The sequence below is a fragment of the Hibiscus syriacus genome, unplaced genomic scaffold, assembly GCF_006381635.1.
Source record: "Hibiscus syriacus cultivar Baekdansim isolate YM2019G1 unplaced genomic scaffold, ASM638163v2 tig00111558_pilon, whole genome shotgun sequence".
NCBI classification, from domain to species: Eukaryota; Viridiplantae; Streptophyta; class Magnoliopsida; order Malvales; family Malvaceae; genus Hibiscus; species Hibiscus syriacus.
Genome location: NW_024063119.1, coordinates 490349 through 555603, shown reverse-complemented (window position 1 = coordinate 555603; position 65255 = coordinate 490349). Strand labels below are relative to the sequence as shown.

General features: G+C 33.5%; 3 protein-coding genes and 6 pseudogenes across 4 annotated transcripts; 5 read left to right on the top strand and 4 right to left on the bottom strand.

The window, feature by feature from the left end:
• The first annotated feature begins 528 nt into the window (after nt 1-528).
• Nucleotides 529-1885, top strand: LOC120164927 (annotated as a pseudogene).
• A 1885-nt stretch (nt 1886-3770) lies between these two features.
• Nucleotides 3771-6466, top strand: LOC120164935 (annotated as a pseudogene).
• Nucleotides 6467-9773: 3307 nt separating this feature from the next.
• LOC120164900 lies at nt 9774-10970 on the bottom strand (annotated as a pseudogene).
• Nucleotides 10971-28395: 17425 nt separating this feature from the next.
• Nucleotides 28396-29425, top strand: LOC120164926 (annotated as a pseudogene).
• A 4475-nt stretch (nt 29426-33900) lies between these two features.
• On the top strand, nt 33901-39800 carry LOC120164956 (annotated as a pseudogene).
• A 2275-nt stretch (nt 39801-42075) lies between these two features.
• On the bottom strand, nt 42076-56293 carry LOC120164899 (annotated as a pseudogene).
• On the top strand, nt 52098-55299 carry LOC120164897 (probable protein S-acyltransferase 17). 2 transcript variants are annotated; one of them, XM_039174532.1, is made up of 10 exons: nt 52098-52282; nt 52375-52468; nt 52854-52948; nt 53040-53207; nt 53291-53363; nt 53493-53545; nt 54201-54292; nt 54382-54434; nt 54601-54726; nt 54826-55297. In XM_039174532.1, exons 1-10 carry the CDS (start codon nt 52134-52136, stop codon nt 55093-55095), a joined length of 1173 nt encoding a protein of 390 aa, XP_039030463.1. In that variant the 5' UTR covers nt 52098-52133; the 3' UTR covers nt 55096-55297. The 2 variants fall into 2 exon arrangements, with proteins under 2 accessions (XP_039030463.1, XP_039030462.1); XM_039174531.1 differs by having other exon boundaries at nt 52098-52468; nt 54826-55299.
• A 347-nt stretch (nt 56294-56640) lies between the features above and the next one.
• On the bottom strand, nt 56641-57842 carry LOC120164936 (adenylyl-sulfate kinase 3-like). Its single transcript, XM_039174560.1, has 5 exons — nt 57719-57842; nt 57439-57588; nt 56997-57272; nt 56826-56872; nt 56641-56742 (listed from the first exon to the last, which is right to left on the bottom strand). Exons 1-5 carry the CDS (start codon nt 57840-57842, stop codon nt 56641-56643), a joined length of 699 nt encoding a protein of 232 aa, XP_039030491.1.
• Nucleotides 57843-60792: 2950 nt separating this feature from the next.
• Nucleotides 60793-62376, bottom strand: LOC120164925 (glucan endo-1,3-beta-glucosidase 8-like). Its single transcript, XM_039174550.1, has 2 exons — nt 62039-62376; nt 60793-61903 (listed from the first exon to the last, which is right to left on the bottom strand). Exons 1-2 carry the CDS (start codon nt 62374-62376, stop codon nt 60793-60795), a joined length of 1449 nt encoding a protein of 482 aa, XP_039030481.1.
• Between the last annotated feature and the right edge of the window lie 2879 nt (nt 62377-65255).

The following is a 65255-nucleotide window of genomic DNA, read 5'->3' as shown; positions in this document are numbered from 1 at the left end:
GGTTGATAGTACTCATTTTCTTTTAATCCCCCATCTTTGATACCCATCCCATTTCCGGATCCAGAAATATTTTTAAGAGTGAACACACATATAGGGATTACAATCAATAAATGGATAATTGACCGAAGAAAATTCAGATTTCAGGGAGGGGACTTGACTATCCTGAATAGAGGCCACTGCCCATGCCCGAAATCCTGCCCAAACATATTCGGGCATAAACATAATGGTGTTTAGAGTTGTACCCATATCCAGCACTCACCTTGAATCCACGTAATATGTCTATTGCAAGTTAAAGATAATGTGATTCATATTATTTTGAGGAATTTATAGTTGAGTAAATCTTTTGTCATCCAAGTTGGAAGTGCAAACCATGTAATATCGATCATAGTGTTTTGCTTGTGAATTGGTTTGAATAGGAATATTTGCAGTAATCAGCTTGATTTCATGATAATGTTTCATGCGTACTTGGAAGCTGCGATAGTATTTTAATTTATTTATATGTTCTGATAAAGAATGGTACTTTGACAGACTCGAGCTTTTCATTATGTTCAATTTGGACTTTGGTGGTTGGCCCTTGGGGTTGCATCATCAATTGGTCTTGGTAAGGGCAGTTCTACTTTGTCACTATCAGATTTTTTACTGCTGCTATTATATTCAAGGTCATCGCACTATTTGTGTAATGGACGGGTTCGGATTCTACGATGTTTCCCTTGCATCGCCTTACATTCTGGGATTTGAGCTAGCTAGCTTTACCAACATTTATGCTGTGAAATGACTCTCAAATGAGAGGCATACTTGCCGGTGAGAAATCCATGAGGACTGAATCCATAGGGTGTGTAGGGGAAGACATCCTAGAACTCGGACATTAAAATTTGCTTTAGAAGTATTCCGTTCATTGTTTCCAAGCAAGTTTACCTCGGTAATGAAGCATTTCAGTTTGAATAGATGGTGATAATGGCTTCACTATACTAGCTGTCACACTACTTTGGTATTGCTATTGTGTTCTTTTTTCTTGTTTAAAACAGATTTCTTGTCTCAATAAGATCATCTTCACACATGGATTTTTTTCATGGGATTTTGAATCTATTCTATTTCTCTTAGGATCTGGTTTGCACACATTTGTGTTGTATTTGGGTCCACACATCGCCTTTTTTACTATGAAAGCTGTGCAATGTGGCCGTGTTGATTTAAAAACTGCTTTATACGTCAATTGACTGATCACCGGTCCTTCATGGCTGAATAAAAATTGCTCCTAATATGAACCTCCATTGTTCCCATCAGCACATGGTTCAAGAGTTCCACTCAGTAGCATATTGCCTCAGGTTCAGTTAGAGGCCATCTTTTGGGGTATTGGAACTGCACTAGGAGAGCTCCCTCCATACTTCATATATAGAGCAGGTAGCAAGGGCTTGTACACTTCCATTATTCCCAAATCCTTTTTGTTTCGAAATGGATTACGGTTTATAATCTTCGTTTTCCGACTTAATTGTTTTCGCAGCTTGGATACCAGGTAGCAAGTTGGATATCATGAATGATTTCGGTTCCTCTCCAATGGAAGATGCTAGTAACACGGCCAATCATCTGAAACAGATTAAGAATTGGCTACTTGAACTTCTTCATAATTTTAGTTCTTGCTTCGGTAATTCGAAACTTTTCCTTTTTCTTTTTTCTTCAATATTTATTTGTACTTGTGATTATAATTTTGATCAATACTATGAAAGAGTAGGTAATCATGATAATCTACTACTTACTGATTTGTGATAATGAATCTCTGAGCTATTTTGAAGTTCCAAACCCACTATTTGACCTTGCGGTATCATGGCAATTTGGTATTTCATTTTGGAAGTTCTTTCTTAGCAACACTACTGGGAAAGGCAATTATTAAAACTCACATCCAGTATGAAAAAGTCCTAAATTTCTCTCAAAATGCAAATAAAAATGAAATCTTGATGTTAATTTATGGTTGGTATTGCAGACAGTTTTATCATCTCAGTTTGCAACTGTCAGCTTCTCGACTTCATTGAAAACGAGTTCGTTAGAGTGCTCAGCTTCATTCCCGGACTAGCCACTGTCATGCCAAACCTTATAGGAGACTGCATACTATTAGGGACAAATACATGTCACCCTCTCCTACATTAAGGTAATGTATACACTGATTAATATGAAAGCTGATGAACATACATATGCAGGATGCCTCAGAAGCTTATCTAGTCTTTTTACAGGTGAACAAGTGGGATTTATCCGTTGCTTCGATTTGGAACACCGTAGTATGGCTGATGCTGCTAAACTTCTTCATGAAGATCGTAACAGCAACTGCTCAGAACTTTCTGAAGGAACAACAAGAGAAAGAGTTGGTAACTTTGTCGAGCAATTCCTCCGAATCGGATCCGTCAGGTTCTAAATCCATTTAGGCATTCGATATATAGTTTAATCGTAGTTCCGTTCCCCTTAATGTTGATCTTTTCATCATTCTTTGCTTCACCGTGAAGCAATGATTCAAGTGACTGAAAATTTTTAGAATCTGTCACGATTAATAGGTTTCCACGGCGTACACGTTCTCGTGTCTACTTTGTATAGAGAAACAATAAATGAAAATATTTAATAAATATAAAATTGTAATGAATATAACACGAAATCTTTAAAATACGTTATTATAATTAAGAAGATATATCTATTATCAGTTTGACATATAAAATTGATATAAAAATAGGCGTAATACTTTAGTCCCTATACTTTAATGAAACTCTCCCTTCGATCCTTTTAAATTTTTTTCATTAACGAAACATCAAATGTTTTTATTAGATAATGGTGAAATTTGTTGCATTATTTTCATCCGCCTCCCTTCTTCAGCACGCCTTTGGCCGTTGACGATTCTGATAAAATAATTTAAAGAATTTTTTAAATTTCCTAAAAAAATTATTATTTTTAAATAAGACTTATTTAAAAAAATAATTAAAAATAAAAAAGTACAAGGAGTTTTGTTTTTGAAAGGACCCAATTAAAATTTTAAAATAATTTAAAGGATTAAATATTTATTTTAAAAAATCCTATCTACCGTTTAGCCGTTTAGGTCGCCTCTCCCTTGTATTTCTAATGAAAACATCTGGTGGTTAGTCGAAGAAGAAAATCAATAACAATTTGATTGAATTTGTTAGAATAAAACAATAAAGGTGTGCTGATTGTTTAATTTTAATTTTAATTAAAAAAACTGTCTTTATTTAAGCCTACCAACAAAAAAACACAGCATTAACATGGAATGAAATGAAAGATGACAAATAGAGGGATGTTGAGATTTTTTTTTTACTACTATGTTAAGGGTCATATTCAGTTTCTTTAACAACCAAAATTGAATTAAAAGGTCGGTCCATCTTGGAATTATGTGAAAATTTTAATCATTAGAAATATTTTTATAGTTGAGCATATATATATATATATATATATATATATTAATTATATAAAATTTTGATCAATAGGAATATTATTTCTTAAGCACTTGATTAAACATATTTTAGAATTAGGAATATTATGATATTTAATACAATTAATATTATAAAAATGTATAAACGACGATTAATTAAACACTATCAAGTCGCGGACATGTCAAAAAAGACAACCAAACAAACGACGTTAATTCCAGTCCGTTAAAATGGACGGAGAATCCCATTCAGATCCCAATGAGAAACGCCATCGAATAAATTAATCTAATAATTCTAGACCAGCCTGGGCTGCTCGTGTTTACGATTACCTTTTCCAGCTAACCTTCCATTTTTTTCTGCTGCCTACATAAACAACCTGCTAAAATGATTTCATGGATTTAATTTCCAGATTACAGAGATCAAGCCCAACACACAGAGAGAAGAACTTTTGAACATGGGTGTTGATTTGGAGTCTATATCGGAGGCAACTTCAGGTGCTATAGGATCATTGTTAAGCACCACGCTTTTGTACCCTCTCGATACCTGCAAAACCAAGTATCAAGCCGAGGTTCAAGCCCATGGAAAACGAAAATACAGGTTATCCATTTCTCATCCTTGTTCTCTTTCTCTGTTTTACATGTTTTATTTTTATTTTATGGGTTTATTTTGTTTTGTTGTGATCACTGGTCATGATCCAGGAAATTCTGAATTTCGTTTCTTTTTTCCGTTAGTGGCTGAATTCATGAGTTGATTCTTTTTTTTTATATGTTTTCTTCGTTTTAAATCATTGATAGGTGAGGTTTAAAGGATGAAAGTCTTCTCTTTTATTGCTAATTTGCTATTGTGATAATGAATGAGTTAGAAATGGAAGACAAGAAGGTTTGAGTAGAAGAGTGATTAAAATTTTCTATTCGTAATATGGGTTTGGTTGCTTATTAATTTAAATTAGTTTAATCCTAGGATAATGAGATATGCATGTTGATTGAATTGGATTATATGATTTGATTTCATTATAAGAGTTGACTCTGGTCTAACTCTTTGGAGCTAGTCAGTGATGACTGAGAAAGGAAATAGTCGAGTAATGGAATAAAATTCACCGTATTAATAGACGATTTTGTAATCACTATACTTCGTATTAGTACAATTATCCGTCCAAAGTCGTCTAAGATCTTTGGGGAGGCTACTATAACATTTTAGCAGTGTTCTGGTTTTATAGATCGAGGTTACTCTAACTTGAGCTTCGGATACTGGACTTTTTCCCTTTTTCATAGGAATGAAAGTATTGTTCCTCTGCTTGATATCGATGAGTGTTCCTTGATATACTACTCAGCCCGCTGGCAGTGCTTGAAGTTCTTGGTTGAGCTTTTCAGTGTCTGATCTCGATTTCTTGTCTTACATAGGAATCTCTCCAATGTGTTGTGGGAAGCGGTATCAAACCGACAAGTTCTTTCCTTATACCAGGGCCTAGGAACAAAAACCTGCAGTCATTCATTGCACAATTTGTCTACTTCTATGGATATAGCTACTTCAAAAGACTGTACCTAGAAAAGAGCGGTTTCAAGTCGATTGGAACGAAATCAAATTTGATTCTTGCCGCTGCAGCTGGGGCTTGTACTGCTATTGTCACTCAGGTGAGACATCATTTGGCGAGTCTCTTAAGTTTCCGTTTTGAATATATATTCTATCCAAGTCGTACCCATCAAAGCGTAAGTTGTATCCATGATTGCGTTGTACGTTGAGATTGAATTTTATGATGTAAATATGGAATCTCTACTAGTATATGCAATTGGGAGACTACATTGTACCATCTGTTTTCAACTGTCTTGGCAGAATTCCATGCAGTCGAAAAATATGGAATCCTTTGCTTCCATGCGGTGTCTGCAAAGACAGGTTATATCAGAAAAGAAAGTAAAATTTTGCTCTTTTTGACTATTCCCATCGAAAATGTTGAAATGAATGGAAGATGAAACGTTCGATGCCATTGAACATTAGAATGCAATTATAGATCCTGAGTATGGTATTAGTTTAGCAAACCCAAGGGTAAGACTTATATCTGACAATGATGTTGTGCTGTTATGGTTTCGAGTATATTTCTTTATCATGTAGTACAATATTGCGTAATTTAATTTCGAAGTTTGATGTTGAATACCATTATCATTTTGCAGCCCTTGGATACAGCCGCCTCAAGGATGCAGACAAGTGCCTTTGGGAAATCGAAAGGGCTTTGGAAGACCCTCTCGGAAGGCACCTTGAGTGACGCATTCGATGGCCTTGGCATCTCTCTTTTGCTGACCTCCAACCCCGCAATTCAGGTTCTATACTGTTGCCTTGAACCTTAATCTTTAAATCTTTCTCGTTATCTTCTTTAAAACTAAGGCTAGAAGTACGTTAAAACTTCAGTATACAGTTTTCGATCAACTGAAACAACGACTACTTAAGCAAAAATCAAACAAAGCAGACCATGCTTCATCCCCTGTAGTTCTATCTGCCTTCACGGCTTTCTTGTTGGGCGCAATATCGAAGAGTATTGCAACTATTATAACTTATCCTGCAATCAGGTGCATAGCCAAACCCTCAAAAGCATTATAAAAACATGCTATGCTTTTGACTAGAGGGAAGTAATTATATGTATGCCAACTCAATGCAGGTGTAAGGTAATGATTCAAGCTGCAGATCCAGATGATGATGATGATGATGATGATAAAACTAAAAGATCCGCTCGAAATCCCGCAAAACATTGCCAGGAATTGTCATGCTATCTGGAGAAGCGAAGGTATGCTTGGGTTTTTCAAGGGATTAGATGCTCAGATCACAAAGACCGTATTAAGCTCGGCTTTGCTTCTGATGATCAAAGAGAAGATCACGGCTACCACCTGGGTTCTTATACTCGCTATCCGAAGGTCTCTACTGCTCACAAATGGTAGACTAAAAAGAGTGTGAAAAGATAAATATCAGTTACAATTTGGAGATAAAGTGAACAATGTGGCATCATTTGTAATTCTATATGTTAATCACTCAGGGTGTTTGGATCAAGGAATGTGAGATTCCCATAAGAGTTAAATCCACATTCTCATGTTTGGTTAGTCGGAAATCTCATTCCCGGTAATGTTTTATTACCAATAGTAGATTAAAATGCCCTTAATTTTTTTTTTCAAAAATATCATTCTTCTGTTATTGAATAATAAAAATTCTACGAAGGTAAATTACAAATTATCCTTAAACTATTTTAGATTTATAAAAAAAATCTATAATTAAATTTATATGAAGTTCAGGAGTTAAATAAAATTTACCCTTTCATTAAATCTTTTTATATTTTTAATTTTGTAAATATATATATATATATATATATATATATAAATTTTATGAATTTAATTTTTTTAAAGAAATATATAAATATTTTTTAACTTGTTAAAAAAAAATATATAATAAGGACAATTTGGTCAAATATACATTACAATAATATTTTATTCCTTTAACCAAACACGGTAATCTTACATTCATGCTAAACCAACCAAACACAAAATACAACATTTTTAGTAATCATATTCCCTGAAAATTTTTACATTCCTACTGGTAATCTTACATTCCGTGAACCAAACGCACATAGTATTAATTGTTGCTTCCATATAAGTTAGGTCAAATGCTGGAATGGAATGGGAAGAAACTCCCGGTATTTGTATAATAGACTCCGTCTTGTTTATGTTGGAATGATATTTGTGGGGAAATTATCTCATTCGTCCCCGAAGTTTTTAAACTCCTTAAAGGCTAATAATTTCTTAAGGAAATTATTATCTTTTCCAAAAAAAAACCATATGAACTAAATTGATGTAAAAATATATGGACGAAAATGATAAATTGGATCTACTACATAGACAAAAGTAATCCTTAAACTTAAATTTTATTTACAAGATTACCCTTTTAAGTAAAAAAACACGTGGCCTCGTTTTCTCTCTTATTGCCAATCGTTCAAGTTGTCATAATGTTATTTAAATTAGGCATTAGGAAACCTTGGACTTTTGATACAATAATCATAATTTACATAGTTAGGTTAAGCAAAAGTCCATGAGAAGAAACAAAATATCCTTAAAAGTATATTTGAGGAACCCTAAACCCTACAGCAGAAAAGATGAAGATGCCTTTATGTATGCGCGTGTGTGGTTTGTTTTCTTCAAAAGGCAAAGACCCCAGTTTTCGAAACACAAAGTAACAAAGGAGAAAACAGACCCAAGCGAGAGTCAAATGTAAGATCCTGAAAATGAGGTCCCTTAGGGGACAATAGTTGAGTTAGGTTAGTTTTTTTTTTCTTCAAAAAATAATTGTTTATCTGCTGGAAATCGAGTGTCATTGGCTGGAATAGTCTGGGTTTTGGACTGGTCGGTGTTAACATTCAAAAGCTCTAAACACACCCTCTCATTTGTCAATGCAAGCGAACTTGACCAATTTTTTTCTTCAAATTTTCACACACAAAAGCACCATTTGAAGATTTGGGTTGCTTTTCTATATATCATTTTCTACCATTTGAAGATTTGTTGTGAAAGGGAGAATGCTTTCACGGGTTTCATTGGGGTATTTTTTGCTGATATTGCTGAGTATTTCAGCTTTACTACAGCATGGGGCATTGGGAGGTAGATTTCTGACAGAGAAGATGAAGATGAAGAGAAAAAGTCCCAGAAAACTTGGGAGGAAAATCCAGACAGTAATGGGTCTGAAGCTGATGACTTTTTTGCAACCATTAACAGAGAAGTTCCCTCTAGTCCTGATCCACTGCACAACAGGTAGCTATATCTATCTATCTATCTATCTATACAATGAAAGCATCTGAAAATACATAAACATGAATATATTTGTATGTTTGAGAAGCTGTATATATACAAAAACTGGAGCCCTTTTTGTTTGTTTTTCTGTTATTGGACTTTATATATTCAGATTCTTAGTTGTTTTAGGATCAGTGTTGATTAATATGCAGTTGCAGAACTGCAAGAGTGATGTTATTGTTTAACCATTGTTTAAATCAATACAAAGATCAATGTTTCTCTCCCTTTCATTAGTTTCCTATCTTCATTGGCCATTGGTTCACACTTTTACAGCAAAAACAGGTTTGTAGTGACATTTGTTTTAGCGACGTTTCTTGTTACGGGGTTTTTAGCTTCTAATAAACACTTTAAAACACTGTTATAAGATTAAAAAAACGTCGTTAAACTTAACTTAATCCGTTGTTAGAAATATACTTCAGAACAACGACGAAATTTTCAACATCTTTTCAAGAAAAATAATATAGAAAGAAAACAATGATCCCTTAAGTTCCGTGGAAGATCTCCGACAATTATGAATTGCCCACCGTGGGACTCGATCCCATAATCACAAGATTAAGAGCCTTGCGCTCTACCAACGCTGGACGAACAATTCTTAAATTCCGAATAAACTAATCAATAAATAAACTTATAAATTAGTCAATAAATAAACTTATATATAAACGAACAAATGAGCTTAATCGTTTACACCCCTAGTTGAATTAAATTTGATATTATATTTGTATTATTTTTAATATTTCATCGTGTATAATTTTGAAATATTGTTTTACGCTTGTAAGTGCCTATTATACTAAGGATAAAGTACACAAGTAGTCTTTTGATTATAGGTAATATTTGTTGAGTTCCTTAATTATTAAAAGTTACAAAATAGTCCTTTGATTACGGGTAATGTTTTGTTGAGTCTCTCAACTATTAAAAGTTACAAATGGCTCCTTGACTATAGGAAGTTGCTTTGTTAAGTTCTTTAACTATTGAAAGTTACAAAATGGTCACCGGGGTATTTAGTATATTCCAAACTCATCATTTTCTATTAAAAAATTGCCAACAATTTGAGTTGAATGTTAACTTGTTGACTGAGATATGATAGTTTTTTTAGATTATGAAGATCAAATTTTATCATCTCAGTCAGTAGATTAACATCCAACTCATATTGTTGTCAATTTTTAATAGAAAATGACGAGTTTAGAACATAATAAATAATCGAGTGACCATTTGTAACTTTTAATAGTCGATGGACTCAAGAAAGCATCACCTTATAGTTGGGGGACCTTTATATACTTTATCCTAGACTTAAAATCATTCTCCTATAGTTGAATTTTGACTATTGCAGCTTCCTGGAAATATGCTTTGAAGAAAATTTGAGAAACACATTAAAAAATAAGATGATAGTAAAAAAAACAAGTACTAAAGACTCTTTCCTTTAATTATTAAAAAAATTCACCAGAGAAATATTCAAATATAATTAATAAACAAATTTTCAATTAAAAAAATATAACATTACATTGATTATGTATGTGACATTAAAAATGTTGAAGGGGAAGGGCCATTAAACCTGAGGACGGTTCGAGTCAGCCCGCGGTCCAACCGGAAAACTCGAGGTTCCTTCACCGTTACCCACCTTTGGTGATTTTATAGAAGACGCTCTATTAAAAAATGAAAGTGACATATTAAAAAGCCACGGGTCTGACTTAGCTCCCCGGTCTATCTTGTTGAGCCGATTAAAAAACTTCCTCTACTACTTTCATCATCTTCAGCGGCTCGATATCCTCGCCGTGAACTGCTTCCTTAGGCAAAACCAAGCTTGTTGCCGGTTCAACTTCTGAAATGTTAACTGGTTTCGAATTTCAGCCGGCAATCGCAAAGTGAATCGGTCTGTATTTTCACCCGGCTGACCAAAGAGTGACCGGTTGAGTGAGATCGCGGGACGAGGAGTTTACGCGTACGGGAAGATATTGATCCATGTGTACGGTTCCTATTTAAAGGTCGGTTCAAACCGATCGGTCCACCTCTGAAGCAAGTTGAGGTTCTACGTCACTGTTGACATTGTACTGTTTATTCTCCTTTCTTCTTCCGGTTCTGAGTCACTGCTGACGTTTTGAGCTTCGAGGTCTATCCGGCGCCGGTTTCGTTCAACTCAGTGGGCTGACTCACTACAGGTTCACCCGTTGAGCAGCGAGATTAGCCCTACAAACGGGACAGTAGTATGAGAAGCCAACCAAGCGTCGATACATTCGGGATGAAAAGCATGGTCGCATTTAGGCATTAAACGCAGTGTTTCGTCGTCTTCGAATTCATTCAAACACACAGCGCACTCGAGAGCTTCTTTGCCAATCTTATGAACCTTAACCTCGGAGTAAACCATGGTCGGGAAAGTCTCGATCACCGACGCGTCAAGTCCACGCGACCCGCGCCGCGAACGGGCGGCTCCGCCGTCGACGTGGTTGACGCTTCTTCCGTTGGTGTTGTCGGAGCAGTTTCGCATGTAAATTGACAAGAAAACGATAACGAACAAAGTGATAATCAAAACACCGAGGATTGCGGCCAAGGAAGGGCTCAAACGCGCGTAAGAGGGAGTTTCGCCGTTTCGAAGGGTGGGTTGGGCTGCGGAAGGAGGCAGAGAGTGGAGGAGAAAGAAAAGAAGGAAGACGATTCCTTGCTTGGCGGTGTTCGACATGGCGGTGAGACCAGGAAGTGAGAGGGAAATCGAGAAAGCTTTGGGTTTTTAAATCGAAGAAGAAAAGGAGCGGAAGGCGATTTAATATATTTTTAAGCTTTTTATGTATAAAAAATATGCTTAAAAGAAGGCATTTATATTAGGAGTTGGCCGTCGATGATTGATTTATTTATTTAAGATAGGAGTTAGGCCAAAAATTAAATCTATAGTTTAGTATATACGAGGCAAAGTGGACGATGACTAGGGTTTTTCCTATTTAAATTTCATTTTGTTTAATTCAACTTTAAAAATATTTTATACAAACTAAATTATTTCAGTAGTTAAATAAATTATTATTATTTTTAGAAGTTTCGGGTTTGAGTACCAACGACTGTAACATGGGTGATTGAGCGTTTATTGTCAAATGGTTGAGAGTATTTAAAACATATACTACTTTATAACTATCTTAACTTAATAAAAAAGTTTAAAAATATTATATTTATATAACATAAAAATTAATTGAAATTTTGAATATTCATTTATCTCAAATAATGAATATTCATTTATTTTTTAATAAATAAATAAATAAATTTTGATTTGATTCAAATATCATTTTGAAATACATGAATAATGTACAATATCTTTTATATTTATTTTGTATCTCAAATATTCATTTACTAAAAGTATTTAACAGCTGGGTACAATAAAACAAATTGTTTTACGTTTATTTATTTGTACAACCTAATGAGGATTATATAATCATTTATTTACTTATCAATTTGATTATATAATTCTCACTAGATCAAGTTCTAAACTAAAATATTTTTCTTGTTAATTGTATCATACATCCTCAAACAATGGTTCCCATTTTAAATTGGTTTTAAAATTTTTGAACATTTAATTTATCTCCTAAATACGCCTCTTATTCTAAATTAGACCTCAAACTTTTGAACATTCCAGATTCATCCATAAACCATGACCCTCGTTTTAAATTAATCCTCAGACTTTTGAACATTTAATTTCATCATAAACTATTGATATATGCTAATCACATCACATGTTAATAAAATCATTAAGTCAAGTTGTGTTATTATACGTTTGGGAGAAAAAAATAGATTGAACCATGGTTAGAATTCGTTACAAAACTGGATGAATATGAGGATGAAATTGGAATATTCAAAAGTTTTAAAATTGATTTAAAATAAGTTATAATTTAAGGATGAAATCATAATATTTAAAAATTTAAGGATTAAGTTAAAATGAAAGTCATAATTTAAGCATCACATGCAATTAACTCTATTTAAAAGAAAAGAGTTAATACAAAGTAGTATATATCTAATATTTTTAAGAATAGCATGCAATTAACTATTTTTTAAATACACATATAAATACAACGTAATATATATTCAAATATTTTTATAACTTTACGTATAATATTTATACATGATGAATGTAAACTTTGGAAAATAATATTTACGTATAAATTTATCATCAAACACGTTATATATGTCACATAATATGTTAGAGTGTCACATCAATGACAAACATTGATTGTTAGTTATCCGACAATTTTCATTCTAGAAGTGATCATTTTGACTCAAAACAAAACGTTAAGAGCTAAAGTACTTAAAAATTAGAGTCAATCTGACAATTTGATCAAACATTAAGAGTAAATTAGAGTCAATATTGAAGACCCTCAAATAGTGATGATTCCACCTACATAAGGGCAGAATAATCTACAATGTTCTAGAAGAGGCACAACATAGAAAATTTTATTCCATTTCTTTAAATCAAATGTGCACCAACTTAAGAAGTTCTAGAATATAAATATTTATATAAGAAAAATCTTATTTAAATAGTGTCTCAATCGTTTGATATAGGAAGTTTTAGTCTATAAATAGAAATCGTTCATATTATTTAATAGAATATAATATCTTTTTAAATTTAAATTTATCGAGTTACTCCTCCTTACCTTGCTTAAAGTTCTATTCCCAAAGAGATAAAAGACATCCTTCCCGCCTGTCCTAATATGAATACATCTAGCTCGCAAAGCTATACTCAAATCTACTCCTTTGATTATAACCTTTGCCAACTTTGTGAATTGTTAAATTTTGTGTCACCACAATCATAGTAGAGTCTATTATATTTCTTTCAGTATCTTGGAGCATGGCTTCACAATATATGTTACTTCCCTTAACGAAAACAGCTACAGATAATACACAATACCTAAAATCATGTTACACATAAGATATTAATATTTTTTAATAAATTATTTTTATTACCACATTATCAACATTTCATATACACACATAAATAAATAATCTTAAAATAATTTATTATAACCACATATCAAATAAGAATTTAATCATATATTTAAATAAATATTTAACTTTTTTTTTTAATATTTCTCACACATATTTCGAACTCGAACTCGAACTTAAAGAAAAATACCTTACAACTAAAATGAAAAATATAAAAAAGTTACTCAATCAAAAAATAAAAAAAATTAAAATTAAAATAAATATATTAAGACATAGGTAGAAAAAGAAAAAAATTCACGGAAAAAAATATATCCTACTATACTTGTGCATCTACTACTATTAAATAATAAGGATGCTCTTTATTTATAGACTAAGCACAAGTTTAGAATGATAATGTTGTTGTAATACAATAAATTATTATTCTAATTTGTAATGATAATGTGTAATATAATAAATAATAAAAATATATTTTAGAGATCGATAAAACTTATAATATTTAATAAGGGATATTACTCTAAATTTAACTGAAATTTATATACACCAAACTATATATATATATATATATATATATATATTACAATATTTCATTAGATGGCGAACTCAACATAGATTGAGGGGTTATAGCCTCCCAAGATTTGACAAAATCGTTAAGTCAAGCTATATCATTATACGTTTGAAAAAAAAATAAAATTTAGGTTAAACCATGGTTAAAATTAATTACAAAATTAGATGAATTTGAGGATGAAATTAGAATATTAATTTTTTTAGAAATTAATGTAAAATAAGAGTTATAATTTAATGATGAAATCATAATATTTAGAAGTTCAGGGACTAAGTTAAAATAAAAGTCATAATTTAAGAATCACGCGCAATTAACTCTTTTTTGGTATAACCATCGGTATTTGATCTATTGATCGACTAATCTGGATCGGGTACTACAGAGATAATGGTGACTCTCCCAACCCAACTTGCTACATTCACAATCATCAGGATTCGAAGCCCCTAATCTTGCTTAAGGGATCTAATACCTCATCCCACTAGACCAATCGATTATTAATACAATTAATTTTTTAAAATATAAATATAAATATAAAGCAATATATATCCAAATATTTTTTTCATTTGTTGAAAACCACCCACACACATATATTTATTACTCTGTCATAATACAAACAAAAGTTGCATTCAAATTTCATCATTTTATTTTAAAAATTAAAAATTATAATATATATTGTATGAAAATTATAATATATATTGTATGAAAATTATAAAAATGTATCTGCATGCCAACCCCTTCAACTAACAAAATAAAATAAATGATGAATATGCTAATTTTTTCCAAGTAAGTGAGTTCCATGAGACTTTAGTTGGGAATATTTCTCTAAATAAGTTTTTCCAATGAGTTTTTCAAATGTAAAAGTATTATTTCTTTTAATTTTTTTAGTTTAAATTAGTAATCATTTTTTAAACTTGAAATTTTTGATTGAAAATAGAGTGTTTGAGATTAATTTTACGTTTCAAATGGATTTTTGAATTGAAAATACTTCTAAAAAATTTCTTAAACAACCCTTTAATTGAGATTATTACCAAGGATAATAATCTTTTCCAGAATCATATACCCAAGTTTTGTTCAAAAACATTCCCATGAGGCGGTATTGAAACATTACCAACAATGTCATTTTTTACTTTCAATTCTCGGGAATCTCATTCCCCTCACTTCTTAGGTATTAGACAATTATCTCCCATTAGAACAAATAATACCCCTAAAAATATAATTATTTCAAAACAATCCTTCATTTTGTATATAATTACACGAATATAATTCTATTTTATTTTTTAATGATTTATGATTTTTTTTAAAATTTATTATAAAATAACATGATGCATATAAAATAAAAATATATCAAAAATTTTATTTTATTTTGATTATTTTTACATATGTGTTCGATTCAAATTTTTTTGTATATATTTTATTACATGTATCACTACAGCAAAAGTGGCTTATTGCGGCATTTTTTTATTTCTAGCGGCGTTTTTAAACGCCGCTAAAAACACATACGACGTTAAAAAAAACGTCGCTAAAAGTGCCGCTAAAAATAGCGCCGCTAAAGTTTGACGCGTTTTTCAACAAAAAACGCCGCAATAGGTTACAACATATAGCGGCGATTGTTCAACAAACGCCGCAAAAGGTATTGATATTTAGCGGCGTTTATCATTAAAACGCCGCAATAGGTTTTGATATTTAACGGCATTTGGCAGACAAACGCCGCAATAGTCGTTGATGTTTAGCGGCGTTTTCTTCCAAAACGCCGCAGTAAATTTTTATTTTTACCGGCGTTTTCCTAAAAACGCCGCAGAATATGTATTGAGATTTTGCGGCGTTTTTATCAAAAACGCCGCTAAATGTATGGTATATTGCAGCATTTTGTTACAAATGCCGCTAAATAACACAGAATTTAACAATTCTAAAAATTATACTTAATACCCCAAATCTGTTTTTCAACCTGTTCCATTATCTAACAAACAAAACAGCAATAACATCAAATCCAATATAATAAATAAAAGTTTTCATTAACGTAATATAGGTTAAGTTAAACACGGTTCAGTAACATTAACATAATGCTCATAACATAAATGAGGCTACGATGGTGGATTCTGAGGTTGCGTTTTTTGTATCATCAGCATCATATCATTGAGTCGTTTTTCAAATTCTTTACATCTCTGCTGATACATTACTTCTCTATGTTCTGCCGCTGCCTCTCTCTGTGCTGCCGCTGCTTCTCTCTCTGCTTTCGCTGCTGCTCTAGCTGCTTCCGCTGCTGCTCTCTCTGTTTCCCTTGCTTCATTTTCCGCTTTCAAGTTAGCCATTTGTTGATCCATCTCAGCCAACTTTTCTTTTAAACGACCAACTTCTAATTGGGAAGATCGAGACTGTGATGACATGTACTGTGATGAACTGGATCCAAAATATTTGGTGGGAGTAACGAATGATCCTTGACAGCGCACCCGACCATATCTTTCAGGACCCAAAACGTCATTAATAGCTTGGTTTTCAATGTCATCATCATTAACAATACCTTGACTCGAAGCAGTAGCATGATACTCTGCCCTTTTCTGCCTCAATTTTTCCTAATAATAAAGTGAATAATTAATTAAAATAAAAAATGTCATGGTACAAATATAAATAAAGTCAGGTAAATTTAAAACATCTACCCAATAAACGTACCATAATTTCTGCAGCGTCAGCAGTCATAGGAGTGCCATCCTTCTTCGTATGTGTCATGTCGAAGAGTTGGATTCGACCAACTTTAGAACCGGATGTATTTTCCTACAATGTACCATAATGTAATTACTATGAGTTAGTATGTACATGGAATACAAAAAAACTATTTCAATAATCTATATACCTCCTCATGAGCTATACAAGCAAAGCTCTTCGATCCAGCCGTGTGCGTAAACTTTTGTTGTTGCCTACTAGCAACACCAACATGCTCTCGGTCCTACAATGTCAAACAACCACTTATAATGATGATTTAAATTTTGTTACAAGTATTTATGAAAAATACATCATACCTGTCCTTTTTGAGAACTCCAAAATCTGACTGCATCTTCCCATTGGTACCTGAGCATTCCTGGTGGGACTGTTTGCAACTTCTCTTCAAGGCTGAGATCATTCTTGAAGTATTTCTTCTTTAAGGAGCTCTTGTGATCCCTCCATCTCTTCCCTAACGCTTGCTTCACATAATCGTCAGAGAGCTCTAAAACAAATTTCTCCTATACAGCAAATAAGTGTGCACCGTAAGTATAAATTAGTATTGAATTTATATAGAGTATCTATTATAATGACATTATTACCTTAACAAAATCCAACGCTTGATTTTTATTACTATTAGGCATTTTGCGCCATGACTCATAATTGATCGGTAACAGATTCGCATTACGTCCAACTATGCCTAAGTAACCTGCTAGAAGACGTGATTCTGGGCCAATAGGTTGACCGGCATCGTTTCTTGAAACTTTGACACGATGCCCAGGAGGAAGTTGGTATAATTCCTTTAAAGTGTACGTCCTCGAGTCTTGCGCGTTCCAGCATTTTCAACTATATAAGAAATTATTAAATGTCAGTTTTGAAAATGAACAAAGTAGTAAATAAAGTTTCGAAGATTACCTTGAATTTCTACTTCTTCAACAGTTTCAGGAACTTCGGAAGACTCAGGTGCATTCGTTTCCTCGTTATTTCTTTCTACATGGTCTTCAGAAGCTCGAACAACCCGCAAATCAGATATTTTTCTCCTCGGCATTATATCTGTAATAAACAAACATGAGTAATAAAAAACGATTTAATTAATGAATACATTGAAAGACAACATATTAAGGGTTATAACATTATAAATAAATAAATGAAGATATAAAATCGTACAACAGTCTTATGTAATGTCAGTTGTCATAAATATCTTCATCAACGTCCTCCCGAACCCATTGAAATTGTGTTGTATTATTGATAGTTTCATCTAAGTTTTGTGGTAGTAGAGGTAAACACTCTGATCTTGTTTCAATGTCATCTCTACTTCCATCCCCGATGTCTATCAAGTCTCTGGGAGTATTTCGAAGCACAACATACCAACCGTCATCCATTGGATCGTGACAATAAAATACTTGTTTCACTTGAGAGGAAAATACATATGGTTCATCCATCAAACGTTGACCCGTGTGAATTAATCGAGAGAAATTCACCATTGAAAACCCGAATTTATCTCTTTTTATACATCTGTTTACATCAACCCAGTCACACCGAAACGACACAACCTTTCGTTTTCCATAATAATCTAACTCAATAATGTCCGTAAGATTTCCATAATAATCGACCTCTCCATCCTGCGAATTATTGTCCCTTACAGTAGCATAACTTGTAGTTGATGAAGTAACTACGACTCCACAATTTTGTGTCCTCCTTAATCTTTCACGAGATTTCGTGTGAAACCTGAACCCATTAATGAGGAAGGCATTATATCTTTTAACTATTCTATTCGGACCTTGAGAAATCCATTTAACTTCTTCACTAACTTCTCTCCCACTCCAAACCTATTACACATGAATGGTGAATTAATTTGCATTGATGTCGATATAAAAAGCAAGACATATTATTTATAAGTGTTCCGTAAGATTTATTTGCTTACCGTCTGGCCTAACCATTCATGAAAAGTTTCTGTGAATAACTTATGTAGCTCTCGCTGATTTAATCTTCGGGAGCGTGCTCGAGATCTCAATACTTCTTTAAACTCACTATAAAGAATATTATGTCGTTAAAAATTGATAAATATAAAAGATAAAGAGATTTCATTAGCATTGGGTCCGAAAGACTTACGTGCGAAAGTGATCTATTGAATCGTGATGGAAAAGAACATATCGGTGTGCTTGTACCCAAGACGTGTCATCTAAATGTGCAATTTCAACTTTCCCTAATGGTTGACCATAACTTCCAAACAAATAATGTTGAGTTAAGTCATCAGTACCTAACTCATCATTTCGATTTGGTCTATTCCATCTTGTTTCAACATGTTCCAAATATCTAGAGCAAAATGTCATACATTCCTCTGCCAAATACCCTTCAGCAATTGATCCTTCCGGATAACGCTTATTACGACAATAAGACTTCAACTTGCCCAAGAACCTATACAGAAAACAACATACTACGTAAATACATTTTATTCAAATGTATAATCAGTAGTAATTTGAAACGTGTAATTCAATTAACACCTCTCTATAGGGTACATCCATCGATAGAAAACGGGACCACCAACTCTTGCTTCGTGAGGAAGATGAATTAATAGATGCACCATAATTGTGAAGAATGAAGGCGGAAATATCTTCTCCAAGTTGCATAAAGTCAAGGCAACTCGATCTTGTAGTTTATCAAGTTCTTCAACCATTAGAACTTTCCCACATATGGCTTTCATTATATTAGAAAGTTCAATGATACAAGACGTCACCTTACTCGACATGCAACCGCGAACAGCTACTGGTAGTAAATCTTGCATTAATATGTGATAATCATGAGACTTTAAACCATAAAGTCTTCGATCTTTAACACTAACACATCGAGAAATGTTTGATGCATACCCATCTGGGACCTTTATATCATTCAACACCGTGCAAAACACTTCTTTTCTTTCTTCGAAAGAGAAAAAATAGAAGGCGGCAAGAAATTTCTTCCATTCGGACGTAATTGCGGATGAAGATCATGTCGAATTCCCATGTCCACTAAGTCAAGTCGACTCTTAAGATTATCTTTAGATTTTCTGCCATCATTCAGAATGGTCCCGATAATATTCTCACAGACATTCTTCTCAATATGCATTACATCAAGATTATGTCTCAAAATCTGCTTTTTCCAATAAGGCAACTCGAAGAATATACTCCTCTTTTTCCACAAGTCTACCTCATTTGGATCATCCTCTTCATCATACTCATCATCAGTTTGTTCGTCAACTTCAAGCTCTTCATTGACCTGTTTTGCCTTTTTCTTTGATCGTGTACTAGTTGGTTGATTCATCTTTCCATAAGTAAAATTGATATTTTTCAACATTCTGAAATTTCAGAGCCGGTTGTTTGGTCAGGAGCATTTCGAAACTCTTCATCACCATCAAACATATTCTTTTGACATCTAAATCTATGATTATCAGGTAACCACCGACGATGTCCCATATAAGAGAACTTTTTTCCATTAACCAACCACTTCGAACATGTTTGTGCAGCACAACAAGGACAAGCATACCGACCTTTGGTACTCCAACCAGATAAATTTGCATACGCAGGAAAATCATTAATTGTCCATAATAAAGTAGCGCATAAATTAAACAACATCGTACGTTTCGACCCCTTCCCATAACTGTTTCAACTCTGCAATTAGCGGCTGCATGTAAATATCAATATCATTTCCGGGGCCTTTCTCGCCGGGGATTATCATGGATAAGATGAAAGATGATTGTTTCATGCAAATCCAGGGAGGCAAATTGTATGGAACAAGTACAACAGGCCAAGTACTATACGAAGTACTCATGAGTTTGAAATGATTAAACCCATCAGTTGCAAGACCGAGCCTGACATTTCGAGGATCTCTCGCAAAACTTGGATACTTGTTGTCAAATGACTTCCAAGCTAAAGAATCTGCAGGATGCCGTAATAATCCATCATCGGTTCTGCCATCATGATGCCACCTCATAGACTCAGCAATCTTGGAGGACATAAACAATCTTTGTAGCCTAGGTATGAGAGGAAAATATCGCAGAATCTTGATCGGTTTCTTTCTTGATCGTGCTTGAGCTTCATCCTCAGTAACATTTTCTGCCTCTCTAGTAATCCATCGAGATTTTCCGCATACATGACAAGACTCCTGATTTTTTCGATCACCCCAATATAACATACAATCATTCGGACAACTATGAATTTTGTCATATCCAAGACCCAAATCTTTGATCATTTTCTTCATATCTTTGCATGATTGAGGGATTTTTGCAAAAGGAAACACTTCTCCTAGTAACTCCAACAATTGCGTAAAGGAGTTACCAGTCCACCCTCCCAAGCATTTTAAGTGGAAAAGACGAATGCAGAAAGAAAGCTTTGAAAACTTTGATCCCTCATAAAGTTGTTCATTCATTTCATTCAGCAACTTGTAAAACTTTGCCGCTTCTCCATTTGGCTCTTCATCACATCCACTTCTTCCAATCTCAGTGAAATCATTAACATCATCCTGACAATAATTTTCTGTATCATACGACTGATGATTGTGTATATTAAATGCATCTCATAACATCCCTTCCATGTCATCTTCTCTAAAAGTTGGATGGGGAGAAGGAGCACGATAAGTCGAGTAACTCGTGGAAGCAGATCTATCTGATACAATCTCTCCATGAAAGATCCATTTTCTATACCCCGAACAAATCCAAAAATTACTAGATGCTCGTACACAACTTCACGAATGTGCCAATTAATGTTCACACAATTCTTACAAGGGCAAAGAATCATATTTTCTTGGCTTGCATTCAGAAAAGCTAAATTTAGAAAGTTTTCGACTCCATTTCGATATTCGACGCTTACCCTTGAGAAATCCATCCAACTCTTATCCATTTTGTATTTCTGGAGTTTCAATTTCAAATGTTAATTGCTAATAATATAGATAAAATTAGAACCTAAACAGAAGCATTAAATTATCATATTTAGTGCATAATAATATTTGCATAGTATAAAACTAATCACTCGTAAATTATACAACTTTTAAATTGAACTAAATGTATGGGAGCAAATGTATCTCAGTTAATTTATAAAAATTATAACGAGAATTATATACAACTGCATACTATAGAACTAAATATTTACACACATCATGCATTTACATCTTCACTTACGAAATGAACTTAGAACTAATGTTATTGTCTCTAATTTGTAGTATATATCCTGTGGAATGGAAAAAAATTAAACACCATGTTATATTAGCTATTCAACTTAAATCAATGGGTTTTTTTGTTTAAACTTGAAACCAAAGTTCTTATTAGATTTGAAAACCTTGATCCCTCATAAAGTTGTTCATTCATTTCATTCAGCAACTTGTAAAATTTTGCCGCTTCTCCATTTGGCTCTTCAGTACTTCCAATTTAATTCAAATTCAAATGTTAATTGCTAATATTATAGATAAATTTAGAACCTAAACAGAAGCATTACATTTAATTTCACATCATAATAAATTGACACTAGAGGAATATTGTAATTTCTGGTTTATGTTAGACTTAAATCTTAAACTTATTTAGCATCTTTTTCTGACTCGACAACTTTTCAATATTTCAATTTAAAGTAATTTATAACATGAAGAATTCAATTTAAAATTCACATAATGAACCCCCAAATCTCTCCCACACATACACTCAAGCATCTCCTCCATCAAAGCCCTATATTCATGCAAGAAACAATATGTAAAATAAAGTATCCTATACTAATTTAGATTGATCACTTGATTGATTCATTATTGTCTTGTTTGACATAATAATAAGGAAAATGCCTAAGAGTTAGCAAGTAATTTGCAAATGATGAGAGGTATTGCGAGGAATTCAATGGATGCTACAGTCGTTTTGTCTTTATCTCCCAATGTCTCCTCTACTAAAATCAAAGCAATTCCCAAACAACATTTCTAGGAAAAATTAAACTTTAACGTACTTCTATTGATGATCAAATCATAAACTAACATTGAACATAGGTTTGTATAAGTGTCTTAAGTACTACCAAGGTATCAATGTAATCAAGAAAATATAAACTTCCATGACAAGAGAAATATTGATAAACTTCCATGACAAATATTATATGCACTCATAATTACAATGAAATTTATAGCGAGGAACCTGAAGTGATCTTTGAACAGGGGCAGCACGACGGTACAAAGGCAGTAGACTTGGGTGTTTGTTGACTGTTCCTGAGAAGACAGAAGGATGCGTTGCAACTTCTCAAGTAAGATAGCACATCCTTTATCCTTAACAATATCATTGTTCTTAATACCAAAAGATTTTTAATAATGCAAATATCTGACAATACATATAGTTGGCATAGTTAAGACACCAACTACAATGAAAAACCTCCCTGCTAAGTGGTAGATGCTTCACAAGTTCAAGTCAACAAAACTAGAAACAATCTTTTATGAAAGAAACTAGAAGTCTAGCATTTATGGAAAGTTGAATCAATAAAGATAACATTACTACTATACATTCAAAGAAAAAATAGTTGCAGTGTTTGTTGACTGGAGAATAAACATTAGACAAGCACAAACATAGACATGGAAAACAAGCAGAAACATTAAACTCCAAATCCATTAACAAAAATATCATGGACTAACCTAATGGTGGAATGTTGAAAAACTTGGTGGGTAAAATATTCCCATATGCTGCAGTAATGCAAAGTTCAGGCTACAAAGCACTTAAACTGGACAAGAAGATCTCCTATATAAATTAGGAAGAAATATTTTTTATAAGCAGGTTAGAAAAGTTAATGGCTTTTATATAGTACCACATTACACAAAGTAGAAATACTTCTACCTTATTTTCGTTGCTTCAAAAGTGTATAAATACAAACTGAAGCATACCAAACCAATGAATAACTAATCAAGACACACGCTTTTATCAACCCAACCGCAAGTTAAAAAGGTAAAAAGAAATAGATAATTACATAAATGTTAACAAAAATAGAACATATGAACGGACCATTATGGAGACTAGACTTTTATACTGATTTGAATTAACACAAACATTACATTCCACTCAACAATTCAATAAGAGCTTTTAAAAGTATTGAGATTGAAAAGTAATTAGATCATATACAAACACGATATAGGCTCTCACTGTCTAGGCTCCAGATTCTCACCCCCACCCCTCTTTTCCTTCTTCCGTACAAAGATTTCTAGTTAACAAGATTTCTCAATTTCTAACTGAGATTGCTAAATAAATTCTAAAGACTCTTACTGAATAAATTTGATTTTTTTTGTATTTGAGTGACATATCGAGTCTTAATTTAGAGAAAGTATTTGATATACATATTGTGTAACAAATAATTTATATAATATGTCTATTTTAATGCTAAACACTACAATATAAAACTTTAAATTCTAAAACCTAAAATTTAAACCTTAAACCCTAAAATCATAAACTCTAAATTTTAAGTAGAATACTTGACACTAAAACATATAACATTGTGCAAACTACAATTTATACAATATAACACTTAAGTCCTATACTTATCTACCACATTACTCCATACTCCTAAGGTACATGTCACTTACCAAGCTTTTATCCAAGTTTCAGATATTTGGTTAGAATTTGGTTAGAATTTGGTACGAGTAAAAAAAAGTCCTTTGTGAGTCCCATGAATCTTTTTTACTATTAAGATGTGAGTCAGGTATTTCGATTCATGAACTCTGTAATTAATATAGATCACATATAATACAATAATAATAATAATTACTTTTTAAAATTGATTTGAACAAATGTATATGAGCTTCACTTCAGTTGCTCGGACTATCAAATGTCACTGAAATTATGACATGATTACACAGAAGTCTCAAAATCTCTATAAAGTAAAAATTACTAAAACATCAGAATTTATATAAATAGATGGTAATGACAAAGTAACATACACGAACGGTCTAAGTCTAGCTGAATTCACAGGAAAAATCTGAAGTCTAAAACTGGGTTGGCTGATATTCAAGTGATACCACCTTTGTTCACATGAAACATTTGAAGCATCCCTCTGGGGTTTGGAATTAGAAAATTCTTATGCTTGGAAGGTCAGGCAATGAATGGAAGGTAAGAGCAATTGGGGTGACCAACATGGAAATGGAAGGTAAGAGCAATTTAGGTGACCAAAAAGAAGAGCAATATCAGTCGTACGAACTTAGCCTACTCATGACGAGTTAAGAAAGATGTATTGCATATTGTTTTCATCAAAAAGATCAATTCATGGTGATGATGCCCCAGAAAGGAAATGGAAGTAACTTGATTTTTTTTTCTTCATTGCTTTTGGTAGCCGGTAAGAAGCATAGAACTAATGACGATAGGATAAAGAAATAATTAGAAGGATTAGTTAAAGTAAAACTAATATTTTCCTACCAAACGAGGGGGTAATTGTTTCTCGTATATTTGAAAGATAATAACTCTTACATCCATGCTTGAATATGTTATGAATTCTGCATCAATGACTCAACAAGCATGGAAATGCCGTACAATTGAGCAAGCTGGCTTGAGGAGAGCTGTCCATACAATATGTTTTGAACGAGGGCAAGAATAATTTTTTTTTGAACAAATGCAGGTATTCAATCTCCAACTACAAAACTCAATTGTCATAAAATTTGAAACAAATAAAAATCAATCAACCCTTAATTCGGTCGATCGATGGTTCAAGGTTGACTAACCGTTTCGATTCTGAGGCTGCGTTGGTGGAGAAACTTTTGGTAGGACGCAAATTGGAGAAGGGTTGTCAAGGACGCAAGGTCAACGACAACGTGAGGCTGCGCTGGTGGTGGTTGCACTGGTGGAGAAGTTTGCGCTGGTAGAGAATGTTATGAACGATATTCAGTAAATGGGTACGAAAATTAGGGATTTGGAATGGGTATTAAATTGTTTAACTATTGCGGCGTTTGTTTATACAAACGCCGCTACTGTATCATGTAATGGCTGCGCTTTTAACATAAACGTCGCGTTTGTACATGTCAATACTGGCGTTTTTATACAAATGCCACTATATATCAGAATATTGCGGCGTTTTTAATAAAAACGCCGCAAATGAACTATTTTATTGTGGCGTTTGTGGTATAAACGCCGCTAATTTGCCACCCTATTGCGGCATTTTTGTAAAAACGCCGCTATATGTCAACTCTATTGCAGCGTTTTTACTAAAAACGCCGCTAAAGTATCAATTTATGGCGCTACGATTGGAAACGCTGTTATATGTTTAACTTTTGTGACGTTTCTTCTCCAAACGCCGCTAAAAACGCCGCTACATATCAGTTTTGCTGTAGTGTATTATTTATGATTGATTTTCGTAACATGTTTCTATATTATATTTTTTAACATTTTCTATTAACTTTGTCACGTAATTTGATATGATATTTTGTTTTCCAATTCATACATGTAGCATAAATAAAAAAAGTGTATCAATTAACACATACTTACACCGGTGTAAGTATATACATTTCCCAACCTAAAAATAAACATATACTTACACCGCTGTAAATACATTTACATCTCCCAACCTAAAAATAAACACATACTTACACCGGTGTAAGTATGTGCATCTCCCAATATTTTAGAACCTCAAATTAAACACATAATTACATAGATGTAAATATGTTTTAAACAAATAAAAAATTAAATATATTAAAAATATATTAAGTTATTTGTGTACAAATTTTATTAAAATATAAAAATTAGAAATGGTTAAAAATATGTTTTCTACGAACTTTCATTTCTTAGAAAAGAAAATATATCTTAAGGATAATTTGATAAAACATATATTTTTCTTATCTTATATTACTTCGTCCAAACATTGTAATTTTATAATACAATAATATACTAAGTAACGTAACATTCTAGTAATCTTATTTTAAATTATAATCTTATATTCCGAGAACCAAACTACCCCTAAATGGTACGATGTCATTTACCTTGGAACAAATGCACGAATCTTGACCTTCACCCCTTTCATCTTAGGGAAGATAGTGGATCTCTCTCTTGTTGACTTTCTCATCAATAAATGTGACTTTGAATACATTTTTTTCTATCTAAGAATTTGTGGGGGGCAACACAAAGTGGAATAAAAAAAGGGTTGAAATATTGAGCTGGTCACCCAAGCAATTTTGACTGGAAAAAAGTATACGGCGTTGAATGCTAAAAGAGGTGATATTTGGACATACGATACAATTTTATCCTTAATAATATTTATTAATATTTTATTTTTTTTATAAAATATAAATATTAATATGAAAAATAATACATCTGAATTTATCACTTAACAGATAACCATTGCAAATAGGAAGGCCCGTCATATTGGGTTTTAAACTTTTGATTATAGGGACTAGGCCCAGTTGGGTCAACCGGCCGTCTTAGCAACCAAAAACGATTTCTCGCAATGCAATATGGTACTGGAGGTCACGGTTTGAGTTCATCTGTTTTATGGACCGGATGATGCTTACGAAGTTTAGTCGATAATGTTTTAGATAATTTTTTCTAATAATTTACGGTGATTGTGAAATAGTATCTATTTAAAATCTATAATAATTATTGATAATACAATTCTCACAGATACAGTTGTTCAAATCTAAAGATTTTTATAGAAAATAATATTTTCTTTTATTACCGAGGCTGTTTAATAAGTAAAAAAAAGTCAACTACATTAGCATAGAGATGGATATGGGTAAGGTCAGGTGGGGTTTTCGGTCCACCCGATCCACACCATAAAATTATGCATCCTCCATCCGATCAGACCCGACCTCAAACTTGACCCATCGATCTGAAATAATACGTTTACTAAAAAAATATTATTTGTATTCAATAATATTAAGAATTTAATTGAAATATATATAGATGAGTATTATTATAATTATTCTTAAATATATAAGTTAAAATTATAATTTTTTAGGGTTTGATATTTTCACCCTAAACTCAAACTTAACACGACTGAAACATAACCTCTAAAAAAAAACCCACCCGAACCCAATTTTTTTTGAAAAGAATCTGACTCGATTGGGTCTAGTCAGGTTGAAACTCGTCGAGTTCGAATTTCATGTCCATTCGAAGTTCTAATAACACGTGTCACCCTGTTAAAGAATAAAATCATTGTAAATTACCAAGTAGGCAGCAAGATTAGAACTTGAATCTTTTGAGTCCATTAGCCTAGAGTTTCGTTCTCCAAGGCCTGATGGTTATGGTATTTCCTATGGAATTTACGATCTGGATCAGAGTTCGTCTCACCAAGGCCAAATTCTTTGTTACTGTAAATGGATGATTGTCTAAAAGGGGTTAGGCAAGGGACCTTTCATTGAATTATTTATTGCCATTAATAAAATTATTCTTAAAAACAATTATATATGGGTTTATTTTACCTGCCAAAAATAATGTTTAGGAAGCTAAAAAGCTTCAAATGGAAAAAGTTATGTTTTCATTAAATGAGCAGATTCTTTTCTGCTCTTGCCTTTTCTGGGATCTTTCTTTATTTCTAAGCAGTTTCCTGTCTAAATATAAGAGTATCCACTAGGGCTTATCATAGTTTTCTCATTAAACCAAACCTGTTTTGATTTTTTAGAGACAGCCGTCTTCTTTGTTCTGTTTCTTGTGTTTAATTATTACAGACAGGTACCAGTTCTCTTAAATTTTGCATAACTTTCTTACATGTTGGTTTCGGTTATTGAATCATAAAAGTTTATGCAGTTATTGTTTCTGATCTTGTTTGATTGCCGTAAGGAATAAGTTCGAGATTCGAAATACGGATGCTATGACGGGTATCTTTTGATTGTGTATCCATTAGATTGGCTGTAATGGTTATTTCTTACCATGCAAGGAACGTAGTTTAATTAGTTCATACCATTAGTTATCGAATTCTGCCGGTTTTGGTTTCCGACGACGATAACTATTCAGAGATTCCGGTTTTTGTTTCTTTTACGTCGATACATTCATCTTACTAATTTTGAACCAGTGTCTTTTTTTTTGTTTATGTTCCTAGAGATTATGGAAGAAGAGATACTAAGTGTGATTTCGAGTGGTGAAGCGAAACCGGATTCAGATGTTTCGGATTCGATCAGCACCATCATCAAGGAAACAAACGCAAAAGGTGTGGCGGTAAAGGGAATTCATCGCAATTCAAAGGCGTTATGCGACAGAGAAACGGACAATGGGGTGCTCAATTATATGCTAATCATACCCGAATTTGGCTAGGGACTTTCAGGTCCGAAATCGATGCGGCAATGGCCTATGATAGCGCGTCGATCAAGTTCCATACCGGAGACACTCATCGAAACTTTCCGTGGACCGAAATTACAATCGAGGAGCCAACGTTTCTGAGTAATTACAGTGCTGAAGCTGTCCTTAGCATGATAAGGGACGGTTCTTACCAGTACAAGTTCATGGAATATATCAAGGCTCGCTCTAGAGCTAATGCCAAACCAGAGGTTGATATCAACTCAATGGGGATTCACATCAAAGAAGGTCTAATTTGCAAACAAATGTTCGGGAAAGAGCTGACACCGAGCGATGTCGGTAAGCTTAACAGGCTTGTCGTCCCGAAAAAATACGCGGTCAAGTACTTTCCCCCGGTTTTGGGAGACGAAAAACAGAACGAGGGCGTGGTCGGCGACGGTAAATCAAATGATATCGAATTGGTCTTCTATGACAAATTTATGAGGCTATGGAAGTTTCGTTATTGCTATTGGGCTAGCAGCCAAAGCTTCGTGTTCACCAGGGGTTGGAGCCGGTTTCTCAAGGAGAAGGAGTTGAAGGCCAACGATGTGATCTCGTTCTACGTATGCGAGAGCCGAAAGGAGAACGAAGCCCGGAGATTCTGCATGATCGACGTGAACAAATCTAGGAACCCGACCTCACGTTCGTCGAGGCGGACAATGTCGGTACCGGAAGAGAAGTGGATTTGCAGCTCCGGTTGGGGCAGTCGGATGGTGAGACACAGGAGCAAGGATCAATGGCGGCAGCCAAGGTGAAACAAGAAGTTAAGGGATTCAAACTCTTTGGCTTCCATATTAACTGAAGCTCAAATCCATGCATTTTCAAAAGGATTTTAGCTGAAATTAACATTGCAGCTGAGCTGGTAGTGATATAATTAATTATATTTTTAGCAGTTTTATTCGGTTTTTCATTTTCTGGATATATTTGGTTGAATTTGTCATCTAAGAATTGATATCGAATTTGTCATCAAGCAATTAGACCATCTTCATAAGTGAAGTTATCCGTTTTTCTTTTCATGCTTTATTTTGCTTTCCTATAGCTTATAGTTTATTTATCAATTTATTGTAACAACTTCAACTTCGGCAATTTTATTTAAAAATCACACAAAAATTAAAAAAAAATCAAGTTAACACTATTTTCTCAAATTATACTAAAATATCACGTATGTGAAATGCGACTTACACACGTGACAAAAAGACACTTTCCTTAACTGACATGACGGGCCAACTGGAAACGCATCCCATACGACATGCTTTTCCTCAAATTTCCATAAAGTATATTTAATAAAATACGTTTTAAAAAAATTAAAAAAAAAACTAAAGAGTCTAACAATGTAATTTACAACGTATTAGTTCCACAAGATAACAAGATAAAGAGCCAGGGTGTTGGCTTATATAGGCATGATGAAGGGTTTATAGTATATTTGCTAATAATGTTGGATAAAAGTTAAAATGAGTTTTTCTACCTTTTTCTCATATAATCTTTATTTTATTTATTTTTATTTAATACATTAAGTTAGAGTTTTTTATTTTTACTATTTAAATATAAACTAGAGTTTATATTAATTAAAATTAAATATTTTTTATATGTTATAATATTAAAATATTAATTTTATTTCTCTTCTATTACCGATCGATGTAAATATCAACAACTCCAAATTATATCAGTTTCTCCCCAACAACATGTAAATCACTCAACCAAACTATCAACAGATGGAAGATTTATCTAAAGAACAATTCGTATTTTGTATTTTATATTTGAACTTTTAATAAAGACAAAGCTAATATTAATTGACATGCTAGACATCAACAACATGTCATTTGAACATAATTCATTTGTATGTTTATCATTGTGTGTTAATTTGGTATTTTTTTTTAATTTTTGGGTGATTTTAAATAAAATTGCCTTCAACTTCAATATATATTATAATAAAAATGTTTTGTATATGTGTTGAAGATATACTTATTTATTACATGTATATATTATGTATAATATATATTTTAATTTTTCTAATAATGTATATGATTATCATTTATAACTTACAATATATATTAAAAAGTTTAAATTTTTTATAATACTTTTAATATGTAAAATTAACTTTTTTTAATAATTTTATTTTTATTTTTAATATTTATTTTTTAAATATTTGAATAATTTTATATTTAAAATTTAAAATATGTTTTTTTTTAAATTAAATAAGCTACTGAACTTAAAAAAATAATTTTACCTTGAATAAAATCAAAAGATCAATTTAACTCATCTATCATGTCATTAGTCATCATAGACTGTCGCGTCAACACCGTAACGATTAACTATAGAAAACATTGGTCAAAGGTTTATTGCATTTATTTTCTGAGTTTGAGGGTCATATTGAGAGGGAAAAAATAATACGATTGTCACATTAATTTTTTTTTTAAACATAAGAATTAATTTTTACTTGTATAACATTTTTTTACGTTGAGACTTTAATTCGTATTAAAAAATTTACAAAGAATTCATTATAATATTTAAAAATATTTTTTTATTATCATAATCAAATTTTACAATTGGATCACGCCAAGTTTGGATGATAAAAAATTTGATTGACTCTCTTAAAACTTCTAAATATTTTTAGCGTTAATATTTTTACAAGTGAAATTTATTTATAATAAAAAATAATATAAATATGTTTTATAGGTACTTTATAATAATCTTTTGGTGTGTTTATTATTACCTTTGAAATTCACTTTTGGAGTCATAAATATTTTTAAACATATAAATAATTTGAAATAGTTTTTTTATTATCAAAATTACTTTTGACATTTAGTTGAAATCCTTTGAAAAAGTCAGAATTTATAACCTTTCGCTTTTGTGAAAAAAACGTTTGAATAAAATTATTTTATATGCTCATTTATTTTATCAAATATCTTGTACTTCTAAAAATAATTTTAAGATTAAATTCTAAGAATATACACTAACTCGTCACAAATAGTCCTTCGTCTATATTCTTATCTTCCCTCTTTCATACTCGTTGCCCTTGTTCTCTCCTTGTGTTTATACCATCCAGCTCCATCCTCTCCTCTAAACCCCTAAATTAAAGGCTCATTGTTCTCGGCGTCAGGGATGGACTAGACAGGTCGAGTTATACCCTAAAAGTTTAAAATAATTATATTTTTAGAATTTTTTATATATTTTATTAAAAATATATTCGTCCCCTAAAATTTTATAAACTCAATTTTACCCCTTAAAATTTTATAAGTTAAAATTTATCACCCTAACATATAATCATCCATCTGTCTCTGTTCGGCCTTGTCTCGTACTTCCATTTTGCATTTCATCATGAATCTCCCAACATGATCTGTTATTCTAGATTTCTTACCCTACATTTTTGCAGTCGTGGATGCTTGAATTTATTATAGTGTTTTTCCCTTGGTCTCCGGCACCAACCGTGCAGAAAGTAGAACCCGAAGTTCCAATCAAAACGTAGACTTAAATCATAATTTAACAGAAAATCCTGATGAAAGTTGTTCAAGTTGCAGGCAAAAGAATAGAGGCAGAGATGAACTCCAATGGCTACTTACAGAGTAGCCACAAGTAAAAGAAGCACCGGCTGCGACAGTGATGCCAAGAGCAAGAAACTTTAGTTTATACGTTTCTGTCTATTTTTTTCGTATTTTTTTTTATATTTTCTCTTTTTTTTAATAATATATTTTAAATTGATCATTAATTATTAATTTTTATTTTTCCTTTTTTCTCCCGTTCCACTTTTAATATGAAATATGTTTTTTTATCTATTCTTATAGTACGTTTTTCTCACGATTAAATTTGACGTTGTCTCTCCATATTAAAATAATTTTTATTTGATTACCTTGTTGATCTATCATTACTTTGAGTTGAGTATTGATAGGCGCTCATAATCACCAAAGATATATTGTAATTAAGTTATGATAAAGATAGGCTTCAATTAAGTTATGAGAATGTCAGTTTATCAATGACTATTATATATGTATTTTTATGATAATGTTGGTGATTTTATTTATTTTTTATTGTTGACAATGATGTTTATTATTTGTCCGAGTTATTTGATTGAATTTTAATTATTTTATTGTATATTTCCTTGTTTTTAGCTGACTAGTTATATAATTTGATATTTTCAAGTGAAATGTCTTACTTATATGATTAATTTACCTTTATTCGGAGGTTTCTTACGGAAGCTGCTCTCAATCTGATATTGGGGGTAGTCTACTATTTTACCTCCCCTTATCCCATATATATGGGAAAAAGGGACAGCCAGCCAGCCAACCTTTGTAGATTACTTTATGTATTTTCTTATTATTTAATAAAATTAATAATAATAATTATTTTTTAAATAAATTATGTTTTTAGATTAAGCAAACAAGGTTAAAAAAGTTACCGCGTAGTGTTTTGGAATTGTCCTAATATTTATTTTATAACTTGTAGTAGAATATAAAATGGTGCCCTTAATTTTGATAGTAAGATAAAATAATTAACTTAAATTTAATTAACTTATTATAATCATTTATTAGATGAATTTATATCATATCAAATCAAATTAATTTTTAGGTAAAATTCTAATTAACTTATTAAAAATTTAAATAATTAGAATATATGAAAATGTATATATATATATATATATATATATATCAGTAATTTCATACTTCAAATTTGAATTTGTATGATAATATATTTCAAATTACCAATTACTGGTAATGAAGTGAGGGGTTAGAATGATAAGTAAAAGTTAAAAGATTCAACTTTTGGTATTGTGAACGAAAAAAATAAAAAATTGAGAGTTTTATATTCTAACAATTTTTAAGATAAATTTAAATTAATTGATAAATAAATTGAGAGTATTAAGAAAACTTCTTCAAAATATCAATAAAGGGCACTAAAATAATTTCATAATCTCTAGCTCTCCCATAATTCAAAAACAACCCAAATTAACTGATAACCTATCAATCATGGTTTTAAAAAAAGTTAGGGACCGCGATTTTAGTCACGATATAGCGGTTTTGTCACTTTTCAAGTTACCCGCGATGGCTGCAATAGCGTCCGCGACGGCCGCAATCACGGTAAATCCGAAATAACCGAAAAAGCGACCGCGACCGCGATTTGAAACCCTTCTATCAACCAAATCCATTTGACCGAAAAAGGATCTTATTGAACACATATGATAATATCAAGGGACTGATATGAAGATTTACCCCCTTTTTCTTGCTTACTTGGCAATTAAAATTTAACATAGAAAGCACAGAACCGTCTTTTCAATTCCTCTTTAATCTTCCTCTCTGTTTAAAAAGGTCAAACCCAACCACTGCAAAATAAAAGGAAAGGACCATTTCCGGTGACCGTCAAGCCGTGAAACGCCGCCGTTTTTATATTATCCTCTTATGCTATTGCCGATCGTTTTTACTTTCCCGGTAACGCCCCGGTGGCCGGAAAAAGAAATTACTTTTGGATTATTTTTTTGACTATGAAGAGTAACGGCAACATCGGAAACAACAAAGGCTCCAATATTGTCAATAATAAAAGTAACAGTCACAACAATAATCGCTTTTTGCCGATTTCTTTGAAATTCATATCTTCCTGCATAAAAACTGTCTCTTCCGGTGTCCGGTCAGCTAGTGCCTCCGTTGCCGCTTCAATCTCTGCGGACAGTCACGAACACCAAAAAGACCAGGTTTTCTATTTTAGTTCTTTCACTATTGAATACCTAATTATAATCTTAATTAATTTACATTTACTTTTATTTTTTTGTTGATTTAGGTTTTTTTTGGGGATAAATATGCTCCATTTAGCTCATTTTTCTGTTCGATTGCTCAGAAAATAATTGGATGTGAAATTTTTAAGTTTTTTCTTTCTTTTCATTTTATGAATTAAAATAAATCTACTTCTAGTGAATTAGTGCTTTCTGAAATAAATGTTGTAATGTACAACCGGAAAGAAAATTTGTTTACGAGTTTTATTTTTTCAATATATGCTGAAATTCAAGTTTGATAATTGAAAACGATGTTTTCTTTTATGAATTTTATTAAAGTGAATGAAGTTGTAATTTTTTCGTTAATGAATTCAAAAAATGATTGTTCATACTTCACGATGCAAAGGTTATTTTTGCTAGAAATTAATCAATGATGCCTTGGGGGATAAAGGGAAGCTATGTTTATTTTTGGAATATGTCGATGCTGTAATATTGTTTATCTGTTTCTTTGGAGTTTTATGAGTATTTATAATGTCCACAAACCACATTTTGTTTTAAGGTCAAAATCATCATAAACGCTCTGGACGTAGATCAGTTATTTTTCAATAACAATGGTGATACTACCCATTTCCTTGACCCGTTTATGGTTGTAGCTTTTGAAAATGGTTAGGTTATGAATTTGGACAGAGTAACAGGATCAGTTTATCATAAGACTTGCTGTATGGCAACATTTTGATTCTCATTTACTCTTTAGTGATAATTATATAAATTAACTTCAGTTTACTTTGAATTGAGTTCCTTAAGGTCAAAATGGAACTCAACTGTTTAATGCCATTTTTCCATTCAATTTTTAAGTTTCCCACCATTTTAATGGCAACAACTCCTTGTAAAAGACGAGGGAAATTGTTTGCCCCTTATCCTAAGAGGGTGTGCCTGGATGTACTATGCAAATATAGTTTTAACTGTGACTGTAATATAGCTTGCCACGGTTTTCTTCTTTTGACAAGTTGTTGATACTCTGTATGCAATTTTTTTTCTTTTTATTTGTAAAATAGGTGCTCTGGACTTCCTTTGACAGACTAGAGCTTGGTCCATCATCTTTTAAGAGAGTTCTCTTGCTTGGATACTCCAATGGCTTTCAAGTTCTTGATGTCGAAGATGCCACTAATGGCAATGAACTTGTTTCAAGGCGTGATGATCCAGTTACATTTTTACAAATGCAGCCACTTCCTGAAAAGTCTGAGGGTCATGAAGGATTTAGAGCATCCCACCCTTTACTTCTGGTTGTTGCCTGTGATGAGTCAAAGGGCTCAGGTTCAATGCTTTCTGGAAGAGATGGTTTTGCTGAGCCTCAAACCGAAAATGCTCTTTTCTCTCCTACTGCTGTTCGATTCTATTCGTTAAGGTCTCATAATTATGTCCATGTACTAAGATTTCGGTCCACTGTATATATGGTTAGATGCAGTCCTCGAGTAATTGCTGTGGGGCTTGCAACACATGTAAGAATAGGCTCATGTTTTTTTATTTTCTTCCCTCAAACTTAGTCTTAGTACAACTAGTGTTTTAACATTTTTCATAGACAAGTCCCAAAAGATTAAGCAATTTTTTTCTCTTCTTTCCTTTCTATGTTTGGAATGTTCTAATCAGGGTTTCAAAAAACGTTCCCCGACCACGATTTCGTTTGCGATATAGCGGTTTCGCCGCCGTCCGAGTTACCCGCTACACCCACAATAGCGCCCACGACTGCCGCAATCACGGTAAACCCGAAATGACTGAAAATGCGACCGCGATTTGAAACCCTGGCTCTAATTCAATGCTCAACTCAAAATAAGCATAATAGATGGTTCCAAGACTACTTGTGTTTTATCAAGTAGTTTAGATACATTATTTATTTCATATTTATTTGATCTACTATTTAATGGAGCTAAACAATTTAAACCATGCAATTTTCGTTTATTGCTTGGCAGATTTACTGCTTTGATGCTTTCACTCTTGAAAACAAATTTAGTGTCCTCACCTATCCTGTCCCTCAAGCAGGCAGCCAAGGAATGGTTGGGATTAGTATTGGATATGGACCAATGGCAGTCGGTCCCAGGTGGTTAGCTTATGCTTCAAACAATCCTTTGCAGTCCAATACAGGTCGTCTGAGTCCACAGAATCTTACACCATCTCCTGGTGTTAGTCCATCAACTTCACCCAGCAGTGGGAATCTTGTGGCTCGATATGCCATGGAATCTAGTAAGCAATTAGCTGCTGGGTTAATCAATCTGGGTGACATGGGCTACAAAACTTTGTCCAAATACTATCAAGATCTTGTTCCTGATGGTTCTGGTTCTCCTGTATCTTCAAATTCAGGCTGGAAAGCTGGTTGGGCTGCTTCACATCCTGCAGAGAATGATATTGCTGGGACGGTTAGTTTTTTTATGTATTTTTGAAGCATACTTAGTCTTTTGTTTGAGTGCCTGAGTTACATGCATGATCATTGCACTCTAATTCAACCTCTATGTGATATGTTTCCATCCTTTTTTTTGCCTACATGCTTGGATTTTTTAATGTAAATGTGAGATCCATGTTTGAGGTTGAATTCTCAAAGAGGTATCTGATGAGACAACATTGCTCATTGGTTTTTAGAAAATTTAATATGATAGGCATGGAAATTCTGACCTGCTAAATATAAACAATGAAGATATAAGTGTAATTTTTAGGATTTTCTTTATTTATTGCAGGTTGTTAAAGATTTTGTTTCCAGAGCTGTTATATCGCAGTTCAGGGCTCACACTAGTCCAATTTCTGCTCTGTGTTTTGGTCCTAGTGGGACACTTTTAGTTACATCTTCGATTCATGGGAACAATATAAATATTTTTCGAATTATGCCATCCTTGACAAAGAATGGATCTGGCACTCAAAACTATGATTGGAGCTCATCACATGTGCATCTTTACAAGCTCCATCGCGGCATTACATCAGCTGTATTCATGCACCTTCTACCTTTTAAAAAAACTGTCATGTCATATACCTATCTATAATTCATTTATCATATTTTTGCAGGTAATACAAGATATTTGTTTTAGTCCTTACAGTCAGTGGATTGCCATTGTTTCATCTCGGGGTACTTGCCATATTTTTGTTCTTTCCCATTTGGGGGTGAGAATGTTCTTCAAATTCAGAATTCTCATGTAGATGGTTCTGTCTTATCACCAGCTTTATCTATCCCTTGGTGGTCTACTCCATCTTTCGTGATAAACTCTCAAACATTTTCTTTGCCACCACCAACTGTTACCCTTTCTGTTGTTAGTAGAATAAAAAACAGCAACTCGTGGCTTAATACAGTTACCAATGCTGCATCTTCTGCTGCTGGGAAGGGCTCCTTCCCCTCTGGTGCTTTTTCTGCTGCTTTTCATAATTCTTTACCAGATGATGCGCAACGAGCTCAAGTGAAAACTAATATTTTGGAGCACCTATTAGTTTACACTACCTCTGGTCATGTTGTTCAATATAAACTATTACTTTCATTTGGGGCAGAGGCAGGTGAAAATGCTTCAATAATTGGACCAGGCTCCACTCCTCAGGTACAAGATGAGGAGTTACGGGTGAAGGTTGAAACTATGCAATTGCATGCATGGGATGTATGCAGAAGAACAGATTGGCCAGAAAGAGAGGAATGTCTTTCTGGAATGACTGATGGAAGAAAAGACGCATTAGAGATGACAATGGAAGTTTCTGATTCTGAAGATAATGATGTGGGCACAAGGACCTGTCAGAGCCCCAAGGCCAGACTCACTTGTATCTTTCAAATGCCAAGTGCAGATTAGTTCTGGAAGGATACCGATCTGGCAGAACTCTAAGGTTTTTAGGGCCATGAGATTCTCACCCATTTTACTTACACCTGTATTTTTGTAGGTCCATCCATACGATGAGTCCTGTGGGGTTTGAGGAGCAGAAATTCACCACAGACCAGTCTGGTGGAGAAATTGAAATAGAACAGATGCCTACTTATGAAGTTGAGATTAGACAGAAGTATTTATTGCCTGTTTTTGAGCATTTTCACAGGCTTCAACCTGAATGGAACAACAGGTAATTGCTACATCATTTTACATTATGCCTTCTGGTTTTGACTATTTTCATCCCTTCTTTTTCATATGGAAGCGAGGTTTAGGATGGTCTTTAGTGCAGAATGATAGTTATTGTATTACTAATGAATTTTCCTTCACAATATTCCTTATTTACCCCAGGGGATCTGGTGGAGAAAAATATCCAATGTCTTCTGAAGACGCGAAAGCAAGATTCTCTCAAGTCACTGTTATTTCTCGCTCTAAGTTGATGTCACCTTGCTCGCTTGAAAACTCAGATAGTGGTATGGCAATGTTTTGAATTTTAATTATCATGCAAAATACTTATGGAGCCAACTCGTTGACGCTTTGTGTTTTTCACCAGGATCAACGAGGAATTCTTATACTTCCAGCATTCAATCTGGAAAGGATGGTGATGGGGTAAAAGGACAATTCTGTTTTTGCATCAGCTGTGTTTAATCAGAGCACTCTTAGCAAAGATGCTGGTTCAATTTCTTTTAATCAATCTAGAGGTGGTGTTTGTCATATTGAAGATAGTAACTCAACTAATAGTATGTCATCCTTAACAAGTGGCTCTCTATCTGGTGGTAGAACTGTTGCAAAAGAGGTTCAGGTTCCAAATAGTGACGGAATAATTGATGTTTCGAACACGAGTTCTAACCGTTCTGATTTGAGTATGAACATGTTAGATGAGGGGCCAGTAAATGAGTCGCCAGATTTTGAGCAATTTTTTCAAGAAGAGTACTGTACAGCATTACCCTCAGGTGCATGTCTTGAACCGAAGAAAGTTACTGATGTTGACAACAGCAGCAGTCCTTGCGATAAAGAAAAATCTGAGGAAGAAGTTGACAACGATGATATGCTTGGGGGTGTTTTTGCCTTCTCTGAGGAAGGTAAGTATTTAAAGGCATTTTTTTATTGTTCATACTTAATATATATGATGCATCATAGTCCAAAAACGTAGCTTCTTAAACTTTGCTTCTTCTATATAACATACAATCTCTTGTACCATCTACCGAACCTAACACATTAAAGAAATCATGATTCCATTTTGCGGTATGTTGACTTATATCTTCTTGTGTTTATTACCTAATGAGTGGTTGTTGCCTTCATAATTGTTTGTACTGTGAACTTTCAGGTTCTTTCGGATAAAACGTCAGCCTTGTCGGGGGGTTCACACACTAATAAGAATTGTGGTTTGATTATTCCTAAAAGCTACTGACTGATTTATTCAGGTAATTTATAATATCGTAACTACTGGTTTATTGTGATGCCAAGGGCAAATTCTCTGGTTTCCATCTTCCTAATATACATTTTGTAAATTTATATTTGATAAAAATACAAGCGATATGTGAGGGCATACTTTCTGTGTTGTGTAACATTATTCATTCTTCAAAGAAAAAAAAAAGAAAAAATAATAAAAGAAAAAAAATGAATCACTGAAGTGCATTTTGTTCTTTTCCATTTGTTTCAATCGTGTGGTCCATAAGCCTCTAGATTTTCTTGACATATCTTGTTCTTGCATACTTACTGTGGTATAGGAGGAAGAAGAGGTTAGAAATGATGAGGTTTGAACTTTAAATTTGTATTTCATCTTTGTATTTTTTGTGTCAAAATTCAAACACGATATATATTGCACATCGTGTTTGTATTGTTTTGTCGGAGCTGCATCGGAATTCGCCCCCAACCACCCAGATGCCCTTCCCATCAAAGGAGTGGCCCCTTGAACTATAACCAGTCACTGGGATACTCTTCCATCACCATTGAGCGGAATCTTCACTCTTACATGCCAATATGCATTACGTGCCAGTATGCATGCATTTGTGTAGAGGAAATTTAGAAAACTTGGGCATCCTCCGAGTATGGAGCTTAGAGCCATTGTTGTTGCCCAGCCCGGCTAGGAGAGGGTCCATTTTTGTTGTCGTTTTAAGGGCTTGAATTGTCTCAATCAGCACGCTGTTAAATAGTCTATGTTCAAATTCAATGAACACAACTATTTTGTTAAGTTTAAACAAAACTATTTCCATTCGGCCGGGATGGCTTGGATGGCTGTAATTTCATCACTTTCATGCTTTTTTCCATGCTTTTCATTTAAAATTATTTACGTTTAGATACGAGTGCACAGTATGAATATATATATTTTATAAAATTTTTAATAAATAATTATATCTTTATATTTGATATACATGATTGAGTGTTCAGTGCATCTACAGCCTTTCGAATCAAATCATTTTGGTTACATTATTCAAATTTAACTTTTTTAATAGTTTGAGATGATTGTAAGGGTAATATCTGTTTAAAATCTTTTTTAATAGTTAGTAATGTTAGTATATTCTATAAATGTAATTATTCGAATCTAAAATCTTAAGAGAGAATAATATTTTGTAACCCTTAAGACTATTTGATGTGTTTAAATTCACAACAATTATTCAAAATGAATATATATCGGAATCTGAATGTACTCATTTTTAGAAAACTCTGCAATTTATTTAAAAAAGAGAGGATGAATTACGTGTTTAGTACATAAGCTATCAATTTTAGTCTGTTTTAGTATCTAAATATTTAAATTTTTTTCAAAACTATATCCAAAGTTTATTTTTTGTTTCATTTTAGTACCCGTCGTTAAAAAATTTAGTTTTTGTTTCATTTTAATCTCTCATTCAAAACTTAACGTCATGTATTGAAAAAGTTATAAGTTTATGAAATAAAATGGACCAAAATTGATAGTTTAGTTATTAAATGCGTTAAGTTTTTAACGGCGGGTACTAAAATGAAATGAAAATTAAATGTTAGGCATGCTTTTGAAAAAAATAAAAGTTTAAGTATTAAAACAGACTAAAACTTATATTTTAATTACTAAATGCGTAGTTTACCCTAAAAAATATATCCTCCTACATTCCTATTTGAATATATATATATATATCACGTCATGTTGAAATATCTTTATTGAACAAAACCGTCCATCTTTTCGTTTTGTTTTTCAGATTGAAGACCATATTACCGTAAATCTCCAAGAAATTTGGAATAATTATCAAAACTTTTGAGTGTTCAAGGAAAGTTTAAAAATTGTTTCAAGTTAATAAAGTGTTCCAGAGTCCTTCAACTCCTATGACCATAAACAATCAATGAACGCTAAATTGCCATCTTCAACTCATTGATGGTAATGAACATTGTTAGAAACTTAAAATCAAAGCCTCTTCATTTCATCACCATCTTCTGAAAAAAACGCCGTTATGGTGACTGTAAGTTGGTGCTATGATGATGGTTGTGGGGAGTCGTTGGTATTGCCTGGCTTCGTTTTAATTGAAAAACAACAAAGATGAAGAAAACAAAAATGAAATCATACTTAATTCAGAGGGAAGTCCCGTAATTGTGGTTGGTCCACTAAAGTCTATAAGACAAGGGCTTTTGGTGTCATTATTAAAAGCTTAGCTGTGCTTTAACACTATGCTTAAATATTCCTTCAGCAAATCATTGCAGCTTTCAAGACAAGGCTGCTGTATGACTCTCGAGTGGTCCACTCTTAATGCCCATCCGTATTGCAACCACCATTAACACGCGCATATATATGTATATGTATATACATATATGAATGTATTTACACTCGTCTCAAACGATAATAAAGCAAACAAAATACCAGAATTTTGAACCAGAAGAAAAGAAGAATGGATGGCGATTGGAGACTGATTTAAGCAAACAGTTTTATATATACTAACACAGGTATAAACATACAGGGTCGTAAGAAAAAAACCATGGAAAATATCTAATCCACGTTCTAAAATTAGCATATATAACATTAGCCCGGTGCCGATCCCTTCATCGGGTACCGGATGTTATCCATATATTCCCGTCTTCTTTTCCATTGTGGCAAGAAGCCGGAATCCGTAACTATCTAATAGTCCTCTAAAACATAGTCAAAATACTCTAACGGAACAACAGCTTCATCGAATCCAGGCGACTGAATGCATGCCAGAACACATCCTGATCCAGCTACGAGCTGAAATACCTCTTCTTCATCATATAATCAAGCTCGGTAATCCGAAAACAAGGAGCCAAATAACACCAGCATTAATATGACAGTAATAGTGGTAATACACAATCTTAAACTGCAAACTTGTCAATCGCCACAAGCGGAGGAATGTGGTAAAAGGTTAATCCTATTAACAATCAGAACCTACAAACTTGCTTATCTCGTCCATAACGGTATGGAAGTGGTGGTTATTCGGCAACAAGTAAAAGCCGATCGTGGCATGTTCCATATATAAAAGTTTAACCTCTTGGCCGGCTTTTTTGAGCCCTTCAACATAAGCCAATTGCCAATCCTGAATAAGGTCCAAGCCGGCAACCACGACAAGACTCTTAGGGAGTTTGATTCCTTCAAGACTTCTACCATTAGGTCCAAACGGATTGCATGCATGATGGTCTCTGTCTTTGCCTTCAGGGAGATAAGCTCTCCAGTACCAGTCTCGGTCTCGTAAGGTAACAAAGTATTTCCCATCTAAACGCTCTTCGGATTCGGTTCTTTCTTGTCCACCAAACATCGGATTGAGCAATATGTTTCCCAATACATCAATTCCCGATTCCATGGCTCGCAAAGCAACATGGTGGACAATGTTACCACCAGAGCTATCCCCAGCCAGATATATATGAACCTTCGAATCTTTTTGACTTTGAAGCCATGGTCTTGAGTTAACCCACTTAAGAGCAGTCCACCCATCATCATAAGCACAAGGGTATCTATTCTCCGGTGCACGTCGATAATTCACAGAGACCACAACAGCCTCACAAAGACCTACCAATCGCCGACATAGAGTGTTGTAGATGGCGCTGTTAGCCGAGGAATGAGAAAAGCTTCCACCATGAAAGAAATAATAACAGGTACAACCTCAGCCGTAACAGGCTTCTCAAGTTCAGCAACATTCAGCTGAGGCTCTTCAGCTGCAGCCGGTCTATAGATCCGACTGAGGAGACTCGTGGCACGATCGATGAGGACATCAAATGAGAAAACCCCATCGACCGGGTTCGCGTTAGCCGGGACTTTTCGATCTAGAAACTCTGCCAAGTGACGATTGAAAGTGCCATCAGGTCGACGAAGAAGATTGTATGCCAACTTAAAATTGGAGATGAGGACCCACGTATTTAGGGGAACCACCATCTATTCAGAGACAAAGCCAAAGATGAAAAAAAAATCAAAACAAAGAACATATGCTATGATGCTAAGAACTCCATAATTTTCCACCACGTAATTTCAAGTGAGATCTATCCATCAAAGCAAGGCGATCCAAAACAAGAACATTTGAGATTCCTTCACTTATTTATATTATCTTCAAAATCTAATCAAGTCTCCCAAATAAAACAACTCAAACCAAAAACAATTAACAGAAGATATTCAGTAGAAAATACATGATAAGACTACATGCTGTAACGAAGAAAATCAGCTAAACTCGGGCCGGAGAACATATCAAAAACAGATTACAGACCAACTTTGACGATCCAATTCTAGACAGAAATTAAAGAAATTGAAAAATTAAACAGGGAAAAAAGATCGAACCTTGCATTCATTGAGGTTGATTTCATTACTTCTAGCCATTTATCTCCTCCTCTAAAGATTAAAGAACAAAAACCCAAAGCTTAAAACAGATCCTCTTGAAGAACAACCCAAAAACACAAAATTCATATCACAAACCAAACAGAGAGAGAGCAAATGATTAAGCTCCAAATATCCTCTCCCCCCCCCCTCTTCTTTTTCCTTCAACTCATCATCAAGTTGTTGGGCTTCATTATACAAGTTCATAAGAAACAGAGAGAGAGCAAATGATTAAGCCATAGCAATAAAATAAAAGTATTACGGAGGTTTTTACTATTTCATGAGCGTCCGATGTGTGTTGAGGATCACGGACAGGAAACACGTTGCGCAGGTTAGAAGGTGCAAATGGAGAAATACTAAAATACACTTAATGTGGATGACCACGGATGGGCATGGGTCGACCCGACCTGCTTTTTTTTGTGATAAAAATCTAAATTCGATTCGACTCAACTTGAAATAATAATAAAATATTATTTTTATTTAATAAAAAAATGATTTAATTGAAAAAAATAATATATAAAGGAGTATTATTGTAATTATTTCTAAATATATAATATTAAATTATATTTTTTTGGGATCAGGTCGGGTTAAGTATTTTTCATCCTAAACTCGAATCCTACCCGACTCAAATATCACCTTTAAAAAATCTAACCCGAACCTAATTTTTTAAAAAAAATCTGACTCGATCAGATCTGATTTGATCGAAACCGTCAGGTTTGGATCTAATGCCCATCCTGACATTTGATAATGACAAATTGAGTGGTCAAAAGATAATTGTTTTGTGGGTCCCATGGGTCTTGTTTTTTTATTATTATTATTGAAATTTTGTAAAGTCGGATTTAAAATATTTTCATGGCCGATGTTGTTTGACCAGAACGACCAACCTTATCCATCGACGAATGAAAATGGTTATATTGTTGTCTCCTCTCTTAAGATCACCGATGGATTGAGAAAGGGTTAATTACAATGCCTTTTCAGATTTCACATGTTCTCTTATTTATATTTTTAATTCTTAGATTCCTTAGAATCAGACAAAATCGGTTAAGGCTTGGGACGTCCTTTTTTTTCTCAAGCTTCTACGTAATATTCGGTTGTCCTTGGTGGTCATTTTTTGGTTGCCAACTCCTTTTGTGGTAATGCTCTCATTCTCTGCATCGACTAACTCCACCCTTTCCTTGACATTACCCCATCCTGAAAGAAGGACATTGTCCTCCAGGTTCGCAGCAAGTGTAGATGGAAAAAACTCATCCATCATCAACGACAAAGGTGTAATTTGTTGAAGAGGATGACCCTTGCATGGCTTAAGTTAAGACACATGAAAAATTGGATGGATACGCTTAGAATCTGGTAATTCTTACTTATAAGCCACTCGACCTATACGTTGTAGAATGCGATAAAGGCCAAATAAATGTGGTCCAAGCTTCTGATGTCTCCTTAGACGTAGTGATAGTTATCGGTAAGGTTGTAAACGAACAAAAACTCAACCACCCTCCTTGAGTTCTACCCCGCGTCGATATTTGTCGGCTGGTTTTTTATAAGGACCTGCGCTTGCACTAAATTGCTTTTTAATACTTACAACAATCCGTCACGTTCCTACAAATCATGATCTACTTGAGCATTGCAAGAACTACCCTCTAAGTAGTTGAGAATAGTGGGTGGATCACGCCCATACAAAGATCGGAAAAGGGTCATTCCTGTTGATGTCTGATATGTTGTATTATACCAATATTCTGCCCATGCTAAGTATTGTTTCCACTTGCTCGGATCATCTGCTGCCATAAAACGATGATACATCTCAAGATATCGATTCAAATCTATAGTTTGCCCATCAGTCTACAGATGGTAGGCTGAACTGAAACATAATTCAACCCCTTGTAGTTTGGTTATAGTTCACTAACAAAAATTCGATCTCTATCACTGAAAATAGTTCTGTATATCCCATGAAGTTTCACAATCCCTTGGACCATAATCTTGGCTATATATTTACTATCAAAATGCTTCGGAAGTGCAAAAAAATGACTGTACTTTGTGAGCCGATCAACCACAACCAATATTGTTTATTTCCCATTAGATTTCGGTAAGCCTCCAATAAAATCTAATGAGATGTCTTCAAATACCTTATCAGGAATCGAAAGTGGTTGAAGAAGTCCTGTCGGGGCCAAGCTAGCACTTTTCATTCATTGGCAAACCTCGCATTCAATGACAAATTATCGAACCTCTTTTCGCATACCTTTCCAATAAAAATTTGCAGCTAATCGTTGAAAAGTGCGTGTAATACCAACATGTCCTCCCATCAACGAGTTATGAAATCTTGTAACAATAGTGATTTTAGTGTAGTTTCTTGAGGTACCACAATTTTCCCTCGCCTTAACAGTAACTAATCTTGCTCTTCATACCCAACAAAATTAGTTTGTCCCTGCTAAATACTTGCTCGAATATGCTGAATCTCAACATCTGTTCTACTTGTTGCCCGAATATCATCAAAAATACCAAACACTGGTCGAGAAAAAGCCATGAGAGTAATTGTAGATTCTCTGTATAGTGCATCAACAACATTGTTGAGTTTTCCAAGTCGATAATAGATCTCGAAATCATACCCAATCAATTTTGATAACCATCGTTGTTGTTCCAGCGTTTGAATAGTTTGTTGATTTAATTCACTTAGTAAGCGCTGATCAGTGAAAATGACAAATTTACGACCCACCAAATATTGACGCCACTTCCCCACTGCTTGAGTAATGGTGTACATTTCTCGATTGTAAGTAGAAGCACTTTGCATCTGTGGACTAAGCTTTTGACTAAAATAAGCTAACAACTTACCCTCTTGAGTTAGAATCGCTCCTATACTTGTCCCTGAAGCATTAGTTTCGACTTGGAATTCTTTGTCAAAATGTGGCAACCCAAGTATTGGAGCAGAACAAAGGTGTGATTTCAAATTGTCCATAGCGCTTTGAGCCGTTTCAGTCCATTCAAATGATTGGACTTTACAAAGCAAATCTGAGATGGGGGCTGCTATAGTAGCAAATCCCTTAATAAACGTGCAATAGCAAGATGCAATGTCGAGAAATCCCCACACTTCCTTGACCGTGGTAGGTACCGGCCAAGCTCGTATTGCCTCAAACTTAGCGAAATCGACTGCCAATCCTTCCCTTGAAACTATATGCCCCAAATATTCAACAATGGTCTGTCCGAATGTACACTTACTACGCTTTGCGACAAAACCATTTTCTTGCAACCTTTGTAGCTCTTGTCGAACATGGTCCAAATGTTCCTGCCAATTTCGACTATACACAAGAATGCCATCCAAAAAAATTAAAACAAATTTACGTAGAAATGGTCGGAAGAGATTGATCATTGTTGTCTGAAAAGTAGGTGTTGCGTTGTTTAAACCAAACGGCACAACGAGAAACTCATAATGTCCTTCATGAGTCCGAAAAACGTTTTTTTGGGAATAGGGAAATTATCTTTAAAGGTGACTGCGTTTAAAGCACGGTAGTCAACGCAGAACCACCACGTACCATATTCCTTCTTTACCAACAACACTAGAGAAGAAAATGGGCTATTGCTCTTATGAATCAACTAGTGTTCAAGCATGTGTCAGACTTGTTGTTCGACTTCATCTTTCTGAAAATAGGGATACCTGTAGAGTCTCACATTCACTAGTTTGATTATAGATTGTAAATGAATAGCATGGTTATTTTCTCGAATAGGGGGTAGACAGTGAGGAGCCACAAAAACCATATCAAATTCAACCAATAGTTTTGTCATGTCCTCTGGTTCAACTTTGCTTTTCATTGTTAGTCCCATGTCCATTTGCAAACAATAATAGGCAGCCATAACCTTAGTGTCCTTCAAACGACGTAAGGATTGTAATTGGATCGGTTGGGGAGCCAACCTCGTTTCCCCTTGCCAATAATGCTCCTTGTCCCCTTGGTGTTATTGAAACCGAAGTGTAGAAAATCCATAGTCACCGGTCTGAGAGTAGCCATCTAAGCAACTCCTAATATCATTTTAGTACCTTCTAACGGTAACACATAGAAATCAATAATCAATTCAATACCTTGAATTCACAATTTAAGATAGAGCATACAACCCTCGTTTTGTAATTTTTCACCATTTCCCACAAGGACCCTAAAGTTTGGTGCTACCGTCAACTTCAAAACCAAATGCTTTGCAACACGATACTGGAAAAAGTTGTATGTACTGCCACCATCAATCAAAATCTGAACCAGTCGGCCTTTAATCTCCCCCGTCACACGTATCGTATTAGGAGTGAAACAGCCTGCAAGAGCGTTAAAGGAAACCAAAGATTGTTCGTGTACAATATCACCAGAGTCCTCTAATTCATCACCGTCATTCGCTCGTGTACCTATTAGTGTTTCTTGGTGTTCATCCTCAAGTTCATCATCTAGCAAGAATAACTAAGGATCCTTGCATTTGTGACCCGGAACAAATTTAGCATCACAGTAATAACATAACCCTTTTCTCGCGTCAAGCTTAAGCTTCAGCTGCCGAAAATTCTGCGAGGTTGCATAAGATTATGAGAGGTCGTGTGATTTTCTGATTGAGGTAATCGACCAAGATGTGCTTTAGACCCAGCAGGAAACGAGGTGGTTGTCGGTAGTAAAGGAGATAATTTTGGACCATGTACCCGACCCAATGATTTTCGTATCTCAAGAAATTTGGCTTCTTGAAATCGAGCCAGGGCAATTACTTCAGTCATAGAAGTGGATCGATACCCCAACACCTCATACTTAATATCTGAACAAAGCTTAGACACAAAGCATTATGTCAGAAATTCATTAGAAAGGTTATTTGTACGCAGGGCAAGGTCTTCAAATCGGGTTTGATATTCATCCACCGTTGTTGTTTGGAAAAGCTTAGAAAGTTGTCATTCTGGTGATTCGATTTCCATCACCATGAACCGTCGTGGAATCACTCCAACCAAATGTTGTCAACCTGCCAGTTGTCACTGTTGTTGCATTCAACGAAACCATTTCTTGGCTATGCCTTCCATTCTGAATGATGCCATGGTTACGCGATGGTGGTTCTCAATGTCATAAAACTCGAAGAAATCATTCGCCGATGCAAGCCACTCCTCTGGGTCTTACCATTAAATATAGGTAACTCCACTTGAATTGTTTTGGGTGAGAAAGGAAATACATCATTGGATTCCACTTTCATTTTTACCTTGCCTCTAGTAACCACGATTTCTCTTGAACCATCACCATCGTAAGAAGTAGTTGCCGGAGCTCCCAACTGTGCAGAAAGTGCTGTTAACTGGCGAACAAAATCCTGGAGGGTTCGCTGTGTGGTCGCATTCTATTTTTTTGATCCTCTTCCTGAGATTGGAGATAAACAAAAGTTGGTCGTGGCGAGCACTCGCTTCTTGCAAAGCTTTGATAGCTTTAGTGTTACTCACCATATTGTCCAGGCTCAATGAAAGCACCAAAATGTCATGTACCAGTAACCAGAAAAGAAAATATAGGAATAGAAAAGGAGAATATGCAGTAGATTAAGAAGTTTGTAAAATATTTCAGGATTACAGATGCCTTTTCACGTTTCACATGCTCTCTTATTTATATTTTTAATCCTTAAATTCCTCAGAACCGGACAAAATTGGTCAAGGCTTGGGGCGTCCTTTTTTCCCTCAAGCTTCTGCGCAAGATTAAGTTGTCATTGGTGGTCGTTTCTTGGTTGCCAACTCCCTCTATGGTAATGCTCTCATTCCCAACATCGGTTAGCTCCACCATTTCCTTGACATTACATTAATGATCATTTATATTTGAGTTTTGTCTATTTTTTATCACTGATTTCAAAAAATATTTATATTTAAAAATTAATAATATATTTAAAATATATAAAAAATTAAATGACCATTCTATAACTTTTATTAATCGAAAAACTCAATAAAATAATAAATTTTGATCGTCAAAAATTTCAACAAAGTAATACCGACACTATTTATATCCTTTACTGACTAATAAAAAAAATGTATATGGATAAAGTTCTAGATCTGGACGAAATGAACCTCTTTTTTCATCAGCGTTGTCGGAACATTGTCAACCACAATGTGGTTAATTAGTATTGTTTATTCTTCTTTGAAGGCTATTTGACCAAACTGACACATTTTCGTCGTAATATTCCCTCTCTAACACCATTTGACCAATATTTTTCGAAATAGAATCTTTCGGCTGAGGTGACACAAAGACGCATCACCGGGGACGCGCTTTACCTGGGTTTATGCTAACTGTGATGCCACATATGTAAGGCGCATCCCTTGGGACACGCTTTATATGAGTTCTACTGAGTCGGATGCCACACTGATATTTTTTTAATAATAAAGATTTTATTTTTATTATTATTATAAATTAGTAATATATTATGTAAAGTGTTTCAATTATAATTTAAGAATTATCTAATGTATTTTTTAAATGTGTGTTAAAAGTGGAGTGAATTTAGGTTTTAGTGTTATATGTTTCAGGGACTTTGGCATTCATCCATTCCACGCGACATTAATCGGATGGAACAATAGATGAAAATCAGCTTTGATCTTATTTTAGTTATAGGAAAAATGTATGAAATTATAATATTACACGTATGGTTATATATATATATATTATTTTTTTATTTTTGATTATCGATCTATTAATTTTATCACTTAATTATTTAAATGTTATCAATCTAATCATTTGTTATCAATATTTAATGAAAATATTGATGCATAATTTAATAAAATTAGTATAATTACACATTTAATCTTCAATACTTACATATTTTATCAATTTAGTCTTACTTTTAATTTAATTTAATAAATTTAATCCTCTAATTAGAACATGAAATGTGTCATAGTATAAATAAAATTTTTTATAACTTTTAATTTGTTTAATTTAATATTTTTTTCTCTACTTAGAATGTGTAATTATTATAATATTTTAAAATTAATAATTAATTTTTTATAATAAATAATATTAATTATTATATTAAATAACTACCATAAAATAATTTTTAAAAAAAGTTTATTTAGGTGTACATACATTGAGAAATTATAGAAAAAACAATTACATTTAAATATTAGAAAGAAAAACATTCATTTAAATAGAATATTAATTACATAAGGGTTAACGGTTATGTGATGATAACCGAATTGAACATTTTTTTCTATTGTGCCCGATGTTTCTACAATGCCCACATCGTTTTTTTCTAAAATGTTTGAAGATATGGTTTGTATCCAATCGCAGCAGCATCTCACTTTCCACTATAACTGTAGACAAAAAAATATAATTAGTACAAAAAATAATTAATTATTAAATTTAAATAAATAATAATTATATAAATATTATTTTAATAAAAAAAATAATATTTATATAATTATATTACTATAAAATATAAAAACTATTTAAAAATATACTAACTTAAAAATAAATTTCTTACCACTAATAAGAAATTTAAAACTCAAATAATTGGAGAATTTGAATTATATAAAAGAGGAGAATATAATTTTGGTGTGAAGAATGAGAGGGGTTGAAGGTTTATATAGGGGAGGAAGAGGGGTAGTTGAGGAAAAAACATATGGGTATTTATGACATTTAATGAAAGGTGCAATCCCGGTGATGCGCCTTGCCCCCGTGGCATCCGACTCAGCAGAACCCCGTGAAAGCGCGTCCCCAGAGATGCACCTTACACGCGTGACATCCCAGTCAGCATAAACTCAAATAAAACGTGTTCATGTGCCTTTGTGCCACCTCAATCGAAAGGGTGTTACTTTAATAAATATTGATCAAAGAATGTTAAAAAATAAATATTACGACGAAAAGATGTCAGTTAAGTAAATCGGCTTATTTTTTTACTAACTCAGTGTCGGTTACCGCCATACCTAACCAACACTACAATTATTCTAATGGTAAACTATAAAAATAGTCACCAACCTTTTAGAATACTTGTATGTTAGTCACTGAACTTTTAAACCTTCACAATACAGTTAAAACAAACATCTGAAAAGCCGTACCCGAAATCAGAAACTACCACTAAACAAAACCAAACCAGGCCACCCCATGAAAATATAACCAGGTTTTCCAGATTCTCTCTCAAAATCGTTTCCGCTTCCCCATTGTCTCAAATACCCAGCAAAAGCTTTCCCTTTTTTCTCACAAACATGTCTTTGCATTGGTTATTGATATGCCATGGAATGATCACTCTCACGATAGTTGTTTCATTCCTCTGTGGGCAGTGGCCTATCTTCCAAGGAACACCCATCAGCTCCATCCATCGTTTCCTCACTTTCGGAGCTTATCGACACTTCTTGTAACTTCCATTTTTTTCACATTTCTTTTATGGGTTCTTATTTATATCTTGGTTTTGTGTATATGGTTCTTGGCTGTTTTAATTTGTTTCAGGAAGTTTATTGGGGCTGTTTTTGGAGATAGAGGAACAAATTTGGTTCTCTCTGTTGAGTATTATTGCTGTGATAGGGCTAATCCCATCTTACAGGTATAATTCTACACCAATGGAAATGATTCAATTGAAAGTTCATGATGTTTGGTTTCACTTAATTTTGATGTTAAAACGTCGAACTGTAATATTCATTTTGTATACATTAATATGAGGAGGTCCTGGGCTAGAGGGAAAACTCGAAGCATGTGCATTCGATTTGATGAATGAGTATAAATCGAATAGATGTTGGTTCTGTGAGCCCTATGTAATTCCATTTCAATGTTGAAACCTTTACAATGCTATAGAAACAAATTGTTTTCTGATGCAAGCATATGACTTTAAAACTGAAGTTTGCAGAAGATGATCTTATAAAGGGTTGTTTTGTACAAAAGGGGTGATTTTTCATATTGTGGTCAACCATTTTTATGATTCTCTATGACAGATTATATACTTGGCAATAATTGGAACGACTTATTACATTGTAGTGAAGACGTCTTTTAGCTATATTCCTGGGCACTATCTAAGCGAAGTGCATAGGTATGGGCTGAGAAGTGAGTTCTCTGCTGTAACCTGATTTCCTTAAAGTGATTCTCTTTCCTTTTCCCCTTAGATTTTGTACTTTTTGTAGGTACGGAAGCTTTTTGGCGGTTGCTATTGGCCTTTTTCTCTTTTTATTGACTAGCTTTTCTGATCCGGGAACTGTGAAGGCTGAGAATGTTTCACTATATCTCTATGCGTATCCTTATGACAATCTGATATTTACCAAGAAAGAATGTCCCACTTGTAAAATTCCAAAGTAGGTTCATGGCTGTGGTTTCATATTTATCGTTGGCCTTTTTTGTTTTCATAAGATGTGATGGGATGTTGCTGTCGTTCCAGACCTGCTAGATCGAAGCACTGCAGCTTATGCAAGCGATGCGTCGCCCGCTTTGATCATCACTGTGGATGGATGGTTTGACCGACATCTCGATTTATATTTTTCTTTGTTATTTTATTTTGTTTTGCAAGTTGTTCTATGTACAAGATGTTAACAATCCTAAGCTCATTTGATGTCTACTCAAGATGGTGTCACTTATTACAGAATAACTGTATTGGGGAGAGGAATACCCGATACTTCATGGCTTTTCTTATATGGTGAGTTCTGTACTATTTATCTGCAGCTTGCGATCTATACGTTTAATTTGATTCGCTTGATTTCCCTTTTACATTCTTCACCCTACAATTCGATAGATTCTTATGTTGGTGATGTTCATTTCAAGAACATGGCAGCCTCTCTTACTCGGTGGTTATGTTGCTTTGACTCTTCATTTTTCCTGAACTATTCATGTCTGTTGTTAGGACCCTCCAACTGCATGATTATGGAAATACTTGGTGAAGATTGAACATATTCTTGTCAAACACATACACAAGTCCAAGTAACATAGCTCGGTGGAAACAATCCAACACCAATAACCTTTTCTGTCAATTAGTTGGGTCATGGTCAAGGTTCCGTCATTAACTATGAATGGAGCTTGTAAATATCCCATTTCCATTAATGTAAGGTAGCTTTAAGCATAAATTATTGCATCAATTTTGGTTCAAGTAATGATCTAAATCTAATAATGAGGAAGTGCCTTCTTTTTATCCTTTAATATAAAGCACTTGTTCATTTGCGGACTTGTTTGAGATTGAGAACGTAGTTCATCCTTTTGTTCCTTGTTTGCATCACACAACTTGACTCGGTATGAGTAACAGCATAAGTTGCTTTTTCCATTTTAATGTTCAATGTTCATATTTATCATTTCTTTAGGCATTTCCTTCTTTGTGTGTATGGGACGATTACTATTGGATTGGTTCTTGCTGGACGAGTGGAAGAGTCGCAAATCGTGCATATTTTAATAGGTAAATCGATTTGGACCAGCATTTTTTAGTTTCTTAAAAATCTACGAACTAAACATTTGATGCTGTTTACTTCTTTTCTTTCCCCCCAGTTTATTATGGTGTAGATAATTCTGTTCGCAGTTTAGCTCCGTATATTGCACAGGTGAGTGTCATGATATCATCTGAAATTTTTGGTTAGGGTAATTGCTTGTTGTGACTTTTAACTTCCTATAGTGTCTTTGTTTTTTTTTTTATACCGTTTCTGCTTTAGATTTCGGGTATTGCAGTAGACTATTAATGTTTAAGTAGTTTTCATTCGGTTTTCGTAGTGGCTAGTAGACGCACATAACACCCAAATACTTCTTATGGTGTTCCTGGCTGTAGTTTCTCTCCTGTTAGCGGGTTTCTTTGCATATCATGCAAATCTTTGTCTCACAAACACGACAACAAACGAGGTGAGATCTGTTTAGACCTTGTTCATTCAGTGGTTTCTTACCTTAATCCGAATACAAACCCGGAAATGTTTGTCTCCTGTAACGTGTTTGAAATTGCAGACCTTCAAGTGGCAAGACTACATAACGTGGCAGAAGAAAGGGAATGAAGCACATGCAGCATTGGGTGTGAACGCCACTGGGATGACTAGGGAAGGAAACCCTGAAGAGAGCAAATGTAAGTCCTTCTTCGGAAGGTTCCTTCTACAGGAGACTGAAGTTGTTGTAAGAAAAAATGTGTACGACAAAGGGTTCTTTCACAATATCTACGAGGTCATCTTTCCCTTCTCGACAAGAGCATCGTTTTCGCAGACAAAATCGAAATCGGACTGAGATTTTATTGTCTGGTAACGCATATTCATCCACACGGAACCACCAATCACCATGTTAGCCAGAAGTTCAAGATCGATGATCGAGTCAAAATCCCGAGGCTCGCATTTGGAGCATGGTCCACTTATGCAGCTTCTTCTTGGCTTAATATTATTGTTCTGGAAAATGGAAATCTGTACTCGTTTTTTTTTTCATTTTAAAGGGAAACACAGTAAAAGAGGGTCTTATATTAAGGATTAATACATTTAATTAAGCGTTAATATTTTAAAAAATAATTTCACAAGCAGCTGTCATTAATTATTTTTCAGTGTCTAATGTGAGATATATTCAAATGGTCAAATTTACATTTGAGATTGCTGTATAATAGTAAGACATTAAGTTTGCAAATTAAACAAAGCAATGTTCCTTTCTCAGTTCCTTTTTAACTTTTCAAGTAGCCATTTCATCTACATAGCTCCTACTTTCTATTTTTCAAGTAATAACTCATTGGCGTATTCAACGTTAGTAAAGAGATAGACAGGGCGGAGTTAAAAATTTCATAATACGGTGTCATAGTTTTAAATTATGGTGTCTAAATAAAGTCATATAAATTGATGCATGACATTAGAATTTGATAAATTAATGTAAAATATAGCTAAAGTAACACAAGACTATTACAAAGCTATTAAAACATTAATCAAAAGAAAATCTACATGCATACTAGGGGTGTTCATTTTTCGGTTTTAATCAAATTTATCGGTTAAAATGGCCCGCCACTAAATTAATTCAGTCGAGGAATAATTAATTTTTTTCAATATTAATGGTTAGTTCGATTTGAAATCAGTTAATTAACTGAATTAATCGAATTAGCCAAAAATATAAAATATTATATATATTAAATACATATTCTAAGCCCAAATCTATTAAGAATTAAGATCCAATTATTTTTTAATCATACTAGAGCAATTAAATTGTGAAGATCTAATTAAATTTTGACCCAAATAAAAAAGCTCTATATTAAATTTAAATTTATCTAATTAAAAAATTTGATTAATTCAATCATCAATCGAATTAAATTGAACTTTATTCAATTTGATTCGGTTAACGACTTAATGGTTAAAAAAATTGATTAATTCGATTAATAAAAATTTGGTTCGACTAGTGACTGAATTAAATGAATGAACACCCCTAATACATACTATGTCAAAACTTTTTAAAAAGAGGTGTCATTTTCTCAATTTTATATTATATTTATAAAATTTATATATATAAAAAGAAAACTGATAAACTTTGGGGTGTCAATTGATAACCCTCAACAGCTCCCGGCTCTGAAAGTGGAGATAAATATATCGATGTCGGGTATATATATTAATGTGATGACATGAAAAAAAATAGATAATTTAATTAATATGAATCATAGATGATGCAGTGAAAAAGATCCATGAAATAATTCTTTTAAATGACGAGATAAATATATCGATGTCGAATATATATAATATTCAAACTCGAATCCCAAAAGCAACGTTTTAGAAGCGGACCGCCTTTGGGGACATGTCGATAGAGCGTTCGTTAATGATCTTGCAGATATCCTTTCTCCTCCATGAATGAAACTACTTCCCCTGCCATCGCTACCGGCGTTGGACAAACTCCACCTTTCTGGTTCATTTCAATCTGGAAATGACAGTTTAGAATGATAGCCAAACTATAAGCTCAATGTCAGTATTAGTAGCTTCCATGGTCATATATGGACGTACCTCACATTTCTGCGGCGGTTCATAAGGATCATCTATGCCTGTAAAACCTATAATAAACAACACAATTCTTTGTTATGGTCCTTAAATATGAGGCCATTGCCATTTTGGTCTAATAGGGAAACAAGGAGGCAATAACTTGGTTAATGAATATCTGAAAGCAATCGACGGAACCTTTAATCTTTCCGGAGCGTGCGAGCTTGTAAAGACCTTTGGGATCTCTTTCTTCACACAATGTCAGAGGCATGTTCATGAAAACCTGGAGATGTACAAGGAAAAAACATTTTAAGTAAAAAGATTTAAGATGAGAACCAAGCAAAAGGGGGTTTAGCTCTATAAAGTTCTCATCCGGTAACATTGCACGGCATGCGTCTCGATCTTTCCTATATGGAGATATTAGACTGGCAATGCAGATTAAGCCGGCATCTGCAAATAGCTTTGCAACTTCACCTAAACAAGAGCGCAGAAAACATCTAGAAACGACTCCAACAGGATGCATCAAAGAACTATGTTCATTAAGTAATGGACCAATGGCACAGTGTCTAATAGTACATTTCTTGGTTGCCAAGTAAAATAAATAACTCTAGGAAACATGTACTTCTCAGAGCATACTTACCGACCCTGCGTATATTTTCCGTTCGATCTTCTGCCTTGAAACCGAGATCCTTGTTTAATCCATGCCGAAGGTTGTCACCGTATAGTACGTCAGATAATTTCCCCCTTGTATACAGTTCCCTACTTAATGAACATGCAAGTGTACTTTTACCTGAACATGATCAGTCCAAATCAGAGTAATTTTTCGAATTCGAACCTTAGTCCAAGCAAATCGAGTCAAGTTGCTAAAATGTTTTAATTTTCCGGGGAAAAAAATAGAGGGAAGTCCATTTGATATAAACCTGATCCACTGAGACCTGTGATCCACACAACACAACTCTTTTGGCAAAGGAGTTTCTGCCTTTCAAGCTTCCCAACCGGACATTCTTGCCAGAATATATTAGTTGAATTTCCGATCGTCGACATCTTAAGTTATTTAGTCTTTTGATTCTCTCTCTATATATGAACACAAACGAGTAAACCCAGAATTGTTAACGACCAGATAATCAACGCATTTCATGCTATTAAATATAACTAACCATCTCAACCCAAATAACCAGCAAGAGAGTTGCAATGATCCCAAAAAAGATGAAAACTTTGCAAAAGAAAGCCCATAAAACAATACATACATACATACATACATACCAAAAAGAAGAAGAAGCAAAGCACATACATAGATAGAAACATACTATCATATCATATTAATTTGCTGTGTTAATGTTATTCTTAAGATCACATGAAAGTGAGGGAGAAAGGTATTTTTAGGTACCTACCTGAGCGAGAAAGAAACAAGGTTGTTGAAAGGTGAAAGCTTGGCAAGTTTACTGTTTTATTTATTTTATTAATAATATTTTTAAGAAGATGTAAAGTTGAATGAAACAAAAGAGAGAGAACTGTGTTTATCATGTGAATCGAAGACGATCTTATTGGAGCCGGAGACGGTGTAGACAAAGGAAACAAGACAAGGAAATAGTTTCTTTATTTGACTTTTCTTTTTGGATATATTACAAATTTGGTAATTAAACTTTAATTTATCTCCTATTTCACTCATTATTCTTTAAATCTTTTCAATTTTTCACTGAACTTAATACATTGAATTTTTTGTTATTCACTCACGATGTTATAAATGGGCTTTTATACAGGTGCAACACGAAGGTTTTGATGAAAATTTTATTTTTTTAAAATGGTTTCGTTTTAACACCGATAACTATTTAACGACGTAGTGATAAAAAAACTCAATGTATTAAGTTCAGTGAAAAAATTAAAAACTTTTAAAGTTTAATGAGCAAAATAGAAGAGAGAATAAAGTTTAGTTATTAAATTTATAGTTTACCTTTTATTTTTTAAAAGTATTTGCGTTTTATGATTTAAATTTTTGGGTAAAATATATAAATAGCCCCCAAACTTTTAGGTATCTTGCATTTTGGTCACTAAACTTTTGAAAATTACAATACAGTCATTAAACTTTTAATTCGTTTTTATTTATGTCCCTAGTCCCTACCGTTAACATATAATATGTGCCTTTCTCCTCTGTCCTCCATTTTTCTGCTCTTTTTTCTCACAATCGGAGCTTTGTCAATAAAATCACAATCATCGTCATCTTCTTCAATTTTCCTTTTCTTTTCCAATTGATGTTTCTTACTTCCCCCTTTTTTCAAAGGCTTCTTAGCAACTGCAGACTTCTTCCTCTTTGTCCTATGGTTAGAAGCACTCCTTTTTCGCAAGCCTCGATTACAAATATTCTTATTGTTTTTCTTCTTCTTTTTCATAGTCAACTTCTCTTCCTCATCCAAACAATCTTCTTCATCCAAGGTGAATTCCACATCATCATCTTCCTCTTCTTGCTCCTCCTCCTCCTCATAATCCTCATTGTCATCGGATACAATTTTTCACTTTCGTGGTTTCTTATCCACTATCTTCCCGAACCTTGCTGAAGACATTGGCTTAACTTTCAACCTAACAACCTTTCTCACATATTTCTCTTCCTCCTCGTAATAATCAATGATATTACCGTTACCATTTCTTAAAGATTTAAAATATTTTTCTCGAGAAAAAGAAACCAGTTCAGTTACCATTGAAATCAGGATTCCATGAGCGTAACATCAAACAAAATTCATCAAATTGATCAAAGTAAAAGCAGCCATAAGTATCTAAACAAACTAAGTAAGCATTCGAAAATACATAACAATGAAAACAGAAAAGTTTACCTGCGAAGAGGAAGACGGAACTTTCAAAGAAAAAAATCTATTTTCTTTTTGGTTTTGGCAGCGCCTAATAATAATAAGTTTCAGCCGTAGTCGTTTATATACATTGAACATATTGTTTTTTTTTACTTTTATGTGCAATAAGTAATTTCTATTTTGAAAACAAAGAAAAAATGTATTTTCCTGTTAATCCACCCCTTCCTCTTCTCCAGGTTGGTGGATTTGAGTGTGGAAGTGAAGTCCCATTTGAGTAGTGTTTGGAGAGGTGAGATTTTAGGAGGAGGAAGAAGAAGAAGAAGTAACCTGAAGAGAAGAAGAGGATAGGTTAACCGCGGTTAAGGGATAAAAATAAAAAACGAACTAAAAGTTTGATGACTATATTGTAAGTTTTAAAAGTTAGGTGACTCAAATGCAAGCAAACTGAAAGTTTGAGGATTATTTATATATTTTACCCTAATTTTTTAATTAATCTGAACAAGTACAATACAATATCTGTTTATAGATAACTTCCACTATTTAATATTGAACGCTCTCATCTTTGACAATGGTAGGTTTTAACTTAATTAATTTATCTAATTAAAACTTAGTTTAGTTTATTAGTTGATTAATTACATATTAAATTGATTAATAATTATTTTAAAAAAAATTATTATAATTAAATTAATTCAAACTCGATTAATTAATTAAATTAATTTAATTAATGAAAATAATATATATTATATATATTACGTATATATTTTTTAAAGTTTAAACTCATTAACAATTAAGACTTTTAAACCTAAATATTAAACTTAAGTTAATCTAACTAAAAAATTTACAAAATAATTGATTAATATTTTAAAAACTTCAATTCGATTAACTGTTACAAAAATTGATTAATTCGTATTTAATTTTTCTCAATTAAAATATTAAACTTTGATTTTAGTTTTGAAGAAAACGATTTTTAAACAATTTCATTTTGGCATTTTATTTTTTCGTCTGTCACCTATCCCTCGATACCAAAAACACTCCGATTTCACGCATCTATTGTTCATATTACAATTTTAGATATATAATAAATGTGTAGGTCGATTTTATTATATCAAATCAACATATATAAAATAAATGACCCAAGAATCTTTCAACATACAAGACAAAAAATCCAAGAGAAATAAGCTGTAAAAAATAATACACTAGAATAGAAAATATGAAGTCAATACAGTAAAAATGGCTAATAACACCACTAAGGGACTTCCTGAAGAAGATGATGGTGAAGAAGAAGCAAGCTGAACGATAAAATTGCAAGTCTCTTGTGAAATATTCTGCGTCGTAATTATGCCCAAACCTTGAAAATCACATGCCATGTCCTTCTGATTTTGCACCTGGTAATACATGTTAAACGCATACGAAGCGTTCCCGTTGGCGTCGAGACCGTTACACGACGATCCAAACCCGAGAGCCGTGCAGTCGGAGAAAGTGCAGGCGTAGTTTATGTTGTCTACAAGTTTGCCAATGTTCTTGGCATTTGGATTGAACATACACCATTGCTGTTTGAGGTACTTGACATTCTTTGCACCAGTGAGCAACTTGTTCTGTTTCTGACCTGAAAGATCTATTGGGAATTTAGGCTGCCCGTCGTACCGGAATATCCCCCAATGTCGTTCGAAATTCCCCGGTGCAATGCTCTTGGCATCCTCGTCGATAAGTCCGAACAAGTAAACTTCGATGTACCCCGGACGGAGAGGTGTGCCGGTGTTGGCTGCAAGTCTCGGCAAGAGTCCATTGTAAAATCTCTGAGCATTAGCCATATTGGCATTCTTGTCACCATCTGTAGGCCAACCAACTTCCCCAATGATAATGGGCATATCCCTATGGCCTACTGCTTTCAAAGCCGATACCAATGTGTCGAAGTTGGCATCGAAAACATTCGAGTACTGAATCCCTTTATCAACGATCGGATTTCCTCCCTCGAAGAAAGCATAATTGAAAGGGAAGTCGTCATTGTTGTAGAGGCTGAGGAAAGGGTAGATGTTCACGGTGAAAGGTGCACTGTTCTTGGCTAGGAAATTGACTATTTGCGACATAGGTCCACCGATATCGGGCCGGAACCGGCCGGCAGACGGAACGGGGTTGCTCTCGGGCGAGTTGTACACATCAGCATTTAAGGGCACGGTAGCCTTTATGGTGTCCCCAACACCAGCATCATTAAGTGCATTCTGAATGTTTTGAAGAGCTGGAAATGTGGTGTTCACAAATGAACCATTGTAGGCTGTGAGAAATGGTTCATTCCCAACAGCTACATACCTGTGAGAAAATAAAGTTTAACATACTATATATATATATATATATATATATACACATCCGAGTTCGAATAACATAATCTGTAACTCTGAAAATCATTTAAAACTCAAACTCGAATTCGAATAATCAATAACTTACTTAATTTTAACACCTCCTTTGAAGTTATATAAGGTGATATTCTTCTTAACCCATTCTTTAGCACGATCATAGCTATTCATAGCAAGCAGTTGATCATTAGGAATGGCAACCATTACTTCAATATCACTCCCTGCAAGAGCACCCATAGTCTTTGAATCTGCATCGAAAAGCTTCACCTTTTTAATCCCATTGTCTTTTAACATCTGAACCACTGTTTTCGGTGGCAATTTATGGGTCGCCATTGTGCCCCAGTTCACACCAAGACCATTGACAGATCCACCAAAGAGATGCACACAGAGGAATGTCGATAACAATGCAAGAAACCCAGAATTACCCATTTTTTTTGCTCTGTTTTTAAACAAAAAAACAGAAGATTTTCAAAGAAAAAATGGGATGAAAGAAAGGCTTTACTATGAAGTTTCAACTGTTATAAACGAAATGCGGTTGTTTGTGTTCATGGGAGAGAGAAAATACACAAAAATAATCCTCGAAACAGATTTTATTTGCAGAGGGAGAAAGGGTATTTATATATATTTCACTAATCTGAAACCCAGAAAGGAGAAGGGAGAATCGGCTGTGGTTTGTTGAATCGAATGGAAAAGATTGAAACTTTATTGAACATAAAAAGAAGGGTTTCCGAAGTTCAGATTGAAGCGACAGAGATGGAGGGCTGAAGCAACAGTGCGTATAAAAAACAGAGCGAAAAGGAAGGAATAGGAGGGGAAACGGCACCAACAAATTATATACACGTGTCGTGATTAAAGCAACGCGGAAAACCTTTCACAAAAGGTACCAACATAAAACTTGACAACGAATCAATAAAACGCCTGATTTTGTCAAAATCTAAAATTTAATTTTGAAATGTTCAATCTTATTATTAAATAAAAATCACGCCCAAAACAATTAAACTAATATATCATTAAATGGAAAGGTAAAGCATGCTAAACGTCGATTAAGAAATAGAATATTTAAAAAAATATAAATACTTATTAGGTATTTAAATACGAAATTCAACATAAATCAAATGACCTTAGTAATTAAGAGATTGTTGTTATCATTGAGGTCCCGAGTTCAAGCACGTATGTAGGGTATGAGCCTTCATTGTCAAATAGTTGAAAATCTTTGTACAACAAATATTATATTATATTCACCCTAAATTAAAAAAACTCAAAAGACAACTTCTAATTTATCTAATATTTAAACTTACAATGACTTAAATTATAATTAGATCAAAAATCTGGGAACACATACTTATCATTATTTAGGTCGACCCTTCTTGATTAAATATTTAATAAATTTTTATATTTTTTAAATTTAAATATTTATTTTTACATGAACATAAATATTATTAAACCAAAATTATATCGAATATATAAATTTTAACACGAGTCGGACACCCTTAGTCCCTAAGGAAGCTCCGTCCCTGAATGCATGTATTTTATAAATATAATTATTTGAATCTCAAATAGGCAGTCAAATTAATATGGATGAGGTAATACGGGAAGTAATAACAATAAAGATAAAAGGTAATTCTCCATCTGAAAATAAGATATAGTACTCATCACTGAATGATAATATCTATCTTAAGATTGAGAAGGTTAGTAATGGAAGCAATCGTCCCTACTGTCGTAAGATAAGAGCACCCGGCTTTGCCCATTTACAAGGACTCGATTTTATGTCCAAATACCACATGCCAGCAGATAAGGTCACCATCATAAGCACTCGAGATATTGTGTTTGGAGAGGTGATTCGAGAGTCCAGGCTGAAAATACATGCATAGATAGTGGTCTAATGACAAGGGGCGACGGAAGCATGGGACGAAGCCGTATGATGTGGAAGTCTCACGTACGGTTCTCTGAGAATTTTTTTAAAAGAATAACATTATCTTTTATTATTAAGGTAACTCAATAAATTTATAATTTATGTGTAATATTAAGACATAAAATATTAATTTTAAATATATATATTTTGACTTATTAAGTGATCTCACTGATTGAAAGAGTGTCATTTTTTTCTTGAAGTCTTGAATTTAGTTACGTTTATAAGATATATATATTATTAATAATTAATTAAAATTTTAAATATATATTATTTTATATTAACTGTATACTATTTTGAAGAGAAAAAAAAAGGAGAGAATATATATATTTACCGATAGTCCAACGAAAATAATAAAAATGTGGAGAAGAAAAATGATAACTAGGTGGATGAGTTGTAACTCAGAATTAAGTGTTGCTTTCACATGAAGATCTATCCAACTCCACCGCACCCTTTTCTTATTTTGGGAAAATTACATTTTTAGTATCTAAATTATTAATTTTGATCTATTTTAATAGTTAAATTTTTTAAAACTATACCTAGCATTTAGTTTTTTTCATTTTAGTACCTTCGTTAAAAACTTAATGGAACTGTTACGATTTGGCACTTTTTTAGGGTAAATTACATCATTCATCTATTAACTATATTCTCACTCTTATTTTGGTAATTAAAGTTTAATTTTTTTAATTTAATTACTAAACTTTCAAATTATTCCTAATTTAATCACTCTAACTTCCAAATTTATTTTTTATTTTAATTATAGATTAATAAAATAATTAAAAATATCATGTCACAAAATATTATTAATAAAATAAATTAGAGTGATTAAAACATGGGCAACTTGAAAGTTCAGTAGTTAAATTAAAAAAAATTAACTTTAATGACCAAAATAAGAGTGAGAATATAATTAAGGAATGAATGATGTGATTTACCAATGAAAAAGTGCCAATTTGTAACAGTTCAGTTAAGTTTTTAACGACGGGTACTAAAATGAAACAAAAAGTAAATGTTGGATATGGTTTTAAAAAAATTGAAAGTTTAAGTGCTAAAATAGATAAAAACTAATAGTTGAGATACTAAATGCATAATTTACTCTTTTATTTTTGAGATTGCTTCAAACTCCAACCTTTTCCCTTTTATCTTTCATGGGGAAATATAACTATATATATAATTATATATCAATTATCAAATCAATAGGAAATAAATAAACATGTTAAAAAATTGCACATTAAAGGCAAAAAATGAAAGGAAGGAAGGTACCTAACTACCTACCCATTCTAGGGAGGGTATGTTTTAAGGGACCGAGCTTTTAAATCTAATAATTTTGTACATTATATAAAATTTGGTTCGAATATAATACTTTAAAATAAAATTAACATGATATTTAATATATGTATTG

Bases quoted from the DNA above. Each gene is read 5' to 3' on its own strand.
- LOC120164925 (XM_039174550.1), bottom strand. From the start codon at position 62,376: ATGGGTAATTCTGGGTTTCTTGCATTGTTATCGACATTCCTCTGTGTG. The intron at 61,904-62,038 runs GTAAGTTATTGA...ATTTTCTCACAG, and splicing joins AAAGGAGGTGTTAAAATTAA to GTATGTAGCTGTTGGGAATG.
- LOC120164897 (XM_039174531.1), top strand. From the start codon at position 52,157: ATGCCATGGAATGATCACTCTCACGATAGTTGTTTCATTCCTCTGTGG. The intron at 52,949-53,039 runs GTATGGGCTGAG...TACTTTTTGTAG, and splicing joins TATCTAAGCGAAGTGCATAG to GTACGGAAGCTTTTTGGCGG. The intron at 53,546-54,200 runs GTGAGTTCTGTA...TCATTTCTTTAG, and splicing joins TTCATGGCTTTTCTTATATG to GCATTTCCTTCTTTGTGTGT.
- LOC120164936 (XM_039174560.1), bottom strand. From the start codon at position 57,842: ATGTCGACGATCGGAAATTCAACTAATATATTCTGGCAAGAATGTCCG. The intron at 57,589-57,718 runs GTTTATATCAAA...GATCATGTTCAG, and splicing joins CACAGGTCTCAGTGGATCAG to GTAAAAGTACACTTGCATGT. The intron at 57,273-57,438 runs GTAAGTATGCTC...GCTCTTGTTTAG, and splicing joins GGAAAATATACGCAGGGTCG to GTGAAGTTGCAAAGCTATTT.